This window comes from Bidens hawaiensis, unplaced genomic scaffold (genome assembly GCF_021521415.1).
Source record: "Bidens hawaiensis isolate Kalapana, Puna unplaced genomic scaffold, B.hawaiensis_p1.1 tig00029908_1, whole genome shotgun sequence".
Classification (NCBI taxonomy): domain Eukaryota; kingdom Viridiplantae; phylum Streptophyta; class Magnoliopsida; order Asterales; family Asteraceae; genus Bidens; species Bidens hawaiensis.
Genome location: NW_027505166.1, coordinates 176,715 through 248,803, shown reverse-complemented (window position 1 = coordinate 248,803; position 72,089 = coordinate 176,715).

Genomic DNA, 72,089 nt, shown 5'->3' with positions numbered 1-72,089 from the left:
TTAACTTATTAGATAAATTACAATTACCTCTTAACATTATTTATATATATATTAGTTCATACAACATTTTCTTCAATTAATAATCTCCACTACATATATTAAATTAGAAACTATCAAGCATTACTATTAATTTATGGTTTTAGTATTAATATTGTAATATTTATAATATCTTTTTTTATTTTAATAGTATATATATTTATAATATCCTTATTTTACCTATTTATCTTTTACAAAACAAACCCTAAACCCTAAACTCTAAACCCGAAACCCTAAACCCGAAAACCTAAACCCTAAACCCGAAAACCTAAACCCTAAACCCTAACTCAAAAACCGAAACATTAAACACGAAAAATAAAAAAAACGCAACTTGTAAAAAAAATAATATGAAATTCTTATTTTTGTGCAAATTTGGTAATTATATGATTTTAAGGGGTAATATGAAAGTTGGTTTTTTCAAGAGGAGAAGGGGGAGTATGACAAGCAACCGGAAGAGGGGGGTGCATTTAGCCTGACCCTTGTCTCGAAAACTTTTGTAGGAAAAAGGTCACTTCTAGTAGTGACCGTTTTTAATCAATTATACGATTTTATATATTTGAAAATGCTAAACAAAAGTCAGTCACTAAGCTAATATATGTTAGCATATTCAAGTAACTTATAGATTTATATAATAATAAAAGTGGAAGAAACATGCATTAGTCTCTTATACATTATGCATTTAAGTTTGTACCATGTAATATTCATTTTTATATAACTTTCATTTTTCACTTTTGGTTCCTACACTTTTTCATACTTTACAAATATGTCATAAAATATATTTTTTCACTTTCAACTTTGGTGCCATATACTTTTCATCTATTACATATTTTTTGTTTAACGTTTACGCTTGAATTTAACGAGTTAACACATTGCAACGCATGCATGTGGTTGAATGTTATGCCTATTTTCCCGTTTAACAACCTCATCGCAACGTGTAGATGTTAAGTTAACTTAGTTATTTTTTCTTATATTTTATGTTTCGGTTTGATTTTTTTGTGTTAACACGATGCAATGAGCGTGTGTGGTTCAACGTTTTTACGTCTACTTTTTGTTACTCTTTCTTAATGGTTGACGTTAGTTACTGACTGCGGGAGAGAGGATGGCGAACGAAAGCGGTGGTGGTGGTAACTTCATGCTTTCGAGCGGAGTGGATATGTAAATACCAGGTTTTACACCTCCGCCGCAACGCAAGGGTGTAAATACTAGTTAGCTATAAATTTTGGTAAGAAAAGGTTACTCTAACCAACAAAATTGAGAAGTTCCAATTAATTACTAAAACAAAAATAATGTATACTAGATAGTTAATCAGAATAGTAAAGGATATAAAGGTAAACACCATTGCTTTAAACACCATTGCTTTAAAAACTTCATTTGATTTTTATCTTGATAACTTGGGTTTTTAAGTCGTCCTGTGTGGCGCAACTTTTTGGTCTACAATTTACGCTTCCACATTTCATTTAAGACTTGATGTCTTGTTGATTTTGAAAACTTTAAATATGGTGTTTGATTATAACAAATGATTTCGATTATGTTAGTTCACACCCTCTGACGGTAAAACTCCGTTAGTGGATTTTGAGGGTGTGACAGATTGGTATCAGAGCCATTGGTTATAGCGAACTAGAAATGCATTCATACTAGACTATAACCGCAACGACCCATTAGTTATAATTTTACGCACTGCATATATAAATATGTATTATATATTTAGTTATTCGTTTTCTATATCTCTTTACCTCATCCACTCATACACGCGTAACCCATACACGACTTATCCTGTAAGGATGTCGACGCCTCATCATCATCATCATCCGACCCGGTGTCCCATGCCCCTGGTAAGGAACCGCAGCTACACGACTCATCACCACCCCGAGTAGTCCCGGAACTAGCAGTCCCTGCACCGAAGAGGCATCGCCCATCTGGAGACGTGTACGAGAACAACGGTAACTGAAATTGGTACCAAAGTTTGATCGAGCAGTTTGTCTACCGTGAGCAAGTTCCCACACTACCTCTCTCGGGCTATCCTATGTCCTTCAACACACTACCACCCCTAACCCAACCAATGGAGCGCGTTTTCGCAGCTCTCGCCTCCTGTTTGGATCGTGAAGTCGACATTATGCACTCGACGAGAGCGAATGTTACTAGATTGATAGGGGATGGAGCTGGGGCTAGGAAGAGAATTTCCTACCTGACTGAAGCCATGAAGGAAGTTCAGGATGCTCATGTTCAGCTAATGAAGCTAGTGATCAAGATGCTATCAAAGATGATAGACTTGCAGGATGAAGTTAGAGATTCAAGAGGCCATGCAGCAGTAGCTTTAGCTCGTTGCAAGACACTAGAGGCGCAAATTGATCCGAACGCAGCAGGACCAGAGGTCCATCCGGAGTCTGTACTTTCAATAACTACCTGGACTGCAAGCCCAATTCGTTTGACGGCACCGAGGGAGCCATAGGTTTCTTAGGTTGGGCCGAGAAGGCATAATCAGATTTTGAGATGTGCAACTGTCCACCAGCCAGCAGGGTCAAGTTTGCTGCTGGAACACTACAAGATTCCGCCCTCACCTGGTGAAACTCTAATGTGCAGATTCTTGGTTTGGAATTGGCAAATGCTATGAATTGGGAGGAATTCAAGAACATGATGCGAAAAGAGTATTGTCCTAGAGTGGAAATCTCGAAGTTGGAGTCGGAATTTTGGCGCTGAGGATGGTGGGTTCTGAGAATGAATCCTACACTACCTGTTCCCATGAGCTGGCGGTGATGTTCCCGCGGATGGTAGATCCGCCAAGTAAGAGAATTGAGATGTATATCGATGGTTTGGAACCCCAGATTCAGGGTATGGTGACGTCTTCTAAACCAACCACTATTCAGCAAGCGATCCGAATAGCCCACAAGCTGACGGATCAAGCAGTGGCACAAGGTGCGTTACCACTTAGAGGTTCCACCTCTAAAACCCATGACAACTCAAGAAATGACAACAACAGCAACAACTCTGGGAATGGAAAGAGGAAATTTGACAACACCAGGTCCTCATCATCGAACCCCCCACAACAACAACACCACCGTAAACCCGAACTCGCTCGGAACTTCAATAATCAGGGTTCCAATAATAACAACGGTGGCAGACAGAGTTCGAGTGGCTATGCTGGAAAGTACCCGAAGTGCAACAAGTGCAACTATCACCATACTGGCCCATGCGACCGTATCAAGTGTTTGTGATGCGGTAAATTGGGTCATCAGGCCAAGGACTGTAGGGGAGACCTAGCAGCTAAGGGTGCTCCTAAACAGCCTACAGTGACGAAAGGGTGCTTAGTGTGGTCAGGAGGGTCACTTCAGGAAGGATTGTCCAAAACTGAAGCAGAATGAGAGCAATGGAGGCAATAACAGTGGCGGGAGCAGTGGTAAAGGTAGAGCTTTCGCCATTGGGTCGGGCCAGGCCCGCAGAGATCCGAATGTGGTTACTGGTAAGTTCCCTGTGAACGACTGTTTTGCTTCTGTTTTTTTGACACTGGAGCTGATAGGAGTTTTGTATCGAAAGCCTTTAGTAGACTCTTAGACTTAACTCCAACCCCGTTAGATGTTAAGTTTCCTGTTGAATTAGCCGACGGTAAGTCTATAGAAACAACTCATGTACTAGCGGGATGTAAGTTGAAACTGTCATGTCATACTTTCGATATCGACCTCATACCCTTTACGCTTGGTAGTTACGATGTCGTTGTCGGCATAGACTGGCTATCCGAGAATAGAGCTGAGATTATATGTCACAACAAGTTAGTCCATATCGCTACCTCTTCCGGCGAAATCATCTCGATACAGTGCGAGAAGAGCGGCATGACTACAAGCGTCATCACCCTCATGAAGGCGTAGAAATATTTACGAAAGGGTCATCCGGCGATTTTAGCTCATATTGTCGAGAAACCCGCGGAGGAGAAGCGAATCGAAGACATGCCGATTGTGCGAGATTTTCTTGAAGTCTTCCCGGGGGATTTACCTGGACTCCCACCTATTCGACAAGTCGAGTTCCAAATCGATTTAGCCCCCGGTGCTGCACCCATAGCACAAGCCCCGTATCGGCTCGCACCGGCGGAGCTTCAAGAGTTGTCCACTCAACTACAAGACTTGTTGGATAAAGGTTTCATCCGACCTAGCTCATCACCATGGGGAGCCCCTGTCTTATTTGTTCGAAAGAAAGACGAGACTTTCCGCATGTGCATCGATTACCGGTAGCTGAACAAGGTGACGATCAAGAACCGTTATCCCCTACCCCGAATTGATGATCTGTTCGACCAGCTTCAAGGATCGAGCTACTACTCGAAGATCGATCTAAGATCTGGTTACCATCAATTGAGAGTGCGCGAAGAAGATATTTCAAAGACGGCATTCAGAACTCGGTACGGTCACTACGAGTTTTTGGTTATGCCTTTTGGCTTAACCAACGCACCAGCTGTATTTATGGATCTCATGAACAGAGTATGCAAGGCGTACCTCGACAAGTTCGTGATTGTTTTCATTTATGATATCCTCGTTTACTCCAAGAACAAGACCGACCATGAAGAACACCTGAGGTTAATCCTGGAATTGCTAAAGAAGGAACAACTATACGCTAAACTCTCGAAATGAGAATTTTGGCTTCGCGAGTTTCACTTCTTAGGGCATGTGATCAATGAGAATGGTATCCATGTCTATCCAGGCAAGGTAGAGGCCATCAAAAACTGGGAAGCACCTAAGACTCCGCTGAGGTGCGACAATTCCTAGGACTAGCTGGCTACTACCGACGTTTCATCGAGGGATTTTTAAAGATTGCTCAACCCCTCACCGCATTGACACACAAGGGTACTAAGTACAATTGGGGTGACGCGCAAGAGCCTGCTTTCCAACTCTTGAAAACAAAACTCAGTAGCGTGCCTATCCTAGCCCTCCCCGAAGGAACGGAAAACTTTGAAGTGCACTGTGATGCATCGATACAGGGTCTCGGTTGCGTGTTAATGCAACTCGAGAAGGTTATAGCCTATGCCTCTCGAAAGCTACGGATCCACGAGAAGAACTACACGACCCATGACTTGGAACTCAGAGCTGTGGTGTTTGCTCTTAAGATATGGAGGCATTACTTGTACGGTACCAAGTTTACCATTTACACCGACCACAAGAGCCTCCAACATATCTACGATCAAAAGGAGTTGAACATGCGACAACGTCGTTGGGTCGAGCTACTCAAGGATTATGACTGTGCCATCAAGTACCACCCGGGAAAGGCCAATGTAGTGGCCGATGCTCTCAGCAGAAAAGAAACTGATAGGCCTAGACGGGTGCGAGCATTACAACTCACAATTCACGCCAACTTTCCTGATAAGATTCGTGATGCTCAACTCGAAGCGTTGAAAAACGATAACCTCCCATCAGAACTCATGCGGGGCATGGACAAGTAGCTTGAAACCAAATCGGACGGGGTCCGATATTTCGAAAACCGGATTTGGGTCCCTAGTTATGGAGACTTGAGAAATCTGGTGATGGACGAAGCACACAAGTCCCGATATTCCATTCACCCTGGCTCAGATAAAATGTACCATGACCTAAAGGCACTTTACTGGTGGCCAAACATGAAAGCCGACATTGCCACCTACATGAGCAAATGCTTGACTTGTGCAAGAGTGAAAGTGGAATATCAGAAACCATCTGGGCTGCTACAGCAACCGGAACTCCCAACGTGTAAATGGGAACACATTTCCATGGATTTCATCACGGGATTACCCTAAACGCCGACGGGATGCGATACCTTCTGGGTGATCATTGATCGGTTGACTAAGTCTGCGCATTTCTTAGCAATCAAGAAATCGGACAAAATGGAAAGACTGACTCGCATCTATATGAAAGAAGTAGTGTCTAGAAACAGAGTGCCTGTCTCAATCATATCTGATCGAGATTCCCGTTTCACTTTGCACTTCTAGAAGTCACTACAGAGCGCACTAGGCACCCGCCTCGATATGAGCACAGCATACCATCCTTAAACGGATGGGCAAAGTGAACGCACCATTCAGACTTTGGAAGACATGTTGAGTGCATGCGTGTTGGATTTCAGAAAAAGTTAGGAACCCCACTTGCCCTTAGTAGAGTTTTCGTATAATAACAGCTACCACGCAAGCATTAAAGCAGCGCCATTTGAAGCGTTGTACGGATGGAAGTGTCGATCACCTCTTTGCTGGGCAGGAGTGGGTGATAGCCAAATCACTGGTCTAGAATTAGTACTTGAAACCTCTGAAAAGATTGTCCAAATCCGAAACAGTATGGCAACAGCCCGAGATCGCCAAAAGAGTTACGCCGACAAGCGTCGAAAACCTCTGGAATTCCAAGTGGCGACCAAGTTTTACTCAAAGTCTCACCTTGGAAAGGTGTAGTTCTCTTTGGAAAGCGAAACAAACTCAACCCACGATACGTTACCCCATACCGGATAACTGGACGCGTTGGTTCGGTAGCATACCGATTGGATTTACCAACAGAACTCAGTGGCGTACATAACGTTTTCCATGTATCCAACTTGAAGAAATGCCTTTCTGACGAAACACAAGCAGTTTCTTTGGGCGAGTTGCAAGTTGATGAACAGATACGCTTCATCGAAGAACCAGTCGAAGTTTTGGATTGGGAAACCAAAACGCTCAAGCACAGCAAGATTCCCATCGTCAAAGTCCGTTGGAACTCAAGACGTGGACCAGAGTTCACGTGGGAACTCGAGGATCAAATGATAAAAAAGTATCCTCTCCATTTTGAAGGGTTGACCAAACACCGAATACCGTGAAAGCCGACAAACCGTCAGAATACACCAGAGGTATGAATTAAATTTCGGGACGAAATTTCTTTCTACATGGGGATGATGTGACAAACTGAAAATTTTTGCCTTTTTCAGACACCTATCGCGACTAGACACAAATTTTCGGGACGAAAATTCTTTCAACATGGGAATGATGAGACACTCGTCAATTTCAGGTTAACTACGTTAATCCGAACACCGTTAATTCAAACTTAAGATCACACAGACTGTAACGCATATCTCATTACATTGACGCTTGACAATCACTACACAAGTAGTCTTTCGGAATTCACCGAAACACACACGAGTCGACTCAACCCGTTGGTGAACAAACAATAATTAATATAAACAAGTACTTGGTATAAATACGTGTTATGGTTATATGTGACTATGTGCTTGCATGTGTAACATTATATTATGGATGATATAGCCTAGTTTGTACAAGAATTAAGTGAACTAGAAGATTAGGGCGTAAGGTGTAACATGTTAATATTTAAACATATTATTTACCAAACCCTAATCACTCTTCCTCTCTCCCTCTCCCCTTGGCGACGGCAGCAGCCCCCTCCCTCTCCTCTCTTGTTCGACCGAGCCACAAGCACACACACATACATACAAGTGTTTACAAGTTTGTTGAATGATCCAAGGTGATAACTAGGTAAATAAACACCATATCTAACCCATTCTATAAATTAATTGAATGATTAAACCTGTAAATCATAAACCCTAAGTTCTAAATATGTTGTTTGTTGATGAATTAGGGTTACATGCGTGATTGTTAGTGCAAAGGTTATTAGTTTGTTGAGTTTTAATGAAAACTGATGTTGGACAGATTCTTAATTTCACGTTGAAACGACTGTAACTCGATGTTAATTACATGTTTTTAAGTGATTGTTGATTCTATAATATACTAGGTTGAGTCTATTTTCTAAAAAGTTCGAGTTTGTAAATTTTGGACGTGTAAAAGTTAGTTTTTATTATTTTACAAAACTGTTGTGCAAGGCTGATTCGGGAGACCTGCTGTTAGGCAGTTTTGAAATTAGTATATCTCATAAACTAAAAGATCAAATAGGTTGGTTCCACTTCTGGAAGTTAATATTTTGAGTTAGTAATCTAACCCAATTGGTCTTGCATTAATTGAATTTGTCATGAATCAATAATAACAAATAACATTCTGTTACGCATGATAATGATTGTTGTGTGTTTGCTGTAATGTTTTGATCATTGTGATAAAACCGCAAATGGTAAAAATATAATAAAAATATTTTTAGAAACCTAACTCACGTGTGCTTCTGTGATAATTTTTGATGATTTATTTGACATGTTTGGATTTATTAAATAGAGTAATCTTGTCGAGTGAAAATCTGCCCGGACAATTTAGCTGCTGAATTACTTGAATTATTTTGAAAAGTGCATAACTAATCGATGTTTGCTATGTTTTGACTAAATTTCCCTTGTGGGGGATATTTTCTAGTAATGAACGATGTTAATACATGACACTTAAGTACTTGTTCACATAACTTATCACCAATGTGTTTGTCGAGTCGCACTTATTTCACAACCGAAACACGAAACGCATCTCATGCATAAATTGTATGTGTTGAGTCTAGGGACTCACTCGTAGTTCAACACTTAGAAAATCTCGTTTTTTTTTTTAAAACACTAGTGAGGATTTTCTGTGACGCATACCTTTCTCGGATCTTTTTTGGTAATCTTCCTAAACAGTGAGTTTCACAACCCCTTTTACTCTTTTTAAACACTTTTATTAGGGGGGAGATAACATACTCCACGCTTTAGATTTTGTTATTCTTTATATATCACTTGTAAGACTAAGTGGCAAACAAACCAACTAAAGTCATTCATAACATCGAACCGGTTAATATTTGGATAATAGCGAGTCACTATTGAGTAGTACTACTGGGTTTGACAAACCCCACCCAACTCTAAACTTGATTGTAGGTCGAGTGGGTGTAATCTTGGCTAACACATTACCATGGTCGTGGTTGACATGGTGGCAAGGCAATTGGTAAACAGTCAGCTTCGGTGTCGAATACTTAGTAATACATGCTTGATAGGTTAGCTACCTATTGATATATAATTGACTTAACACTATCTAGTAACGCTAAAACGCAAAAACTTTGTTTATATAAACCTGTGAACCCACCAACCCTGTGTTGACACTTTTATTATGTTATTCTCAGGTAGCCGATGCGGGCGCGCGGTATAGGACATGCATTCGCTAAAAACCATTGCTTTAAAAACTTCATTTAATTTTTATCTTGATAACTTGGGTTTTTAAGTCGTCCTGTGTGGCGCAACTTTTTGGTCTACAATTTACGCTTCTGCATTTCATTTAAGACATGATGTCTTGTTGATTTTGAAAACTTTAAATATGGTGTTTGATTATAACTAATGATTCCGATCCTGTTAGTTCACACCCTCTGATGGTAAAACTCCGTTGGTGGATTTTGAGGGTGTGACAAATAGCCATAATTTGGATAAAATGAAATCGCTAATAAGAATACATTAGCGACACCTTGCTATAAAATAATGCAAAATAGTCTTGGATTTTGTATGAAATCGTTAATAAGAATACATTAACGACACCTTACTATAAGAGAATACCAAATAGTTAAGGATTTATGAATCAACCCTCCAAAAGCGGTAAACACATTAGCATATAAGCAGGCAAGCATAGAACACCAAATCGAGTATTTATTTAAGTAAAGTATACAATGAAGTTCGTGGTTTAAGGCTCAAGTATAGAGCATTTAGTTTGAAATAAGTATGCAATATCACCCCCAAAACGAAAGATGAAAAACGGGGTATGAAAGTACTCACATTCAAGTATAAAACTTGATCGATAAAAGACGGGAAATCCAAAGGACGGAGTTTAACGAGCAAAGCCTAAATAATAGGAAAGCCTTGTATTAGAAAGGTTTTTTTAGGAAAACTTTAAAGTGAAGATAAGAAATGCAAACAATTAAAGATTAAGGTCTAAAATGTAACTATTTACAAAATTATAACAATAGTCCTTTAAAAATATAAGTTTACTAGAAACCGGGTTAAAGTATCTAGCATTAATATTTACTCAACCTATGTTAAGTAATAAGGTGGGCAAAAATGCAAGAATGCAAGTCCCTTTATAATATAGATACTAAAACGGGTTTTAATGAGTGTTCGGATTGTTGGTTCGGGTCTTGATAATTGGTTAAACCCAAAGTCAACTTTCCAAAATAATGAATGTTATGAGATAACTCAATTAAATTTAATAAGACTCAACCATGTATGTAGTTCTATTGTTTTAGAACTAACAACGTCCGTTAAGGGGGTGTTCGGTTTTGTCGGTCCAAACTTTGTTAGAATATCAAGTTGGATTCAACATTCTAAGTACTTTAAGAAAATAATTAAAATCAGTTTATAAAGTATTTTTAAAGAAATATACAAGTCTTGATAGCTAGAAACACACTTGTGTGTCCTAAGCGAGTGAAATCGGTTTAGTTCGATTTGGTTCGGTTTCCATCTCACAATAAGTTCATGGATGGTTTCCACATGCCCAAATATCAAAGAACTTGTATAATAATTTATAAATGTTAATACTTAAGTTTTACAACCGAAAAGTTAACAATAAAGTCTTTAAATGAAAGTTCGTTTTCGGTTCGGATCTTGTTTCGGGTTAAGACCGAGGTAAGATTCTACAAACCCATAACCATAGAACTTATAAAAATGATTTTTAGGAACCTAAATCTAACAATAAGCATGTTTAAACAAATATTTAACAAAACTAGCAAACAAGTTCGGTTTACGGTTTAGAGCTATTTACGGTTAAACCGAGGCTAGTCTCTTCAAACCCATAACCATAGAACTTATAAATATGATATACAAACTAAAATGAGCAGAATTTAAGCATGGTTAATATGTATAAACAAGTTATATAAGTATATATATATATATATATCAAGGACTAGGAAAGTTCTCAATGTAGCCTTGCCTTACGAGACCCGACACTCCACCGGCCGAGACCAGGGAATTGACCACCAAAGGTAACAAAGGGTGTGTATATTGTATATATGTTGTGTCATAAGCTTCAAGTATTAATTAAGACTAAATAAACTAATTAAAATGCAAGACTTAGTCAGTTTGACATTGAAAGTCAAACTTATCAAAAACATGAAAATAACTTTAAAAGAACCTTGAATTGAGTGAGGAAATGAATTATGAGCAGGGATTAATGTGGGAGAGGGTCTTGTATTTATAGGATAAGCTTAAATGGATTAAAAAAGTGATATAATGGGTAAAATCCGGATTTTGGATAATAGAACCAACAAGAAAACATAATTTGCAGCTGCTGTCTGGTGTCTTCGTGATACGCGACCAAGGATGGTCGCCCCCATCGCAATGGGGTGGGCGGCTGGTGATTTTCAAACTTTCAAAAATGACAGTTTTGGCCCCCAGAGTTCGTTTTAAGTGTTTTTAATGCGTTTTAAGGACCGAATAGGATGTTTTCAAGACTCCACAAGTGTAAAACAATATTGTAACATAAAATCCATAATTGTGATTATATCATAAGTTTCGGTTTACAAAACGGGTCGGTTTACATGATAACCGATTATAAAACGAATACAAACGAGACCCAAATTTGACGAATGTCACATATAGTACAAGTATAACCTTTTGTTATTACTAGATTAACATTCTAGCTTTAGACCTTTAGTCTATTTTTGTATAACCTTTACCTTGATTATATTTCTATTTGATCCTTTAATTCAAAACATCTTTTTTTTATTTAACAAGTTTAAACCTTTAGTTTATTTGTTTACTTTTCTAAACACTACGTTTCTTATTCTCGAAGAAACGTATAATTTATTTCTTTACTTATTATTTAAGAAACTTAAATAGAATTTTGTAGGCATGTACTTTGAGACAACGTTGAGATTGGGCACAGATTACGAGGTTTGAACGTCGGGTCGGTGGCATGCTTATCGAGGTAGAGAGAGAAAGTGCTTTAGAGAGAGTGTGATGAGTGTGAGTATGAATGAAGGGATTGAGACCCTATTTATAGGCTGAATTCGATAAGGCATCGCAATTCGCGATGGACCAATCGTAGATCATCGCGTATCGCGACTAGGCTTATCGCATCACCGCTAGCCATGCCACGTGGCTGGACACGCAGTGCCACGTGGGGACACGTGGCAGGGCACGTGTCATGGCTGTCAGGCCTCGTCATCGCGATACGCGATGACGAGTGTGCTTTCGGGTATCGCGTATCGTGATCCCTTTCTTTTCTTGGTTTTTGTGACAGGCCATCGCTATACACGATGGGTTGGTTTCTAGTACATCGCGTATCGCGATGTCAAAAATACAGGATTTTAAACATGGTCCTTGTAGTTTGAATACTTGGTACCTTTGATCCGAAATTTTCGTGATGTTACATATATCAACCCTAACCACTATCAAAAAAGAAATAGACCATTTAAGGAAACATGTTGGAAGTTGTGTCTAGGTCAAAGATAAACAATTCGTCTGAGTTAGTTAGTGAAGTCCAGGGGTTATTCGGTGATTACTACAAAATTGTGAATGCGTTTAATAAAAATTAAGTCATCTTCCATCACAAATAACGAGCAACTGGGCGAAATTCAAAAACAATATGAAATTATTGAAGACACTTGACAGATAGTTTACCCGTAAGTCTACACCATTAACTGTTCAATTATAGCTTTAAAATAACCCTTTTTTCAACACTTGCTACTGTCAAGCTCGAGCGACGAAGAACATGGAGAAAGCCGAAAGGACAAATGATATAACCCATATTCCGTAATGTGTTGTTTATGTAATTATATATGTTTGTTAGTGATAATAATACCGGTTCTCGATAAATGAAAAGAGTAGAAAATAAAACACCCAACAACAAAAGGTGATAGTTATTATTTAAAACCAATATACATATTATTAAATTAGAGATGATAAAAATAGTTGTGTATGTCCTAAGACCTTTTCAAGCAACCGCAAGAAATACTAAATATTCGTGGAAGTAATAATTAAAAAAAACGTGAGAAGTTTCCTACAAAATTCTACCAGAGTTTAGTCAAAGTCAAAACGTAACCCTAAGTCTTGTAAGATAGCTTTTTTTTAAAAAGTTCACGTAAAACTCGGATGGCTAGTTACTTGGTCTTATATTTAAGCAGTACGACAAAAAGGCATGTTACTAGTTAAAGTAAATAGACTATATATATGATAGACGAGTTTAAGAAGACATTATCTAAAATCCAATTGAAATCAGAAAATCACCACTCAACCTAATCTAGATTTTAAAGAACGTCGTTCAAGTTTGCTACTCTTAAACTAGCATTGGAAGATAAATCTTAACTCATAATTCAATGAGATAAAATTAACACCAACTAGTATTTAGCCCGCGCGCGTTGCAGCGCACTAAACCGAGGAAAAGAATGCCCTCAAATCATGACATAAAGAAATCAGGAAGTCTAATATTCTTTGTTGTAGTCGAATGATCATACTGCTTAGTAAGACGTAATAAGTCGTCCTAGTTCATATAGTACAACAAATGTAACAACATACAATATACATTTAGCGTCTACAAAACCTCTCTGTCATTTTTGTACAATCATTTACTTTATACACATTTCGGTGAGGTTTGACTCAAAAAGCTTTTGTAGCATAACAATATACTCCCATTCCCCCTTTACAATCATCTAGAAGTTTTTGTTAACAGCAAAAGTTTTAATATATTGATCTTGAAAACTAATAAACTATAGTTATTGGCATATGAATTGTAAGATCTTATACCTTGCCTTAACCAACATAAGTTAGTTAAGTTCCATATGGTAATTTTCCATTCTTAAATACAAAACAATCCAATTGTTGATTCCAGTGGAAAACATCATAACAATCAGTATTTCCATAAAAAAAGTAGTAAACTAAATATTAAGGAAATAACAATAGATGGGTATACATGTGCTTTAACAATAGGCTGCAACCAAATTAAATGGAGGGAGTAGAAAATGATGGCGTGTAAGTGTTATCCTTAAGCTTATAACTTTCTCCTGTGAGAACTACATGTTGTACTAAACGTCAGTTTGTAAAAATGTAATTTATCAGTTGGATTCACACACCATTTACATTAGGCTAAAACAGTAAGCATCAAGCGAACGTTGCTTCGGATTAGTGTGAAAAGATGTGATATTTTTACCAATGCAATTGTTTAAAGGAAACAACTTATGATTTATGAGCAAATGACAACTAAAACTGATGTAGAATTTCATTGAACAAAGAACAGTCGAAACACATTTGTTAATGTCAGTGTACACCAAAGTTACAAATATATAAATATTAAGGAAACATCATCCTAAAGACAGAAGAGTATTATACCTAGAAGTCTGATAATCAATCAAGAAAAAGAGAAATATGACGAAGATACGTTGTCGCCGTCCGCTGCCACCATAGACGACCGGTAAGCCGCCGGCAACAGCAGGGCAACAACTTTATCCCCCCCCCCCCTCTCTCTCTCTCTCTCTTCGAAAAGTTACCCACGTAGCTATTGAGACGTTTCTGTGTCCACCTCAAACAACAATTGTTCTCGCCTGAATCAAATGGTGGCCATCGGGTGGTGGTAGTGAAAACACATCTAAAACCCAAGGCAGACAAATACCAATATTATGAAGGTATGTTGGAAAGAGAAGATGCAAAAGTGGAAGCACAAATCAGTCAGAGCAAGACACGTTAAGGAACACGTGTAAACGGCTAAGGGCCTTGCTTTAAGAAACAAATACCGGACTCAAAGTACCGACCTGTTGTGCGAATCCGATTCAACCGGCTAGTTTGAACCGATTTTTTAAACACTGGATGGTACTACCTGTTTGTTGTGTTATTAGTTTTGTTTAATAGGTTAATCATCTCCTCACCCTAATGACTATAACATACATCATTGACGGATTAGGTAGCTCTTAAATTCCTATAACCAACAATAATGTGGCCACATTTGACATTCATACCCGTCGCGAAGTGTTCTTATTTCTTGTATCGTAAACTATAAGGAATATAAATTTTGCTATTGCAAATTCCGGTACCATAACTAATGAAACCTATACTAATTAAGGGCATGTTTGTGATTGTTTCTTTAAAATGTTTTTTGCTTTTTAGAGAGGCTATTTGGGACTTTTAGTTGCTTTTGGGGAGGCATTTTAGACATTTTGCCTCTCCAAAAAGCAAAAAACATTTTAAAGAAGCAATCTCAAACACCCCCTAAATCTTCGATGCGTCCCAGCCGCAATGTGCGGACACTTCCACTAGTTTTTATGTAACGAAAATTCATGGGCCTTGTAAAACAAAAGAGTAATATAACACCTAAAACCAAGCCCATAACTCAATTCATAAACCAAACCCTAGCCTCCATTGGTTTGTATATAAATTGTTACATGGATCCAAGGCTCTAGCTGCATAGCCTCTTACTTCACCCTCTATTCTGCAGTAGTAATTTTTTTTCCTTATATAGAGGTGGAAATCATCCATGTGTTTTTTCCAGTCCGATTATTTTTTCAACTCAGATCCGTTTCTAAATCGTTAACAAGATATGGTATATGATTTGAAGACGGATCTGAATTGGAAATTAAGATGATTGGATAACTCAGGCTTTATGGCTTCCCTTGTATGGTGGTGAGTTTAAGGTTTTATTTGTATGTATATATATATAGGAGGGTTATCCTAAAAATAAGTAGGTTTCTAAGAAGACTAGGAATAGATTATAATCATTGGATCATGTTAATCAATGGTTGAGATTTAAAATCACCAATAACCGACATAGTTTTTTAGAATTCTTCTTTCACCATCATTTGTAATGCCAAATGTCAAAAATTTGTTAGTTCTTACCATCTTTGGGATATATTTATTCTTATTTGAACTCTTTTCTATATATATATATATCTTCACATTACTGTGGATGATTTATCTTGGATTTAGATGCTGGTTAATATTATTTTGTTTGAAGCTGTTTATTAATTAGTGGGTCTAAAAGTAAGAAAGACAGTGAACTTATATTTGTTTAGATCTACTATGTCCGCTATGAAAAAAATAGCTTTTTGGATCATATTTTTTTCAAATTCAAATGTTTAGTGGTGTATTCGGTATATTTCTCTAATAATCGCCTTTAATTATTTGTTGTATAGGTTTCCTGATTTGTAATAAAAATCCAGGTTTGATATGATGTTTTAATGTCCTTTTACAATGGGTTGATTGTATGTCAAAGGTAGCAGCAATACTGCGTTGCTAAAAGTGGCTTATAAGTTAAATGGAATATATCTCCGACCAAACTTTATTTCATATATATCCAATATAAGGAATTTAAGATTTAAATGTAGCAGAAAATCAGTTTGCACATTAATATCTAAATTAAGAAACAAAAACATCAAAACTCATTGATAGAACCAATGTTTTAAAAACCGGCATTTAATTTGTATTGGATTAGGTTAAAAACGGTACAATCGGTTGAATTGGATTATATCGGAAGGTTCAATCGGTTAAATAGTTTACCCTATAATTTCTTTAAATGTAACTTCAATTCATAAATAATCCAAAACTAAATGATTTCTATAACAAAAAATAATCTAAAAGTTAATCATATAAAAAAATAATGTAAAAGCACTCAATTTTAAAAAACAGTCCAAAAGTTTACACGTTTAAATATTAATTGTTGGGTTGAATGTAATTTTGAAAAAATATGGGCCGCAAATATCAAAAACTTCTCGGGCTTAAAACTGGGGTATTTTAGACAAAAACTGCCAGGGCAATATTCTAGCAAACTGGTCAAAAGTACCAGATTTAAAATACCGCCTACTGTGCGAAATTCGATTCAACCGTCCGATTTGAAACGATTTTTGAAACACTGGACACACCCGTGTACCCAACTACGCTGACGTGATTAGATTCCATGCGGCTAATGACCAACTGGCTGGGAATTTAGGGTCCCAATGGCTATCGCACTATGTATACAAATGTGTTACGGTTTTGAATTATTTTATTAATAAGAAATTCTAAGAAGGCTTGGTATATATGGAAAGTATGATAACGGAGCAACAGAAAAGTGTTAAGTGTCTAAAATAGATGTTTGTTTAATATTATTAGTAGATTACTTAGCATCGTGTTATATTTTTCTCAGCATTTGTTAAATTTTAAAATCTGTTGTGTTTTTTTATTTATCGTTGTATTTTTTGTTTATTTTCGTCATTGTGTATTTTTTTTCTCAACATTTTGTTTTTTTAAGAGAAAGACGAGGAAAATATTTTAGTTTTTTTTCCTGCTTTTATATATATTTTGAGTTATCAATTTTTATTATTTTTCTTGAATTTTTATGATAGGATTTTTTAGGCCACAAAATTTTCTCGTACTTCTTATTTTTGTGTTCCTTCGTATTATGACATTTACCTATACTTATAATTATATATAAAATGTAAAACAACGGTCAAGTTATTGTATGAAGGGGGGCAAAAATAATAATGATTTGTAGTCACAAAAAATGATAATGATTTGTAGCCACAAATCTTTCTCGTACTCAAAATTTTTTTTGTAGCCACCAATATCCGGTCTTCTTTTTATTAAATTACCAGGTTCTCGATCCCGAAGACATATTTGATCGAATTTGTTTTGATCACAATTTGCATGTAACTAGAACTCGCAATTCATTGAAAGATGCATGTACCTGTAAATATGGGAGCCTTTCTCTTTCAGATTTTTGATAGATGTATATTACACGATTTTACCTATAACAACATATACCACACAAAACTGTTAGGACAATAGGTTAGAAACCAAAAATGCATCTCCACAAGAATTGTAATATTATATGTATTTCATATTACTACCCAGTAGTTTTAGGGTTCATATATAAGAAGTCCATTCAACTCATATATATAATTCAATAATATATGGATAAGAAAACGTTGAAGAATGGAGTGAAGTGAGTTTTTTATAAATCCTATTCCTATTCTTTATAAGTATCTTATACAATATAAACGATTTGTTTTTCAATATTCATACAATAACCGAAACATTTTTTACCGTGATATACTTTTTTAATTTGGTGTTAGACCGATATCATAGTTTACTTAAAAGTTTTTGTTTGAAGTTGCTAATATGACTTGTCATTTCATCTTCCAAGTTCCCTAATTTTGAAAAAAACAAAATTTAAACCATAAACCTCATAACCAATTGCAATTATATATAAACCTTAAATCCATAATCAATACCAATTTAGACATAAACCCTAAATACTTAATCAATCACAGTTCCAAATTACATTATCCAAGCCAAGTCGAAATATCCAATAAGGGTCAGACTAAACGTACCATCCTGGTTGCTTGTCATACCCCCCCTTGGAAACACCAACTTTCATATTAACTCTTGAAATCATATAATTACCAAATTAGCACAAAAATAAGAATTTCATATTTTTTTACAAGTTACGTTTTATTTATGATTTCGAGTTTCGGGTTTAGGGTTCGGGTTTAGGGTTTAGGTTTTCGGGTTTAGGGTTTAGGGTTTCGGGTTTATGATTTAGGTTTCGGGTTTAGGGTTTAGGGTTCGAGTTTAGGGTTTTAGGTTTCGAGTTTCAGGTTTAGGGTTCGGGTTTAGGGTTTTAGTTTCGAGTTTCGGGTTTATTTTGTAAAAGATAAAGATGTGAAATAAGGATATTATAAATATATATACTATTAAAATTTAAAAAGAAAAGATATTATAATTATTTATAATATTAATACTAAAAAGATAAATTAATAGTAATACTTGATAATTTTTAATTTGATATATGTAGTGGAGATTATTAAGTGAAAAAAATGTTATAAGGACTAATATGTATATAAATAATGTTAAGAGGTAATAATAATTTATTTAAATAGTTAAGGGGTGTATATTTAGTAAAAATGGTGTAAGGTAGGTACGTTTAGCAGCACTCATCCAATAAACCACAATCAATTATTTAATTGCCCATAAACATTTCCAAATTAGTAATTCATAAAAACAAATTAACAATTACAACTTTAGATAAAAGTACAAGAATATATGAATTGAGCAAGTAGAAGTCGAACCGTGGAAGAGTGACTAATGGAACAATGGCCGTCAACTACTTGGCTGCAGTGTAAAGGTCCGGTGACCGGAGGAACAATTATTAATGGTTTTATTTGGTTTGAGCTTTAATTTAGCTGGGCTTTAGACTTGGGTTAGACTTTAGTTGGTTTTAGCTTTTAATTTTGCTGGGCTTTAAATAAATATGGTAACGTTCTATTTTTTTAGGGGTAGCGAAATACGAAAACCGACAAAAATAAATAAATAAATAAATTTGCATTACCGACGAAAAGTTGAGGGTACTAATTACTACCTATGTCCGCCCCTAATAATGGATATGCGGCAATCCTCCTTAGTTTGTGCTCCATTAATGAGTTATTAATTCTAAAAACACTCCACTTTTAAAAACCCATAATACGTAACCCCTATTTAAGATTGAGGTCCAATAAAATTTAGGCATAAAGTCTTTAACTCATTTAATTTATCCACGAGACGGCCCAGATAAAGGTTGGTTAGTTTGTGTCGAAGCTAATTGGGCTAGAAGTGGCTAGAAAACGATTTTCCTATATTAATTAAACAATTAGGAAAATGTATTAACATAGTTTAAACTTAATAAACATGTGTAGTTAAAAAAAAGACTTATAACATGCAAAGATTGTTCACACATACAAACACTAATAATTATAATGAAACAAAAAAGAGTTCACACTTATATTACGGGGTTTGTAATACATTTTTTTTTATAATATTTATATACTTTTTTTGGATTTTAATTTTATTTTTAAGAAAGTTAATATTATATTTAGAGGTTGATGCTGAAAGGGTTTCACAAATAAATGAGATTTTATAACCCGTTTAAAAGCTATATGAGTTTGGTGAAACCCATAACTCGTTAATTTTTTTACTATAAAATTGTTTCATAACTATAAATAATTTTTTTAAACCGAATATTAATTTTATTATATCCCTATTTTATATGATTTTCATAAAAAATATTTGGTAAGATTAATATTTAATTTAATGAGATGTTATAACCCGTTTAAGAGATATCTGGGATTGGTGAGACCCATACCCATTACAAAACATGTTAAACATCTATTTACAAATGCATGATAAACATCTATTTACAAATAAAATATGGTTACTTGAGAGAATATAGAAAACAACCAGAAAATTTTAAAAGTTTCGTTTATATATATTTAAGATAGATATTTACGATAATCATATATTTTTCTATTTTTGTTTTGAGAGTTTATAATTAATAAATAAATAAATAGAGTTTCTGTCAGTAAATTGTCAAAACATGTTTACTTCACGACCAGATTGCGATAAAGTCAGTTCGTGTTGCTATGTGGTCCGAATCTTGTGAGAAATTATATCTTGTTTTATTTTAATATATTTATCTGTTGTCAGAATTGTAGCAAATGAGAAGATTGTCGAAAACTTACGTAGGAAAAATGTCACTCTAGTAGTGACTGTATGTAATCAACTACACGATTACAATTAGTATAATAAATAAGTTTGGTGTCACAATTTTTTTTTTAGTATTTTATTAATATAGTTTTATTTTTATGTAAATCATTTGATATTTAACCAATTATGATAACTTAGCATGTTTGTTGTTGATAAGTTTGCTAAAGCTTTGGAAATTAGAAAAGGGTGTGCAAGTTCAAGGCTCTTCTCTAACAATTTTTTGATATTCTTTTGGGTTATATAGAGACCATTTTTCTTTGAATACGTTTTTGTTTTTTTTTGTTATTTTATTTGTTTTAAATATGTTAATTTGCCGAAATTATTATCTAGGTTGTTTCTGATACAGTAACGAAGCTATTCGATACCTATTGAATTCGCGTTGATCCCCTGCCGCAATGTCCGTGTTTCACCGACCACATAAACACCATTTCATATATGTTATTTTTTGTAACATAAGTTATAAGAGTGCCGCTATTATAACATATTCATGCCGGCTCTCCACCTCAATGCATGTTTTTTTGTTTTAAATATGTTTATTAATGATTGTAGGTGTTGACGAATTATTTTTTTTGGTTTAATTACGATTACGTAAGTCAATACCGATCGAATTCGTTTTGACGTGCTGCCGAAACGCGCGTACAAACAGCCAAGCATCACTAGCCCGACGCAACACGCCAGGTAAGTCCCCTAGTTTTATATATTTGAAAATTAATGCTAAATAAAGTCAGTCACTAAGCTAATATATGTTAGCATATTCAAGTAATTTATAGATTAGCTATAAATTTGGGTAAAAAAAGGTTACTTTAACAAACAAAATTGAGAAGTTCCAATTTACGTACTCAACCAAAAATAATGTATACTAGATAGTTAATCAGAATAGTAAAGTATATAAAGGTAACTTTCATTTGAAAGCTATAGGGAGAAAAATATTTTGCTATATAAAGAGCGAAGATGTATGCATGAAAGCATAACTCACAAACATGGGATCAATGAAATTGAATCGGCCTAAATTGGTCTCTCTAGTTTTGTATCTTGTGGTTGCCATAGGCTGCCTCAGCTTCTTAGCACCAACCACTACAGCCTACCGTACGATCCATGCAGCCAAGACGCCGCCGCCACCCAAATCCTCACCACCACCACCACCCAAATCGTCACCACCACCGCCACCATCATCATCAACACCACCACCACCTCCGTCATCATCACCACCACCACCAGCATCATCACCACCACCTCCTAAGTCACCATCACCCCCAAAAATGCATGGCAAGACGCCATCATCATCAACGATACATGGACAGACACCACCACCTCCTAAGTCACCATCACCCCCAAAAATGAATGGCAAGACGCCATCACCATCAACGATCCATGGACAAACACCACCACCTCCTAAGTCACCATCACCCCCAAAAATGCATGGCAAGACACCATCAATATCAACGATCCATGGACAGACACCACCACCTCCTAAGTCTCCATCACCCCCAAAAATGCATGGCAAGACACCATCACCATCAACGATCCATGGACAGACACCACCACCTCCTAAGTCACCATCACCCCCAAAAATGCATGGTAATTAAGAGTCCACCACCACTATCATCATCCTAAGTGTTACAAGCTCGGTCCACCTCATGTTCACTACTACTAAAAATCCACTAATTTCCTCTTTAGTTATATACATGATAATAAATGTCGGAATACGTTAGGTTTAATGATATCGCCTTAAAGTTTGAATGAAGAAGAATAAGAAATTAAGAATTAAGTATGCATTTTTCGTTTAGTTATGTTATCCGTTCTCTTAAAAGCTAAAATATATGATTGATATATATATATATATATGTATATATATACACACACATATATGTGTGTGTGTGATTGTGTGAAACACTAAGACCATCTCCTAGGATGAATCTGTATGGTTCAAACCAACTTAAAAACCGAGATTACCAATAGAGAACTTGGTTTAAACCAAAAACAACATTTTAAGTTTGGTTTTTCAAACCATCAATTGTAGGCCCCAACACTACATTAGAGCCTATATGTTACCTTGCTTGAAATGGAAGGTCATTACTTCGCATCAATAAAAAGTTAAAATCATCACATTATAGTGTACTTTTTTAAGTACGTGAAGTATAAGAATTTTTTTTCTTTTTTTTTAAAATTGATTATATATAAACAGACTAACCTTTAATAAAGTCAAAAAGGCATTACACATGTCTAATTACATAAAGAGAAGATCACAATGTAATCGAATTAACAAGTGATTAAGCATCCAAACATCGATGGATCTATGTTAAGAACCTTAATTACCCCGAGCTTGATCAATAATCAAAATATTGTTGAAAGTTGTTATGTATTGCCGAAAAGAGTCTCAAAGCCAAACCAAGTTCAGATTATAATTGAAGGAGTAATTGTTCTCACAAAACTCTCCAAAAGAAAGTGACACCTACCCGATTGTTTGCAATCAATTTATACCATTTTGGAACAAAAAAATAGTAGTCAAATCTTTTGTTATACTGAAAGATGATCTACTTCAAATCAAGACACGCGTGTTTAGCATCACCAACATTCGGCTATTACTTGGTGGAAGACGAACAGAACCTTGATAGAAATTGGTTTTGGCCGTCGACTATGCTTTGAATTCCTGGATCCATTGTTGACGCGCTAATTGACCAAACTATCGCCAATGCAATGTGCTAAACGCAATTTATCAACTTATATTTCACGCAACTTCTTATTTCTTATTTATCTCGAGCCAACTTCTTATTTCTCCGGCAAGATATATTTCACAATTGCGACATAATACCGACGGATTTATATTCGTCCAATTTTGAAGTTGCTACAGATTTGTGACAGAATTTTTTATAGATTTATTTTATTATCCTTTTCTTTCTAAAAAAAATTATTATTATTTTATAAATATAATTAAACATAATTTAACAAATAAGCCATACATCAAAAACCTTTATAAATAACAAATTATATTACAATCACTACTAGAAAAGGTGATATGTTTCTAAAGCTGAATCCGTAGGAAATTTGTTAGAAAACCCAATTTTTAACAATTTTTTAACAAAAAAGTTGCGTTTAAAAAACACATACTTGAAAATCAATTCTCTTAAAAGCTAAAATATATGATTGATATATACATATATGTGTGTGATTGTGTTCAAACGGTAATATTTGACCAGTGACCGAAGCACCAGAGCACCGCCGTTAACCAGCGCCACGACGTTATAAAAACAAACAGTTGACGGGAGCACCACCGTTAACGATCGGAGCACTCATATGTGACCGGAGCACCGCCGTTATCTCTCCAATAACGGTACTAAAATAACCACCGGAGTAACATCGTTATCTCTCCGATAACGGTAGATTTTGATTCGGTAGCTTGAGATCCGTATTGTCTTCTACATCTCTGGTTGCAACTCCACCTTCTTCTCCAATCTCCACGCACATCGAAACAAGATCTCTGCGATACGCTGTAGATCTCCCTACGCATTTGCACCAGATCTCTGCGGTAATAAAATAACCACCGGAGCACCGCCGTTATCTCTCCGACGACCGCTGTAGATCTTCTTCCACCAGATCTGTTTCTCCTTCCAACACCAGATCTCCGAACACGAGGCTTGTATCACAGACCTCCGTCTTGTGCACTCAATCCAAAACCTTTAAACTTTTAATATTTCTACAAACACGGCGTATACTATATTAAAAGTCCTATGGTGATTAAATATTAAGTATTATACAATCAGTTTAACATACACTTTTTAAAATTAACATATTATCTTGTATTCTAAAAGTCAATACTAAAATTAAATACTGGTTCTAAACAATATTTTAACACACCGGGGGCTTTTGTGAGTACATCTGGGCTCGCTTTTGTGAGTACATCTGGGCTCGTAGTTGTGACACATTTTGTGTGGGACGGGGTGTTCCTTGACTTGCAATACGTGGTTTTACATAATAAGATTGGTGCTCTATTCTTTGTATTTGTGTGAGTAGTTGCAATCATAGAGCGTAGGAAGCATGACTATTACTTGTGACCATGTCTGGAAACGAGGGGTGTAGGTAGGGGTGTAAGCAAGGGTAAAGATAGGGAGAATATATTGTGTTTGACTTCTTGAAATGTAGGAACACTAAATAGTAAGTTTCTAGAATTAGCATATGTGCTTAAAAGACGTGAGGGTCAGATTGCATGCCTTTAGAAGACTAAGTGGAAAGGGCATAGAGGAGCCGGGTGTAATGGATATAATTGTGGTACTCAGAGCCTGATGGAGCTAGGAATGAAGTGGGGTTTCTAGTGGCTAAGGAACTACAAACTAGTGTGGTTGAAGTGATAAGACATAACAAGAAGAGTATGGTGTTTAGATTAGTATTAGGGGATCAGTGTCACACCCTTAAAATCCATTAACGAAGTTTTACCGTCAGAGGGTGTGAACTAACAGGATCGGAATCATTAGTTATAATCAAACACCATGTTTAAAGTTTTCAAACCAACAAGACATTAAGTCTTAAATAAAATGCGGAAGCGTAAATTGTAAACCAAAAAGTTTGCGTCACACAGGACGACTTAAAAACCCAAGTTATTAAGATAAAAATTAAAAGAAGTTTTCAAAGTAATGGTGTTTCGCGAATGCATGTTCCTATACCGCGCGCCCGCCTCGGCTACCTGAGAATAACATACTAAAAGTGTCAACACAGGGTTGGTGAGTTCACAGGTTTATATAAATAAAGTGTTTGCGTTTGCGTTTACGTTTTGCGTTACCAGATAGTGTTAAGTCAATTATATATCAATAGGTAGCTAACCTATCAAGCATGTATTACTAAATGTTCGACACCGAAGCTGACTGTTTATCAATTGCCTTGCCACCATGTCAACCACGACCATGGTAATGTGTTAGCCAATATTACACCCACTCGACCTACAATCGAGTTTAGAGTTGGGTGGGGTTTGTCAAACCCAGTACTACTACTCAACAGTGACTCGCTATTATCCAAATATTAACTGGTTCGATGTTATGAAGGACTTTGGTTGGTTTGTTTGCCACTTAGCCTTACAAGTGATATATAAAAACTAACAAAATCTACAGCGTTGGAGTATGTTACCCCCCCCCCCCTAAGAAAAGAGTTTAAAAAGAGTAAAAAGAGGACGTGAAACTCACTGTTTGCGAAGATAACCAAAAAGATCCGAGAAAGGTGTGCGTCACAGAAAAATCCTCACTAGTGCTCTAAAACAAAAATGATATTTTCTAAGTATTTATACTACGAGTGAGTCCCTAGACTCGACACATACAACTTATGCATGAGATGCGTTTCGTGTTCCATTTGTGAAATAAGTGCGACTCAACAAACACGTTGGTGATACGTTACATGTGTGAACAACTACTTAAGTGTCAAGTATTAACATTGTACATTACTAGTAACTATCCCCCACAAGGGCAATTAAGTCAAAACATAGCAAACATCGATCGGTTATACACTTTTCATGTTAATCCAAGTAGTTCAGCAGCTAAATTGTCCAGGCAGATTTTCACTCGACAAGATTACTCTATTTAATAAATCCTAACATGTCAAATAAATCACCAAAATCATCACAGAAGCACACGTGAGTTAGGTTTCTAAAAATATTTTTAATATATTTTTATCGTATCACAATGATTAAAACATCACAGCAAACACACAGCAATCATTATCATGCGCAACAGAATGTTATTTGTTATTCCCGTTAAATGAAAAATCCAATTAATGCAAGACCAATTGGATTAGATTCCTAACTCAAAATATTAACTTCCAGAAGTGGAACCAACCCATTTGGTCTTGTCGTTTATGAGATATCTTAATCGCAAAACAGCTAACCAGCAGGCTTCCCGAATCAGACTTGCACAACAGATTTGTAAAATAATAAAAACTAATTTTACACGTCCAAAAATTACAAATTTCGACTTTTTAGAAACTAGACTCAACCTAATACATCATAGAGTCAATAATTACTTCCAAACACAATATTGACATCGAGTTACAGACATTTAAATATGAATTCAAGAATCTGTCCAGCATCAGTTTTCATCAAAACTCAACATACAATTAACCTATGCACTATAACTCATACATACAACCCTCTAGATGCATAATCCACCAACCATGCATCTCAATTTCACTTTACATACACAATTAGGGTTTTACTTCAAAGTTCAATTTTAAGAAACATGCAATTAACAATCAACAACAATACAACTAGTTATCAATTCACTAGAAATCATCAACAAACACATAATTAAACCCTAACTCATATTAAATCATCACTTTCAAGATTTAGGGTTTTGATTAACATGCCCAATATCATAATAAAATAATTAGAATAGCAAGAGGTGATGTTAATTACCTATCTAGAACCTTGAATCCTTCAAAACAAGCTTGAAAAAGAGATTGTATGTGTGTGTGTGTGTGTGGGCTACGGTCACCAAGAGAGGGAGGGGGAAAAAGATCAATCGTATGTGGGAGGGAGGGGGATTATTGTTGTGTAATAACCTGATTATAATATTAATTATATTACACTTAACCCCCTAATCTTCTAGTTAATCAATTTCTTGCACAAGTTAGTTTATTTTCCACATGAATTAACATTATACAAGTAAACACCAAGTAGCACATAAACGTAACACATAATTATCAACTTCTTTATGATATTATCGTTTGTTCACCAACGGTTTGAGTCGACTCGTGTGTGTTTCGGTGAAATTCCGAAAGACTACTTGTGTAGTGATTGTCATGCGTCATTTAAACCCTAATTTAAATGTAGTGAGATATGCGTTACAGTTCGTGTGATCTTAAGATTGAATTAACGGAGTTGGGATTAACGGAGTTAACTTGAAATTGACGAGTGTCACATCATTCCCATGTTTTCGTCCCGAAAATTTGAGTCAAGTCGCGATGGGTGTCTGAAAAAGGCAAAAATTTTCAGTTTGTCATAATCAGGAAAAGAGAGAATTTTGGGATTGCCTAGACGCAGTGATATGGGGCATACCTAGGACTGAGAGGATTTGTATAGGAGGTGATTTTAATGGACACATCGGTAGGGCTAACGACGGTTTTCAAGCCGTACATGGGGTTTCGGTTTTGGTAATAGGAATGAGACCGGCACAGAGCTTATAGAGTTTGCGGTGGCCCACGACTTAGGTATTATAAATTCGTATTTTAAGAAACCAGATCCACATTTGATCACCTTTAGCAGTGGCAGACGCAACACGCAAATTGATTACCTTTTGATGAGGCAAGGAGACCAACATTGGTGGAAGGACTGCAAAGTTATACCTGGGGAGACGGTTGTGGCCGAACATCAACTGCTGGTTGTAGATATAGGCTTCAAAAATAAGCTGACGGTTCAACAAAGGAAATGTACACCAAGAATTCGATAGGGAAATTTGAAGGACGTAAAGCTTCCACTGTTTAAGGATAAACTCATGTTGCAGACATTGGCTCAACTAAATGGGGACTTAACTCATATGTGGGAAGCTATGGCGACAAAGATCATTCAAGTAGCAAATGATACTCTCGGGGTCACAACAAGAAAGACATGTAGGCATAAGGAGTCTTGGTGGTGGAAAGAGGCCGTACAAGACAAGATAAAGGAAAACAAGTAAGCTTTAGGGAGCTTATGAGGTGCACAAATGAAGAGGAGCGATTGGAATTGAGGGAGACTTACAAAACGTCCAAGAGAGAGGCGAAGAAGGCGGTGTCGGAAGAAAAAAACAAGGCCTATAAACGGATGTATGAACGTTTAGAAACAAAAGAGGGGGAACATGCTATGTTTAAGATTGCCAAAGCCAGGGAGCGTAGAAGGCAAGATCTGAGCCTGTGAAGTTTATAAAGGATACAAAAGGCCATGTACTGGTTAAGGAGCAAGACATCAAGCTAAGATGACAAACATACTTCCACAACCTTTTTAACAATATGAGAGCCTACCAAGAAGAATATGACAACACAACCTCCCAATGACAACAACCGAATAACTGCTACTGCCAACGGATCACATGGAAAAAAGGTATAGACTGCACTTAGGAGGATGGGAAGGGCTATGGCGGTTGGCCCTGATAACATACCCATCGAAGTGAGGAAGTGACTGGGAGAAGGAGTCAATTGGTTAACTACATTGTTCAATATTATCCTCAAATCTGGTAAGATGCCAGACCAGTGGAGGACCAGTGTCGTAGTCCCTATATATAAGAACAAAGGAGACGCCCAATGTTGTGGTAACTACCGAGGAATCAAACTACTAAGCCATACTATGAAGCTATAGGAAAGAGTGATTGAGGTTCGACTTAGACGGGAAACTAAGGTTACGATAAACCAATTTGGATTCATGCCAGGGCGTTCCACCACATAGGCAATACACATTATAAGAATATTGATGGAAAAGTATAGGGAGAAGAAGCGCAACCTTCATATGGTGTTTATTGACATAGAAAAGACGTACGACAGTGTGCCACGCCAAGTGCTTTGGAAGTGCCTACAGGGTAGAGGGGTCCCGAGGAAATATATAGAGATAATTATGGATACGTATACCAGGAGTGCAACAAGTGTCCGTGCGCCCGCGAGGATACCGATTTCTTCCCCGTGGAGTTAGGCCTTCACCAGGCTGGGGTCAACGTTGAGTCCGTTTCTTTTTGCAGTAGTCTTGAATGAGTTATCAAAGTCAATTCAAGAGACACTCCCGTGGTGCATGATGTTCGAAGACGATATTGTGTTAGTTGCTGAGAGTAAACAAGATCTAAAAGGGAGGCTAGAGGAGTGGAGAACAACCTTAGAGACAAAAGGTTTAAAGATTAGTCGCTCTAAGACGGAGTACCTACACTATGATTTTAGTGGGGTAAATGACAATGAGGACGTTCAGATCACCATTGAAGGGCAAGTGGTTACGCATGTAACGAAGTTCAAGTATCTAGCATTATTTGTCCAGAGCGATGGGGAATTAGACAGCGATATGGCCCATCGAGTTCAGGTAGGATGATGTAGATAGAGAGCAGCCACACGTATATTGTGCGACCAAAGATTCCCAACTAAACTAATGGGAAAATTTTATAGGGTCGCAATTAGACCTGCAATTTTATATGAAACAGATTGATGGGCCATCAAGAAGGCACAAGAACAGAAAATGGAGGTATCAGAGATGAGAATGTTACGTTGGATGTGTGGGCACACAAGGTTATACCGAATAAGAAACAATGTGTTTCGGGAGATATTAGGGGTAGCTAACATATCCGACAAGATAAGAGAGTGGAAATTGAGATGGTTTGGACATGTGAAGAGAAGACAGACGAAAAACCCTGTTAGATCCGTAGACAACATTACTATTGGGGGGAGGGGTAGAGGCCGACCTAAATTGACTTGGGATGAGAGGATTAGACATGATTTGCTAGACCTAAACCTCTCAGAGGACATGGTTGATGATATGAATTCTCGGAGACTTAGAATTAAGGTTAAGGATTTTTAGGACAAAGGAATACCTTATGGGTTTTTCTTTACCTTATTTTAGCCACACACCATTATGTTTTTCTCTTTTCATATATTTATATATTGTTATCTATACATGTATTGGTATTATTAATTTTACTACGTGCTATTATCAATTCTATTACTGTTGAACTTTGATGCCCCTTATATTCTCTCATACAATGTTACTTTGAGCTGAGGGTCTCCCTGAAAGCCACCTTTCATTCCCATCGGACAGAGATACAGTGTGTCTACATCCCACCCTCCCCTTACGCTACCTATAGCTTTTCTATTGATGAGATTTCACTAGGTATGATTGATTGATTGATATGTGTGTGATTGTGTAGAACACACTTAGAGCCTATATGTTACATTTCTTGAAATGGAAGGTCATTACTTCGCATCAAGAAAAAGTCAAATGATCATATTATAATGTTCTTTTTTTAAGTGTGTGATCAAACAGATTGAAGAATGAGATTTTTTTTTAAATTGGTTATATATAAACGAACTAACCTTTAACAAGGTTAAAATTATAGAGTTACATAGGAGAATATCACAATTTAATCATCAACCTCATAACCAACTCCAATTTACACATAAACCATAAATTCTCATAATCAACTCCAATGTACACATAACCACAAATACGTAATCAATACCAATTTAGACATAAACCCTAAATCCTTAATTAATCACAATTTCCAAATTACATTATTCAAATCCAAATATCCAATAAATCATAATCAATTATTCAATTGCAAATAAACATTTCCAAATTAGTAATTTATAAAAACAAATTAACAATTACAACTTTAGATAAAAAGTACAAGAATGACTGAATTAAACAAGTAAAAGTTAAACCGTGAAATAGTGATTAATGGAACGACTAATGTAAATTGGAATTGGTTATGAGGTTTATCGTTGGACTTTAATTGGAAGAGTGACTAATGGAACAGCGACTAATGATTTTATTTGGGTTGGGCTTTAATTTAGGTGGACTTTAAATTATGTTGGACTTTAATTGGATTAAGCTATTAATTTGGTTGAACTTTAAACAATAGGGGTAACGTCCTATTTTTTCAAATAGGGGTAATGTCTAATTTTTTCAGGGGAAGTGAAATATGAAAACCGACAAAATAAATAAATTCGCACTACAGGCGAAAAGTTGAGGGGTACTAATTACTACCTATGTCCGCCCCTAATAATGGATATGGGGCAATCCTCCTTAGTTTGTGGCCAATCAATGAGTTCCTAATTATAAAAAAAAACTTTACTTTTAAAAATCTATAATACGTAATCCCTATTTAAGTTTGAGGCCCAATAAAACTGGAGGCATAAAACTTTTAACTCTTTTAATATTTTACCCACGAGACGACCATATAAAAGTTGGTTACTTTGTGTCAAAGCTAATTGTCGCCAGAAGTGTCTAGAAAACGGTTTTACTATACTAATTAAGGATTAGGGATACACGCTAGACAATTATGAAAATGTATTAACATAGTTTAAACTTATAAATAATAAACATGTGTCGTTCAAAAAAAAAAGAGTTTTAACATGAAAAAATGTTCATATATATATAAACACTAATAATTATAATGAAACAAAAAGGAATTCGCACTTATATTACTATAATAGATATTTACAATAATCGTATATTTTTTTATTTTTATTTTTATTTTGAGAGTTTATAATTAATAAATAAATTAAATAGAGTTTATGTCAACAAATTGTTAGAAACATGATTGCGAAAAAGTCAAATCATGTTGTTATTGAGAAATATGTTGGTTTTTAATATATTTATCTGTTATCAGAAGGTTGTTGCAAACTTTAAGTAGTGAGAAGATTGTCCAAGGGTGCTATTAAACGTACTTCTCTTACATCATTTTATTAAACATATACCCTTTTTAACTTATTAGATAAATTACAATTACCTCTTAACATTATTTATATATATATATATTAGTTCATACAACATTTTCTTCAATTAATAATCTCCACTACATATATTAAATTAGAAACTATCAAGCATTACTATTAATTTATGTTTTTAGTATTAATATTGTAATATTTATAATATCTTTTTTTATTTTAATAGTATATATATTTATAATATCCTTATTTTACCTATTTATCTTTTACAAAACAAACCCTAAACCCTAAACTCTAAACCCGAAACCCTAAACCCGAAAACCTAAACCCGAAACCCGAAAACCTAAACCCTAAACCCTAACTCAAAAACCGAAACATTAAACTCGAAAAATAAAAAAAACGCAACTTGTAAAAAAAAAATATGAAATTCTTATTTTTGTGCAAATTTGGTAATTATATGATTTTAAGGGATAATATGAAAGTTGGTTTTTTCAAGAGGAGAAGGGGGAGTATGACAAGCAACCGGAAGAGGGGGGTGCGTTTAGCCTGACCCTTGCCTCGAAAACTTTTGTAGGAAAAAGGTCACTTCTAGTAGTGACTGTTTTTAATCAATTATACGATTTTATATATTTGAAAATGCTAAACAAAAGTCAGTCACTAAGCTAATATATGTTAGCATATTCAAGTAACTTATAGATTTATATAATAATAAAAGTGGAAGAAACATGCATTAGTCTCTTATACGTTATGCATTTAAGTTTGTACCATGTAATATTCATTTTTATATAACTTTCATTTTTCACTTTTGGTCCCTACACTTTTTCATACTTTACAAATATGTCATAAAATATATTTTTTCACTTTCAACTTTGGTGCCATATACTTTTCATCTTTTACATATTTTTTGTTTAACGTTTACGCTTGAATTTAACGAGTTAACACATTGCAACGCATGCATGTGGTTGAATGTTATGCCTATTTTCCCGTTTAACAACCTCATCGAAACGTGTAGATGTTAAGTTAACTTAGTTATTTTTTCTTATATTTTATGTTTCGGTTTGATTTTTTTGTGTTAACACGATGCAATGAGCGTGTGTGGTTCAACGTTTTTACGTCTACTTTTTGTTACTCTTTCTTAATGGTTGACGTTAGTTACTGACTGCGGGAGAGAGGATGGCGAACGAAAGCGGTGGTGGTGGTAACTTCATGCTTTCGAGCGGAGTGGATATGTAAATACAAGGTTTTACACCTCCGCCGCAACGCAAGAGTGTAAATACTAGTTAGCTATAAATATTGGTAAGAAAAGGTTACCCTAACCAACAAAATTGAGAAGTTCCAATTAATTACTAAAACAAAAATTATGTATACTAGATAGTTAATCAGAATAGTAAAGGATATAAAGGTAACAATCATTTGAAAGGTATAGGGAGAAAAATATTTTGCTATATAAAGAGCGAAGATGTATGCATGAAAGCATAACTCACAAACATGGGATCAATGAAACTGAATCGGCCTAAATTGGTCTCTCTAGTTTTGTATCTTGTGGTTGCCATAGGCTGCCTCAGCTTCTTAGCACCAACCACTACAGCCTACCGTACGATCCATGCAGCCAAGACGCCGCCGCCACCCAAATCCTCACCACCACCACCACCCAAATCGTCACCACCACCGCCACCATCATCACCAACACCACCACCGCCACCATCATCATCACCACCACCACCACCATCTTCATCACCACCACCACCACCATCCATGCATGAAAATTCTAAAGAAGGTGATCCCTCGATGACACAACTACCTCCATTGCCAATACCACTACCTCCGTTACCCGTGCCACTTCCACCATTGCCAGTACCATTACCTCCTTTGCCATTTCTACCGCACCCACCATCACCACCATCGATTCATGGACAGACACCGCCGCCTCCCAAGTCACCATCACCCCCAAAAATGCATGGCAAGACGCCATCACCATCAACCTAAGTCTAACAGGCCCTGCTCATGTTTACTACTACTACTACTACAAAGAACCCAACTTGTTTCCTTTGAGTGATTTATATACATGATAGTAAATGTCAAAATAAGCTATGTTTCAATTATATTACTAGAAACATGGAAGAAGAATAAGCACGAATTACGTATTCATGTATGCGAGTTTTCATGTGGTTATCTTATATATTTGATTGATATATACATATATATTTGTGTGTAACATACACATATATAACCTGCCTATGTTCCCTATCAGTATCTTTCTATACTAAATCATAGGAATTCCCAATTTTGGCCTAAATGGTGTATGAAGCGATCAAACAGATCGCATTGAAGAATGCGGAACAAAACAACTGAACGGTTCATGCACACCTCTTTACATATAGAGGACGTACTCGGTGCACTAGTCTCTCAAGTTTATGCAGGGGCCAGGTTGTTTCTCGATCTGATATTCGCAAACTCACCCAACACTTTTTCTATGCAAGTGGTTGTTTCCACTTTCCATGGTTTGAATTCATAACGTTTAGGTCATAAAGCAGCAACCTTAATAGTCGCTCTTCAAAGCCGGCCCTCAAAATAAAGATAAAAGCTAAATCAACAACTAACTGAAGATAGCCATTCCTAACTTATCTCAATATAGAAAATTAATAGTAATATCATTCAAAAATATAGGGATTATGAATAACTCTCTTTTTACACTGAGAGATTATTACCAATAACTAAGAAAGTAAATAGATAAAGGCTCATAAAGCTAAACCAACAACGGGCTAGATAGCCACACCTAACTTATCTCAAGATAAGAAATAGTAATCATAAGCAACAAAGCCAACAATATAATAAAAACTTCATACCCGAAAGTACCATATCCATAATAAACAAATGTACTTGTCTATAATATTACATAACGAAATAAACTTCAACATGCTTGGATGTCAGTCTTCAGCCAGATAACCTGCCTCAGTGCCTAATCCTTATATTTTAACATGTTCACCATCAACTTGACGTGCATACTAAAAAGTGAGCATTGCTTAGTGAGTTCTGACGCTCACATTCCATACATAAACACTCAAGCTACTATGAAATAATAACACACACATACCCGAGGGTACACATAACATAGGCAAATTGTGTTACGATTAAACACACACACGAACCGAACACAAACACGAAAGCAGTAAACGAATACGAGGATTTAACGTGGTTTGGTCTAAACTGACCTACGTCCACAGGTGGCAACTAGGTATTTCTTTTATTGAGTGACAAAGGATTACAAGTGCATAACGTCAAATATATAGAGATACGACTGGGGTTTGTATCTTATTAAACAAGAAATCTAAACCAGGCCGGGCTTCGGTCTGGCCACCTTGCACCCGTCTATCCTTTGGACTTCAAAAAATAAACCGGGCCAACAAGACCTACAAACCCAACAATTTGTTACTTCATTTACAAGTAAAAAGTTGTTTGAATCTCTCTATACTCCAGTAGCCATAATGACCACAAAATAAGAATGACTATGGGTCATTCAACTTCACAAACACAATTGTATAATTGCGGACAAGCCACCAAGGCATTGCCTACTACGTGCCCATACGAGGGGCCTAACACGTGCCCATAAGAAGGGCTTAACAGTATATTAGACCATTCACTGAACTTATAAAACATTCATAATAAAAACTTCACACTTTTACCCTTTCACACATTCTAATACCCGTATGCACACCACCCATAAAACATTATAAAAGGGGGATCCATAACTCACCGTACTGCGATTAACTAGTTCGTGTTAAATGCTACATGATTTAGATAAAAGTTAACACGCACGTACTCACCACATTCTGCTATTGTCACAAAAGTGACACCTAACTTGCAATAGTCTTTCAAGTGTCAACTGCTTGCAAGTGTTGAAATTCGAGAGTGCCTCGGGTACAAGTGTCGCCAATCACTAGCACACCTTGCAACCAGTGTTGGCATCCATTGAGTGTCGTGAATGCTAGTGAAGTGTCGCAGGATGAATGCAACAGTGTCTCTTGATGAACACGGGTCTCAAAAATGCTTGTTTTTAACCAAAAGTCATATTTTTTTAAGACCAAAACTCTTGCTTAATAGACAAAAGACTATATCTACGGATTTTAATCTAATTATAAACACACATAATATTGAATCTTTGAGTGAATATCCCTGGTTTTTATGAAATCCCAAAGCCCCAATTTTGCGCTTTGTTACTTAGATTCATTAAAGAAATGAAAGGAAAGGAAAGGAAAAGAAGGGATGAAAAGAAATTGTTTTGTTATTGAGTTTTATTAAATTAACGAAAGAATAAAATGTATGTTCCCGAGTTATATTAAAGAAAAGAAAATAAAAAAGAAAGAAGGGGAAAGATAGGAGAAATAAAGAGTATAATGTGATAATGTGATAATATATTTGCAACATAAACCCAATATTTGTTTACAATAAACGTAATTGATTATAGTAAACATAAAACTCGTATCACTTATGAGTAAAAAATGACCGGCTTTAATAAAAAAACCACAAAGTAATGAAGATCAGAATAATCATAATAGTAGTAGTAACAATATTAATATTAATATTAATAATAATAATAATAATAATAATAATAATAATAATAATAATCATAGTATAAAAATGATCATAATAGAGTTATTAACATTGACAATAGTATTGCTTGAGCCGACTCATTATCATGCCCTACTATCTTCATATCTACATCTTCAAGGTAATTTCCTTATGACTGGAAACAGTATAGAAACAATATCTCTACCAATTCCGAACCTTACTATCACAAGATTAGGATTGGTATACCATAATGCCCCTCATCTTCCTTCGAATATATAACAATATCAAACATAAAAATCAAATAGCAACAAAAAAATTCTATCATTGTTGTCAAATACAAACTTCATAGATGTTAGATTTGGGTAGATTGCACGCAATAGGTCCTTTTTAACTCATCAGCACTGCTTCTAAATGAAGCAAATCCAACTAAATTAAAAGAAATTTTAATCTTGTATCATTTGGAGTAGGCTGAAAATGAAACCATTTTAAAGATGTCAACTATTAGCAAAGGTTTTTGATCATTGTACACCGAAACCTAACTGTTAAAATCCGAAACTGAACCAAACCGTAGTTAAGGTATGGTTTTGGATTGGTTTCATGGTTTTAGAATGTATAGCCAAAAAAAACAGTGTGCAAACATTAAAAATACCTGATTGTAATCTTTTCAATTAACATCACAATTTTTATCCAAGCACCACTGAAGCCTTTAATCTCTCTCTCTCTCTCTCTCACTTACTGATAACATAACAACGGTTTTAGTGCATGCATTGCTAAATAAATGCATAACTAACGAAATAAAAACTTGTGAAATGCTACACCCTAAAAATATTAAAATAGTTAAAAGGGGGTTATGAAAAACTCACGTGTCAAGTAAGCGAGTCGAGAGCGAAAAATGCCTTTAAGCAAGTGAGTTGACAAAGTTCGGTTCAACTAACGACCCTAGATAAATAAATAGTTGGGCTTAAAAAGAATTTGCGAAAAGAAAGTAATTTGGCGATTACGTTCGGTTTATGACAAAGCAATTTATAAAGAAATATATATATATATATATATATATATATATATATATATATATATATATATATATTGGGGTTATAAAAAAAAGTTTTTGGTTATTTGATTTGTTAAGTTAATTCATTTATTTTGGTCTTAAAAAAATAAATGGGTTACAATAAATATTAATTAATTTAGATGAGTCCGGTTTGTTCCAACCAAACAATTAATTAAGAAAACTAGTTTAACGAGTGGTTCGTTTTTTTGGTCGGACACGAACCCGGTTATTGATTCAGGTTTGTGAGTAACATAATTTGAAAAAGATGAAGTAGTATGTTAAAAAATGTTTGTTCTTGATTATTAATTTGTGAAAATAAAAGTTGACTTTTAAACATAAAATTCATAAACCGAACATAAGCGAGCCAATTACGAAGGATGATACGTCTCCATGAATGTCGTTTGGGTTGTCATCATGGAAACAATCGTTATGCGTAATGATAAGAAATAAACATTATCCGGGGATTGAATCAAAAAGAAAAAAAATAATAATTCTTGAGCAATTGTCTTTTGAAAGTCAAACTTGAGACTTGGGAGAAATTGAGAAGCTTGAATGATTTTGAGTGTAAATTAGTTGTGCAAGGAATGTAGAGAATGAGTGAGCTTTATATAGGCTCAAAATCGTTAATAACAAGGTCAAGTGAGTTAATTTGATGGCTAGTCAAGAGGCTAGTCATAAGGCTTGAAATCATTGATTTTAACTAATTGAATGTTTAAACCCATTAAATGTCTTTGACTCAATTGATTAAAGAAAAATAATATAATACTTAGAATTAAATTTGTAACATTAAAAATAATAAAACTTACATTATAAACCTAAACAATATCATGAACATAAATACAAACACAATTCACCATTATATTAATAAATGAAGATTCGAAAGATGTCGAAATTTTAAAATGAGTCGGGTTTTTGGCTTTCAAAAATAACGAATGTCACACACCGTCGGTTACCATCAGTAACATACGGCAGGGATGAACGCTTAATAAAGAGAGAACGGATTCAAAAGTGTTGGTTCATTGATTTTCCGGCAGTCGGCGATGGCTACCGGGTGTTGCGTGTGAAGATGTTAAAAAGCCTAGGGAAGGCACATGAAGATGATGCTACTGCTATTATTTTAATAATTTGTCTTTTCTGTTTTTTGTTTATTGTTTTTTGATTATTATTATTATTGCTATTAATTTTAAGTAAATTAGTTGACTAACGCAGCATATAACTAGCAACAAATGATAATAATTTTTTTTATGTTAAATTTAAAAATATGAAGGAAAATAAACTGTATTATATTAAACTTTTTAAATATACAGTTGTTTAACTTGTTTTCACTTTTTACTTAAATAACTTATATGATTAAAGTTACAATATTTAACATTTCGTTTATTTTATTTGATTTGGTTTAATCTATACTATATATAAAGCACGAGTGAAGGATTTCTTAAATTTTAAGAGGTACAATCACTATTGCATAAAATACAATCACTAATGCATTAAATTTTGAAAATTTAAGGGCAATATAGTAGTTTTGACATCTTGCACGGTTAAGAATGTTTACCTTAGAAATAAGTTATAAAAGTGATCCTTCAATTTCAATACAAGTTTGTTAATTTATGAAGTAGTTACACCTAAAACCTCCATCTTTACCCATAAAAGTGACAAATTCATTTAAATTTTTTATTTTTTCAATATATTTTAATATATTGTGTTTTAAACAAAAACGAACTTACCATTGCAATATGCTTATTTTTGTTGACGTTTCAATGTAAATTTTGTTTTATTTTGATGTGTTTATTATAATGTACAAATCAATTAAGCATAATTGTACAACTCAAATATGCAATTATGAACCTAAAATATAATTACAAATTTTACCCTTCAACTATACTCAACTTTTGTAAATTTAATTAATAATTACTCTTTCCTAGGTTTACCCATATAATCATCTATATTTTTATTCTTTGTTTTTCATTTATATCTTTGAATATAATACGTTTTAATAAATTTCAAACATTCAATCATGACGTATTTATTTTTCTCGACATTCCAATGTAAGAATATTGATGTGCATGTTATAAACTTATAACCAAAATGATTTCGTGTCATTAAAAAAAATATCAATTTCGGTTCAAGTCAAAATGTCAAAAATGAGTTTTAATCATTTTTTTAAATACTTTTATTGTTTCGGGCTAACGATTGAGGACTTTGGCAGGTCAAAACGCCTTCGAGTTATAACTGGATGTAAGCCAAATGAGTTTAGGTCATTATAAAAAAAAATTTAAAAATCTTGTTTAGGTCAAAACAAGCAATAAGTAAAATGCGTTTGAGTCATTTAAAAAAAAAGTTGTCAATTATGGTTCTTGTTAAAACATGTTATAAGTATAATGAGTTCGAGTCTTCTTAAAAAATTGGTTTTTGTTTGCGTCAAAATAATTATATGCAAAATGAATTCAGGTCATTTAAAAATGTATCAATTTTGGCTGTGTGGACATTAAATTTGGTTGTTTATGAAGGTTTCAAAAGACTCCAAATAACCGTGACTAACATAGTAGATATTGTTCAGGTCAAAATGCCTAGCAAAATGAGTTTCGATCATTTTTTTAATATTTTTATTTTTTGGGTTAACGATCGTGTAGTTTGATATGTTAAAATGCGTTCGAGTTATAATGAGATGTAAGCCAAATGAGTTTAGGTCATTATAAAAAAAATTAAAGTTTTGTTCATATTAAGATGGGTGATAAGTAAAATGGGTGGGACATTAAAAAATTTGTCAAGTTTGATTTTGGTTAAAGCATGTTATAAGCATAATGAGTTCGAGTCATCTTTAAAAAAATAGGTTTTGGTTTGTGTTATAATAATTATTTGCAAAACGAATTTGGGTCACTCAAAGAAAATATCAATTTGGCTATGGGTGAACATTAATTCTTTGGTCGTGCATGGAAGTTTCAAAAGACTTTCCAAAGTACTACTGTGACTACCATAATAGATTTAGTTCAGGTCAAAATGCTCAGCAAAATGAGATTCGATCATTTTTTTAAACTATCAAGCCACGAGTATAAAACTTGGTTTTTATGATTCGTAGAGTAATTGTAACGTACAAAACGTAACATTCTTTTTTAGAAAAAACTGTATCATACCACATGTTAAAATGTTGTAACTACTAAAAATCTGTTTAAATATATTGTCATCACCGTAGCATCGCGCGGGTATACTACTAGTTTTTAACAAAATGCAACTTAACTTTTAAATAGTGTGAGAAAAAGACCAATTTAGTATTTCATGTGTCCCAAAAGTTTATTTCGCTCTGAAATGTTGGGAGGCTCATTCTCTTTGAGCCGAGCCATTTTTTACCCAGTCCATTTATGCCCGTAACGAAAATTTCTGGATCCGCCACTGGTTGTCCGGCTCGCACTACCCTAGGGCCGGCCCTGCCCTTTGGACACATTGGATCTAGACCCTTAAATGATTAGATCCGTGTTTCTTCAAAACTTATAAAATATAAATTTAAATTAATGGGGTCGTCAAAATTTCTTGGGATCACTTCGATTAGATTGCATACATACTATTAGATGCAATCTATCATGTCAAAACAAAATATTGTGAGAGATACCGATAAAATGTGTAACACATTAACTAGGATTCTATATCTCAAGCTTCTGTTTTTTGGTCTCTTCTTATATACTCATATACATTTACGTTTAGTTTTTCCAGTGGAGTTGATGCTTGACCATGGTCAAAGCTTGGACTTTTATACGATGGGGGATGAAAGTTACGGATCCTGTTTCCCGGGAGGGGGGGGGGGGTTCAATACGTATAAAAAATTTCGGACGAAAAAACATAAAGTTACAATATTGAGAAAAAAAAAGAGAAGGTGGGCAGCGGGGACCCAATGGGTCCCTTCAAAACTACGCCCTTGCACTTGACGGATGTGCAAGAAAATGATTGTTCAGGAGTAATCAAATATATACAGTAGAAACTCTATAAAATAATACACTTAAGACCACCAAAATTTATTAGTTAAAAGAGTTATTAATTAATCGATAAATTAATAATTATTATTTTTTATATTAATTAATATTTTATTAATTTATAGCCCTGCTTGCGGTGCGCACATATGATGTATATATGTGTGAACCCTCGGGTGGGCAAAAGTGAAATTGCACTAATTTTGACGTTATTTTACTAATCTTGTGAAAATAACGTTAAAAGTGACGGGCGGTTAATCAGGCATCATGTAGTGGCGTTGATAGTCGAAAGACAAGGGTACATGCACCGATCAGCCGGTGTGCCGATGATTGAGTGCTATGTGCCTTATGTCCAAGGCTTGATAAAAAACTACTATCGAGCCGGGGGTCTCACCGGAAGCAGTCTCTCTATCCTTATGGGGTAGAGGTAAGGCTGTCTACATCTTACCCTCCTCAGACCCTACCATAGTTTTGCTATTGGTGGGATATACTGAGCACGATGATGATGATGATGATGATGATGATGAATATTTTATTAATTTAAGTAGCCCCCTTCGCGAAACGAAGCTATTAAAGCGGCAATCACATTGAACAATTTCTTGTTGAGCCATGAGAAAACAACACTAGAAGTTCTTACCATGCTAAGGAAAATTAGAGACGAGATTCAAGGGGAAATTGATTTCAACAAAAAACAAACGACAATTGAGTCATTTTTCAAGAAACTTTCATAAATCATTCATGTAATATGCTATATATAAGGAATTATTAATTTATATTTTATATTCTAAAGAAATTATCAAAAATATATTATCTTATAATTTTAGCGAATTATTAATTTAGCACCCTATCACCGAGTCGGGACCAACAAAAAAATATTATCTTAGAGAGTTTATTAAATAATCAAGTATTAATTTATCGAGTTTCTATTGTATGGGAATGTTTCTTTATAAAGATAAGGATGTGAATATAACAGTTTCAACAAATAAATTTTGGCTTTTCGTATAGTGAACAATCATTATATATAACATTTAATAACTTTGGTGTCGCTAAGTGGAGACTGAACCACTTGACGGTACCGTACTGATCGTTGTCATTTTGTTGTTTTTTTTAATTCTGATATCGTAACGAATATAGCATAAACCGACCGAATTTGCCTAGACTCACAACCACAATGCCCAGGACCGACAATGCTTTGGAATTAACCGACACTCGAGTTTACCAACCGTTTTCACCCCAATGGTCCACCTCGAATTTTATATTTTTCCCCGTTTTTTAGCTTCGGTACTATAACAAAAGTAAACCAAACCGACCGAAATCGTGTCGAGTTAACGCCTCAATGTCCATAACCGACAACCCTTGGTCTTGACCACCTCTCAGGTTTACAGACCAAATAAACGTCAAACAGTTTATTTGTTTACATGTTTATCTTTCTATATGTTACTTCGATGATTTTTTTTTGGGGTTTTAACGCTCAGGTTTTACCAACAATGTCTATACCGTAACGAGTGTAACAGATTATGTCCAATTCACATCGACTCACCGCCTCAATGATTCGGTTTATCGTCGTCCATGTTTTACAAATCTGTCCTGGCGCAACGTGTCGGGTAAAAAACTAGTTATTATATATTACAAATGAGAATTTTGGCACCGCATGGCCATGATCGGTCCATGTACGCCGTATGATTGCAAGCAATATAGTTTTTTTCTTTTGATTTTCTTTTAAATTTGATAACTAAACAGTTATTCACGTCGATTCGTCGTTGCAACATCCGGGACAAACAATGTTAGGGTTTTACCAACGAACGAGTTTTACCGACCTTTTTGTTTTAGTTTCAGTACGGTCAGTCGGTCACAAATGCAATTGAAACCGACCGAATTCGCATAGACTCGCCGCGTTTTGTTTTAGTTCCGATATAGTAGCGAAGACCGACCGAATGCCCAATTTTTAGTTATGGTATTGTAAAGAAAGTGACGGAAACCGGCCGAATTTGCGAAGACTCATCACCTCAACGCCCGAAATCTACAATTGTCGGTTTTACCAGCACTCACCGACGCCACCCCATTGGTCCATCTCAATTTTTATATATTTTTTAGTTTTTTTAATACACGTAACCGAAAACAAACGAATTCGTGTTGATGACCGGATGCCCAATTTTTAGTTATGGTATTGTAACGAAAATGACGGAAACCGACCGAATTTGCGAAGACTCATCACCTCAACGCCCGAAATCTACAATGGTCGGTTTTACCAGCACTCACCGACGCCACCCTCATTGGTCCATCTCAATTTTTATATATTTTTTAGTTTTTTTAATACACGTAACCGAAAACAAACGAATTCGTGTTGATGTACCGCTTCAACGCTTGAGACCGACAACGCTTGGGTTTACCACCGTTCGGATAAAATACTAATTATTATATATAGTAGCAATGTCATTGCGTTAACAGGTTAAATAGAAGACAATGCATGTAACTTTACGCCTAACTAACAGACCATCTAAACTTTAATCCATACAATTCCTTATACTGAGATTAGAACCTCCAATCACAAAAGAAACATCTTAACTGGGTAACGCTAAGCAACAATCCAACTGGTTGATGTACTCAACTTTCAAATTTGGTTTAATATAACTAGTTTTCAAAACTTACATTTCAAATTAATCAAAATTTGACACTTTCTTTGTAAATTCATTCAACATTTTAATGAAAATAATACAATCAACTTCTTAAAAATCGAAATTCCTACTAGAGTCGACGTATTAAAGAGTTCTTTTGATTTTGTTTAGAACAAAGTGCATCTAATTAGAACCCGCAATCTATCGAAAGGTGCATGTACTTGTAAATATAGGAATGTTTCTCTTTCAGAATGCAGATGGATATATATTACACGACTTTACGTGAAACAGTGCTACACAAAATTGTTAGGGACAACGAGTTTCAAACGAATATATCCCCATAAAGAAGTTAACAATTATTATAAATTGAATTTTTATTTATTGTAATTGATCTCTATCCATACTATATAATACATCAAATAAGGGCAAATTAAGACACTTTAAGGGATTTATAAGAAATATGACATGAGGTACAACCTTGAATGGGGTAAAAGAGTAATTCTTACATTAAAAGTCACGTTTATATAATATAGTTTTAATATTGCCTCCTCAATTATAATTAAATTTTAAAAATAGTTACAACAATAACTCTTAATATTTTACATATATCTTATTATAATTTTCACTTTTAACCCAAATTTCCCTATGATTTTTTAACGTTAATAAATTTTCATACTTTAATATGTTTTAAAAAAAATTACACCATAAAAACGAGCATATTTTTATCTTTAATTTAAGTATGATATTGTTATAATTTTTTTTAGTTAAAAAAATATATATATTACTAGCTGTTTTTGTGAATCGTGATCCAAACCTTTTGTAATGGTTTTTTTGTCATCGAAAACCAAGACAAAACTTTTTAAAGTTGAAAACAACGGGCCAAAAGATAAAGAAAAAAAATCAACCGTTAAATCAAACCGATGACCGGTTTGAACGGTTTTATAGTTTCAAACCGAACAATAAACAACCATTAACTTATTACATGATTATCAAGACTTGCGTTTCCTGCTGCATGGCGCAAGCACCCATCTAGTATTGCATAAACCATGTTTACGTGACTACTTACTTATAGACTAGAGTTACCTATGTTTCTACAATTTTCTATTATTCTTCTTAAAATTATTTGTATCATTGTTATTTTTTTAATTTTAATTTTAATTTTAATTATTTGGCTATGAACTTATTTAATGTAATAATTATTATTATATTTAATAATATAGAAGTTTGGTGCTACAAAATCCCTATTGGGCCATTATGTGGCATAGTATTGGTGGTATTTTTTTAGTTTAGTCTGAAATGAACGTAACGAAAACAGATGGAATGTCAATTATGTTTTTGTTCTTTTTTTATTATTTTGTTTTAGTTACGGTATCGTGACGGAAACTGACCGAATTCACGTAGCATTGCCGCATTTTGTTTTAATGCCAGTACCGTAACGAAAACCGATTGAATGCTGATTTTTTTAGTTCCGAACTGTAACGAACATAACGGAAACTAACCGAATTTGCGTAGATTCACCGCCTCAACGTCCAGATCAATAACGGTCGGGTATTTACCTATGATCGAGTTTTACCGACCGACGTCGCGCCACTGGTTCACCCCAATGTTGATAATTTATTTGTTTTATTTTTTTGTGTTAGTTCCGGTACAATAACGTACGTAACCGAAACCAGCGGAATTTACGTCGACTTACCGCATTAACGCTTAGGTTTTACCAACGTTGCGCCGGAAAAAAACGCTATTTTAGCATATTAGAGTTCTAGTTTGAATTCGTATCGTCAGCCGAATAAAATTAAAGCCCAACTTGAAATCAGTCCAATTATATGATTAATTAAGTTGGTTAAATTATGATTACTCAGCATTAGTTAAGTCAACTTTTGGCTCCGATTTGCACACCCCACTCGTAACGAGTGTAACTATAAGAGAAGAGCCCATGATAAGGTCGGTGAGTCTGTGGGACTCGACGATAAAACATATTATAAAACTTAAACTTAGCATATACAACTAAGAATCGATCGATTCATGTGTAACATGCAAATAACATAAAGTTTGTTCGTATGGAACAACTACTAATTAAGATTACGTGTGCTCCTATTTGTTTAAGTGAGGTAATTTAAGAATTTTAAACTTAATTTACTTCACATGTTAAATGTACGATTTGTCTAGGTTAAGTTAAGTTCCCTAACATTCGTTCTCTTCTTTCTAATTAAGTTTCATATATAATCCTTAATATAATAAACATAGTTATGTCATTTAACATCTAATTAGACTATCTTTATAAGAGGAAGGTTCATGTACATTTTGATCTTAACATGAGTATGTAGGAAATAATGCCAATTTATTTAAAAATGCGAACGGAAGAAACAATACCAAATACAATACCAATCTACATAAACAATGACTTATAATAACAAAGAAAAGAACCTAAAAACTCCAACAAAATAATAACAGCATATACCAACAAATACTTATAACAACAAAAGAAAACATCTTATAATAACAACAAAATATAAATAAACAAATACTTATAACGTCTCATAATCGAAAATTAGTAAATACGAACAAAAAATAGCAGCAAACACCTATAAAAATAAACCTAGTCATAACAACAAATTGGTTCTCACCGTTTTCATGTTAATAATAAAACGTATTTGATCTTGTTTCATCTTTATAATATAGTCTAATTAGATGTTAAATGACATAACTTAACTATCCTTAATATAATAAACATAGTTATATAATCAGGCCAACCGGTTTTTTTAATTTTTGGTTTATTTTCTTGTATATGGTCTAGTGACTTTAGCAATTTCAAGTTGGACCGAGCGGTCCAGTTTCTAAAACACTGTTTTTATCTCAAATTGGTCAAATAGGTTGAATTTTGTTTGTATAAAAAATCAAAATTGATGCACTATTTATTTGTAAATAGAAAAAAAGTGATTGCAAGTTAACCTGACCTGTCCATTTTGAAACTTATTGGAAATAATGAGCTTTAATGTGGATATAGCATATTAAAGTTGATTATATAAAACCGTTCTTTAATAAATTTTTCTTATTGATTAAACCACTTTTGAGATTGTAAAACTTTCTAACACCCTTTGGGGCCGAGTTGTTTTTCAAAATTTAATTTATAATGTTCTTCACGTAAAAAGATTTGTCTAAACTTTCATTTCAGATACCAAAAATATCTAATAGAAATTTTTTTTCTAATAATTTGATTACACATTGACTCGTACCATTTCATTCAAAACTAAATGGATCGTAATTGCCACAAAATAAAATAAATAATTTTAAGTTGTTAACTGACTATAGTCACTATATGTTTTCCATGGTTCTACGTTATTTTAATCAACTCTAAACTTCATGTTATGAAGAAACACTAAGTGACCCCTGGCAGATTATGGGTAATCTGGGGGCTAAGTAATGTTTCCCACGAAGGTTAGGTCCAGCAGAGTAAGTTGTACTTCAAGGAACCTGCAAAACAGACACCGTAAGCTCGTCACTGAGAAGGGGGGGGGGGGGTTCCTCCTTGTGACCACCCTCCGGCGTGAGAATCAGTCTATATTGCTCTTTAAATATAAAAGTATATGAATACTATTAGAGCAATTATCAAGTAAGTTATACGAGATAGTAGATGATGAAATGATAATACCATTTGCTGTCTTTTATAGCCGAAGGTGGGTTTCCAAGGGGTTTAGCCGGCCCAACACGCTACCAACTGTAACCTATGCACGTGCCCTACCTGTGAGTGGTGGATAGGTAGCGGCTGACACAGAGCAGGCGTGCCGTGCACTCTTCGTCTTCTACCAACTGCAGGCTAGGCACGTGGTCTGGCAGGAGTTGGTGGGCAGGCGGCGGCTATTGGTCACAGTGCTGTGGCGTGCTGTCTGCCACGCTGCTGTCAGTGAGCTGTCGCATTCTTGGTCAGATCTTTTGTCTTTACCTCGTCAGGTATCACGCAAAAGATCCTCCATACAGACTGGCCCATTTTGGCGGGAGTTTTCCCCCTCCCGCCTCTGCTCATTCTTTCAGGTGACACTGAATATTTGTAAGTGTTAAGCCTTATGCGTGTAGCTATGCTGTGCGGGTAGCCTTCCCTGATGGCTTGTATCCGCAACTGCGGGAACAGGCGGGTTACTTTACCATTGGGAGGCTTTTCCCTGCGTATGCAGCTTGCATACTGCGCGTAGGCTTCTCTGAGCATGGTGGGTCCTGCGGGAGTAGATGGTCTTTGCGCAGACATCCCTGTTCAAGGTGAGTCATGCGGGACCAACTGAGCCCTGCTGGGACCTACCTCTTCAAGTCCCCCCAGTCCAATGTTCTTTTCACGAATGTCTAATAAAGTGAGGTGAACTTTTGGACTTAAGCAAAGGGTTTTGAAAAGGGGTTTTTGTAAGGTTTTCCATGGGGGTTCTTCCCGCGGAAGTCCTTGTCACTTGCAGAAATTCCCGAGTTTCCTGCTTGGTCTTTGGGTATGATGCGGGTAGGTCTGTAACCTCCTCGCAAGTCAGGAGCATTGAGTCTTAGTTGTGCGGATTCTCCCTGTGGTTCTGGTAGTTTTTTGAACATAGTGATCAATTATGTTTAAACCACCAATTCCATCTTGGAGCCTCAAACAACGTAGTACTCGATGTTCCCGCTATGCGGGGATATTATTTCCGTTTTCACAAGCATTGCCCAGAAGATCCTTCCTGGTTTCAATTCTCAGCGGGTGCTAGGTATGTGAAGGGTTTTGCCTTTACACTGTACCTGCATCCGTCTTATGGTTACTTTACTTCCAAGGTATTCCTGGCGTCCATTCCCTGCGGGTGCTAGGTATGTGAAGGGTTTTGCCTTTACACTGTACCCGCACCCGTCTTATGGTTACTTGGTTGCCAAATATTTTGGCTTCAATTCCCTGCGGGTGTTAGGTATGTGAAGGGTTTTGCCTTTACACTGTACCCACACCCGGCTTATGGTTACTTGTTTGCCAAGGTAAGGGGTATTTTCCCGCTTACTTTTTTGAACCTTAGTCTTCAAAAAATTTTTTAAATTTTGAAATTTGAAGAGTTGGTGGATGGATAACAACCCAATACCTCAAACGTCGTGCGACGGTTTCTTCTGACTGTGTCAGGACGTGCCAGAAGTTATGGCGACATGACATTATGTGGTCATTCCAGTTGCTTTTTCAGGCGCGTGGGCACGGGATTCCGGGCGCGTAGCCGCGAAATCTCTGGCACACGTCCTTTTGACAGCTGTTGCCAGCTTGCCTTTGCCACGTGTCATAGTTTCATTGCACCTTTGACTTCTCTCTCTTCCGTATTAATTTCATCGCATTAATTGCGATTACTATATAAAGGGGGAGAGGGTTATTTGCAATTCACACTTTCCACTTTCATCTCTTCTTCTCCAGTAATTTCCGGCGAATTTCTCTTTTCAGTAAAGCATTACTCTGAAATCTCTTCTTTCTTCCACCATGCCTTCTCATGATGCTGATGACCAGAAGACTGCTGGCGAATGCCAGTGCTCTCTTCCTGTCGATCTGTACCAGTATATTGTCAGGAAGTTCATGCTCGAGTCTCTCGAGCCTGAGTTTCCTGAACCCCACCATACTGTGTACGATGCCCCTAGTGGCAAGATCGGGGTTTATGCTGCATTCTTTGTCTACGGAAACCTTAGGTTTCCGTTGACAAAGTTTGTGTACCGTGTTCTGGAGAGGCACGGTGTGCACCTGACAGAGGTGCACCCCATGGCCATTGCCAAGGTCCGGCACTTTGAGTGGGTGTGCCGGATAGTGGGCCTTGAGCCCCTCGTTGACCGTCTGATGACCTTCTACACTTGGAGGTGCATCCAGGGGTGGTACACTCTTACAACCCGTATCAAGGGTTTAAAGATTTGTACCACCGAGCGGAGTCTTCGCTCGTGGAGAAGAGAGTTCTTCTTCATATCCGCTCGCGCCATCCCCATCGCCATGAAGTTCAAGAATGGCCAGGCGCTTCCGAACCTTCCCGCCCTCAACTACGAGGAGGCGGAATGGTTCTCGAAGATATCCCGGGTCCAGTCCCCGGTTTTCCGTTTTCCGGAGTCGGCGATGGTGATGCTGGGGATGAGCCGGGTGTGGAAGGCGGCGAATGCGGATAAGGTTCCGATCGTCCTTGAATATGGTTCGAACTCTGTCCCTTATGGTACGTCTTGTTTCATTTTGCTGACTTCGATTTTTTCTAACTTTCTTGTTGATTTCAGAGGGGAACGATCTTCAGTCGCTCCTGAACCCGCGGGAGGAAGATGGTCCCGCGCGGATGGGTACTCGTGCTCTGGACGAGAACGAGTTGCCCATCTTAGAGCAGACCGCGGGTCGGTTCGTGGAGGTTTACCCGCCAGGCCAAGAGATCCTGAGCCACCGACGGCCAGGTAAGCCTATCTTCTACCCTGAACCTCTCAATGCTGTGCCTGCTGCTGGAGTTGACATTTCTTCTTCTGAGGAATCCGCAGAAGGTCCTCCACTGGTGCGGAAGAAAAAGGCTGCCGTCGGGAAAGGCAAGGAGAAGATGGCCTCTACGGCCGACCCGGTAGTCCTATCTGACTCGGAGTCAGATAGTGCAGAGGTGGCGGGGGAGCCCGGTGGTGAGGAGACCACCGCTCCGGAGGCTGTAGCTGTTACCTCCGGGGAGGCAGCGACGACGACGGTTACCGGTGTCAAGAGGCCGGCTCCATCGGGTTCGCCCCCGCTCGTCCGTACGTTCAAGCTCAAGAAACCCCGTAAGTGCCCCCATAATTCTTGTCTAGATTTGTTGTTTCAAATAAATTTTTCTAACACTTTTGCTTGTGCAGGTGTGGATGTTGACGCATTCCAGGGTGGAGTTGGAGCAAGTATTCCCCCGCCAATGAGGGAAGGCTCGGTCAGCCTTCCCGAGGCGTCGACCCAGGCGTCTGTGCCTGCTTCCGCTGGTTCCAGCCTTCCTGAGGCTGTTCCAGCTGAGAAGTTGTCTCCGCCGGCCGTGAGTGCAATTTTTACAGCATCTTTCACGGAGCCGGCGGTTACTGTTGCTGAGGAGGTGGCGCCAACAATGGCTACCACAGCGGCTGCCACTATACCTGCGCCACCGGCACCGATGGCCGGACCATCAGGTACGCGCCGGGCTTCCCGCCGATCTATGCCACCTTCCCGTCTACCTGACCTGTTGGATGGATTTCCTTTAGGTTCAGGTGATGGGTTTGGCGGCTATCGGCCTGTTATTGACCCTACAGGTACGTAGGGTTCTTTTTCCTTTGTATATTTTTATCATCTTTTCCTAACTGCCTTTGTTTCTTTTGCAGTGTCGGATTCCAATGAAGTGTATGTTCCAAGATGGAACATACGCCGAGGAACAACCCTTCGTACCCCTGTGGAGTGCGTGGACTGGGCTCGCCACGCTGCTCCTCATGGTGCGTTGGGGGAAGCCATGGCTAGCTACCAAGAGGGTAGGCTAACCAATGAGCTTCGGGTTCTCCAGGCCCGGACGCAGCCCCGCGTCGAGCTGCTTTGTCGTGAAAACGACAAGTTAAAAGCAGCTCGCGCCAAAGATGTATCTGAAGCGCGGGCTCTTCGGGAGGAGAACCGGCAGTTGGCCGCTGCCGCAGCCGAGAAGGAGAAGGCATTCAAGGCCCTCGAGGTTGAGGTCCAGGCGCGACTCGAGGTCCGCTCCAAGGCTGCCCAAGCTGTGAATGAACAGCTTCGGCTGGCTAAGGAGACTGCGCGAAACTCAACTGAGAGGGCTGCCAAGGCTGAAGCTGTTGCTGAGCCGCTTCGCGAAGAGAATGAGCAGCTTAAATGCAAATTAAAGGCTCTTCAGCATGCTCATGACGCCTTGGCAATGGAAGATGCCAAGAAGCTGCAGGAGATCCTTGACCAGAGGGGGGTGCTTGACCGCACTGAAAGGAAACTCAAAAGCGTCGAAGAGGCTGCCGCCAAGGAAGTTCAACTTGCCAACCTTGATAAAAGCGGAGCCGAACGTGCTTACAAAGAAAGTCAAGCTACCCTCCAATGGCTGCTTCGAGAAGCGTTGCCTCAGGTATCTTTATCTTTTTCTTTACGCTTTCCGCTCGTAATTAGAAAATGTTCTAACTTGTATTCTTTTGTAGGTTGTGCGTCGGGTCCTTTCAGAGACCTCTTATGACGATGCGATGAGCGCAGCCCTCAACGCTTCTCATGAGGATGGGGAGAAGACTGGCTTCCTGCTTGGTCTAGGGTTTGCTGAGAGAGGCTTTCCGCCCTCCAACTTCCCTTTATTCAATGTTAATACTGAAGCTGCTTATGACCAAGCTGTGAACCAGTACGCTTCCTTCCCGCATCCAGTGGTGGAAAAGGTGAATGAAGCTGCTGCTGCTGATGATGGGCTAAACATCCTTAAGGCTTTCCTTGGGCAGCCGCGCTCTGACGGTGCTGGTCCAAGCGGAGGTGGCCCTGAAGCCTGATCCTGAAGATCTTTTCCCACTGCTAGGATAGACTTGGCTTTGCATAGATTTCTTTTAGGCGGGTAGTTACCCAGCCATTCTTGTAATAGATTGTGAAATATTAATCTTTTTGCGTATAAGATTGTTATTTCCTTCCTTGGGTTCCTTGCTTTATAAACTTATGACTTGCATACTTAGTTTGAATTAGCAATTTTCCAAGTGTTTAGAATAAGGACCTTTGAACGTGGTTGATGATGGGTTAAAGTTTTGCCTCCTCCTTCGTGATTGTGCGGTTAAAACCATCACTTGCACTTGGTAGGATGGCTAATCTTTACCCTCTATCTGACCTGCGTGTAGGTTTTCCTTTTCGAAATTTCTAAGGCATTAAGTTAAACCTTTGAACGTGGTTGATAATGGACTAAAGTTTTCGCTTCCTCTTTCGTGATTGTGCGGGTGCAACCGTCACTTGCACTTAGTAGGATGGCTTTAACTTTAGACCTATATCTGACCAGCGTGTAGGTTTTTCTTATCCTTTTTTAAGTGTTCATAAGTTAACCTTTTAACGTGGTAGATGGTAAGTTTGGCTTCCTTGTTTGTGATTGTGCGGGTAAGACCGTCACTTGCACTTACAAGGATGGCTAAACTTTACCTACATCTGACCTGCGTGTAGGTTTTCCTTAGAACTTTTTAACATTTTGGCGTTGTGTTTATGCGGGTATTGCCGCCTTCCACACGCAACTACTTCTTCCCGTAAGGGAAGTTCATAGGTTACAAGCTATCAATACATCATGAAAGGAGAATCATTTCCATTAGAAGTGGCTCTAGGCCTTTTCTTTACAAGTTGGAATTGATCTACATATAACATTTGCGTAATTGAGCTCCATTCCATGTTCTAGGGATGGGAGTGCCATCGAGCCTTTCGAGCCGGTATGCGCCCTTTCCCAGAACTTCTTTGATAACGTATGGCCCTTCCCAAATCGGGGCCAACTTTCCTGGGCGTTGTTGGTTCGAAGCCTCGTTGTTACGCAGTATGTAGTCTCCTTTATTGAAATTGCAGAGTTTTACCCGCGTGTTGTAGTATTTTTGCATTTGTCGTTTGTAGTTTTCTTCACGCACGGCGGCTAAGTCTCTGCGCTCTTCGGTTAGCATAAGGTCTAACCGTCTTTCCGCATCATTGTCTTCTGGTTGGATTAAGACCCTTGGTGAGGGTAAACCGATTTCGACTGGGATCATGGCTTCAGTGCCATAAGTGAGACTGAACGGGGTTTCTCCCGTACTGGTCTTCTTCAGCGTTCTGTTTGCCCAAAGGACGTGTGGAAGCTCGTCCACCCAACCGGATCTATGTTCCAAGAGTCTTCTCTTTATGCCTTCGACGATGCTCTTATTTGCTCTTTCCACCTCACCGTTACCTTGCGGGTGTGCCACTGAGGTAAAGGTGTGGGTGATTTGAAGTTCTTTCAGCCACTGCTGTAGCTTCTTGTCAGCAAAGTTGGTGCCATTATCGCTTACCAAATTCTGTGGAAGTCCAAAACGACAAATAATAAATTCCCAAATAAATTTTTTGATATGCTTTGCGGTTGTTTGGGCTAAAGGTTTCGCTTCTATCCATTTGGTGAAGTAGTCAATGGCTACCACTAGGAACTGAACATTCCCAGCTGCTGTAGGAAATGGGCCTGTCACGTCAATGGCCCACTTCTGAAATGGCCACGAGGAAGTGACAGGAACAAGTTCATTTTTCGGGCGATGCGTGTTGGGTGCGTAAAGCTGGCAAGATCTGCATTTTCTGATGTATGCCAACGCGTCCATATGCATCCCCGGCCAGAAGTATCCCGCGTTGTTTAGCTTGGCTACCACAGCGCGGGGGCCTGCGTGTACTCCACAGATGCCTTCGTGAACCTCCCTTAGGAGGTAGTCGGCATCTTGGTTGTCCACGCATCTTAATAATGGGCCAAGAAAGTTACGTCTGTAAAGGATGTCATTGACCAGCTGATAATTCAGTGCTTTACAGCGTAGTTTTCTTGCCTGTGACTTCGACTCTGGTAACGTTCCTGCTTCAAGGTATTTTATTATTGGGGTCATCCATGTTTCTGTACCGGTTTGGATGACACAGATTTCCTTGTGCGGGACTGATGGTGTTTCGAGGAGTTCCACGCGGATGTCCTTTCCCAAGTGGGTGAAGGCCAGTGATGCAAGCTTGCTTAACGCATCCGCAGATTTGTTTTCGCTGCGCTTGACGTGTATCACTTTACAATCATTAAAATCGCGCATGATGGCTTTGGCCTGGGCAAGGTACAGGGCCATTGTGTCGTTCACAGCCGTGTACGTCCCGTTTATTTGGTTTGCCACTAGCATGGAATCTACATGGGCTTCCAAATTTTTTACACCCATTTTACGCGCAATCCTCAATCCGGCCAGGAATGCTTCATATTCAGCCTCGTTATTCGTACTTGGAAAATCCAGCCGAATAGCATAAGTATATTCCTGGCCTGCTGGATTTGTTAATTTTAACCCTGCGCCTGAACCCTCGTTACTAGCTGCTCCATCAGTGTAGAGTCGCCAGACCTCATTGATTTCGTGTGCTGGGGAGGGTTGAACCTCCTCCTGGCACTCTTTCTCCCGTGAAGCGGGGACTTCTGCAATAAAATCAGCCAGGACCTGGCCTTTAATGGCTGGTCTCGGCTTGTATTGAATCGCATATTCACCCAATTCAATTGCCCACTTGGCTAGACGTCCCGATAACTCGGGTTTGCCTAGAACATTTGAGAGTTTGAAGTTGGTGAGAATAGTGATTGGGTGACCCTGGATATATCGTCTCAACCTGCGTGAAGCGTGAATAAGTGCCAAGACCAGTTTTTCCAGGGTAGAGTACCGGGTTTCCGCGTCTGCCAGCACGCGGCTAACATAATAGATTGGCATCTGGATGCCTTTTCGTTCTACAAGCAGGACTGCCCCGGTTGCTCTATCTGTTGCGGAGAGGTATAGGATTAACTCCTCCCCCGCTTGTGGTGCTGTGAGTGTTGGGAGTTCGATCAGGCGTGATCGAATCTCCTGAAAAGCTGCTTCCGCTTCTGGTGTCCAGCGGAAGTGCGTTTTCTTTAAACAATTTCTTAGCGTTGACACAAATGGGAACGACCTATCCGCATGGTTTGCCAAAAAGCGGTTAAGCGCGACTAGTCGTCCATTCAGTGTTTGAGCCTGTTTTATGGTGGTAGGTGATTCCATTTTGACAATGGCTTCGACCTTTTCAGGGTTCGCTCTGAAGCCATCTTTAGTAATAATGACTCCCAAGAACTTCCCTTCTTCCACCCCAAATGAACACTTGCTCGGGTTGAGCTTCATGTTTATCTTTCTAAGTGTGTTGAAAGTTTCCTCAATGTCTTTCAACATCGCCTCTGGCTCGGGGCTTTTGATGACCAAATCATCCATATAGACTTCCAAGTTTCTCCCAATTTGGGCGTGAAACTCTTTGTCCATTAGTCGTTGGTACGTGGATCCCGCGTTCTTAAGTCCGAATGGCATCATTTTATAACAAAATGTGCCATCGGGCGTCCGAAAGGCGGTTTTGTCCTGGTCATCTACAGCCATGTGGATTTGATGGTACCCCTTATACGCATCCAAGAAGCATTTAAGGCGAAATGGTGCCACCGAATCCACCTTGAGATCAATTTCTGGCAACGGATAACAATCTTTGGGGCATGCTTTATTCAAATCTTTGAAATCTATGCACATGCGCCATTGTTTGTTATTCTTCGGTACCATTACGGGATTTGCAACCCACGTTTGATATTTGCTAACGCGCACGATGCCCGCATCAAGGAGTTCCTTGACTTGGGTTCTGCACGCGTTGGTTTGCTCGGGCCCCATTACTCTGCGCTTTTGTACGATCGGCGTAACGGCCGGATCGCATTTGAGCTTATGCTCTGCCTTACCCCGGGGTACACCAGTCATGTCGGCTGGTGTCCACGCGAAGATGTCTGCGTTTCGCTGCAGTAAGCGCTTGAGTAAGGTGCGTGTTGGATCAACAATTGTCGGGCCAATGGTAACGGCCTGATCGGGATATTTCCCATTGAATGCCCACTGTTCAGGTTCAGTGATGGTTTGTTTGGCCATCTTCGGTTTGGGTTTAGAGGAGACAGATGCGATGCATACCTGGGGAATGCCCGTGATCATCGCTACGCCTTCAGTTGTTGGCCATCCCATCATGCCGTGGACTGAGGATACCACGGCGTTGAATCTTGCCATCCCGTCTCTCCCGAATAGGATGTCATACGTATGATGTGGTTTTTTCATTACAACAAAATCCACATCCTCCGTGCGTGAATAATTCCCATCGGTGAGAGTGACGGGGAAAGATAGGATGCCCAAGGGAGTGTTCATGCTGCCGTCAAACCCTTCCATTGAAGCGTAGACCGTCTCCAGGCGTTCCTTGTCCCACGGATGGCGCCAATGAAGAAACACTAAGTGACCCCTGGCAGATTATGGGTAATCTGGGGGCTAAGTAATGTTTCCCACGAAGGTTAGGTCCAGCAGAGTAAGTTGTACTTCAAGGAACCTGCAAAACAGACACCGTAAGCTCGTCACTGAGAAGGGGGGGTTCCTCCTTGTGACCACCCTCCGGCGTGAGAATCAGTCTATATTGCTCTTTAAATATAAAAGTATATGAATACTATTAGAGCAATTATCAAGTAAGTTATACGAGATAGTAGATGATGAAATGATAATACCATTTGCTGTCTTTTATAGCCGAAGGTGGGTTTCCAAGGGGTTTAGCCGGCCCAACACGCTACCAACTGTAACCTATGCACGTGCCCTACCTGTGAGTGGTGGATAGGTAGCGGCTGACACAGAGCAGGCGTGCCGTGCACTCTTCGTCTTCTACCAACTGCAGGCTAGGTACGTGGTCTGGCAGGAGTTGGTGGGCAGGTGGCGGCTATTGGTCACAGTGCTGTGGCGTGCTGTCTGCCACGCTGCTGTCAGTGAGCTGTCGCATTCTTGGTCAGATCTTTTGTCTTTACCTCGTCAGGTATCACGCAAAAGATCCTCCATACAGACTGGCCCATTTTGGCGGGAGTTTTCCCCCTCCCGCCTCTGCTCATTCTTTCAGGTGACACTGAATATTTGTAAGTGTTAAGCCTTATGCGTGTAGCTATGCTGTGCGGGTAGCCTTCCCTGATGGCTTGTATCCGCAACTGCGGGAACAGGCGGGTTACTTTACCATTGGGAGGCTTTTCCCTGCGTATGCAGCTTGCATACTGCGCGTAGGCTTCTCTGAGCATGGTGGGTCCTGCGGGAGTAGATGGTCTTTGCGCAGACATCCCTGTTCAAGGTGAGTCATGCGGGACCAACTGAGCCCTGCTGGGACCTACCTCTTCATGTTACTAATTTATTACTTTTTTCATATTACTTTTTATGATATATATGTGTAAATTTGTACTTTATTAATTAGATTGCATGTAAGTTTAGGATGAATATATTTACACATGTGGATGTTCTATTCATTCCAATATGCATATTGGTTTTGTTGTTGATTTGCTTAGTGATTTTTGAAGTTATTATCCAGCCGCACATTGAATATATTATCTAACTTCTACTTGACCAATTCAAAAATTTAGCAAATTTTTTGTATTTCACATTGTGTCTTACTTTTTGTCATATATATATATATATATGTGTATTAATTTATACTTTATTAATTTGATTTTGAAAAAGTTTATGATGAATATATTTGCATATGTGGATATTCTATGGAAAATTGGTTTTAAATAATCCCAACCATACCCTATTGATAAATAACAGTCCGAATTTTGTACTTGACAGCTGACAGTCCCAACTATTGGTGTATTTGTTTTTAACGGGCCGCGACTAACGGATGACTAACTCCGTTAGTAATTTGCTGACGTGACATGCCTAGTTGTCAAAATTGCTTATGTGGCAGCTTACGTGGATCTGTATTAGAATGCTCTCTCTCTCTCTCTCTCTCTTCCTGCAATTCACCCACCACCCGCCACCACCAAACCCTAGCCCCGCCGACACTGTTGGAGAAACAAACTGATATAATTCAGTAACTCTTCTAACATCCATCAAATGCATCTAACGTTTACTGATTCAAGAAAATAGGAGGTTTGCGGAGGTGCATAACAAAAGGTGCAAGTGGCGGCGGCGACGGTGATATATGGTGGGACAGCGGTTGCAGGCCGCGGCGGAGGGCGGTAGAAGTGGTTAACGGAGGTTGCAGGTGCTAACGTAGAAGAAATCTTGGAGGAGAGGCGGCGGTGGCACGAAAGATCTATTGTAGCGGTGGTGGTGGCGGAAAGTCAGGTGTGGCGGCGGTAGCCGGTGGTGGAAGTTGGTGGCCGTGACGTGAAAAGGCAGCGGTGCTTCATATACTAGAGGTAAGAAGATGGGTTTATTGAGATCTAGGACTGTTGTTGGTGGTGGTTGCCAAGTAAGCTACCACATAAGCAATTTTGACAACTAGGCGTGCCACGTCAGCAAATCACTAACAGAGTTAGTCATTCGTTAATCACAGCCCGTTAAAAACAAATAAACCAATAGTTGGGACTATCACTGTTATTTGCCAATAGGACAAAATTAGGATTATATAAAACCAATTTTCCTTATTCTATTGCTTCCAATAGGCATATTTGTTTTGCAGCTAAATTACTTAATGATTTTTGAAGTTATCATCCCACTACACCCTTGATATAATATCTATTTTCTTACTTGACCAATTCTAAAATTTAGAACATTTTTTGTATTTCATATGTTTGAATAAATTTATTTATTCAACCGGTGTTACACACGGGTAACTAACCTAGTATAACTAATATACTAAATCATATATTACAATTATACTAAGGCAATATTCGGTTTTTGTTTTTTTGGATTTTCTTTTTAATAAATCAATTTAGAATTGCTAGAAATCGTGTGTTATATATAATTACTTTTTAAATTATTTATCTTGTTTAATCAGATTTATTTTAATTGATTATTTGTTTTACTCATTTATGTAAGGCAATAATATAGTAATTACTAAGATATTTTAGGATATATGCATTCTTAAAACTATATCATTAATGTTTAGTCTATAAGTTTTAGACGTAATTATACGATTTTTGCACATGGTGATTGAAGACAAGTATCTGAATGATGTGAATCAGGTAACTCCCATTTGTTTTAGAGGGACGTTTGCATCAAAGCTTAGTGTCTCCCACCAAATTAATTTCACCTCTAATGTCTTTAAAAATCATTATATGTTTTTTTTAGAACGGCTCATAAGTTACATTTTTTTTACAATTATGAAAATGGAATCCTCAGGTGTTTAAAAGATAACAAAAACTCATAGGAAGAAGGAAATTGGATTACTAATTTACTAAAATACAAACATGTACTCGGTTAACAAAAACTCATTGGAGAAAATTTATATGTCCAAGTCGTAACCGTCTTCAACCATTTTTTTTTGAGACTATTAAGGCCAATAGTTTAAATTTTGAATTATTAAAATCCATTTTATTTTATTTTTTTTTAGAAAAAGTGCATGTTAATAGAAAACCATTTTACTTATGCAATTCATTTTGATTTTTTTTTCTTTTGCTATGCAGGTTTTCAATTATGGGCACTGAATTTTAACCCAATTCATGTGAGAGATTAGAAAAATATTTGAATTTGAAATTTTAATTTGCTTTGAAATCGGATTGATTTAAATATACTTAAGTTACAATGAAAAAAAAAATAACAAATAGTGATATACAGTGAAATATTAATGTACAAACTAAAAAAATATACTAAATATGCAAATCAAGTAGTGTCGTTTTTGTATGCAGTGTTTTGTATGTAGTTTAGGGTGTGTTTGGGATTGCTTATTTAAGTGAAAAATAACTTTTGGTTAAAATAACTTATAAACTTATGAAATTTTGAAAAAAAAATTTAAAAAAAATGTTTGGATTAGTTTATGTGTTGGAGTAAACCAAAATGACCAAAAAGGTCACTCTTTTATAGGAGTGTAATGAGGTTTAAGGGTTAGAGGGGTGTAATAGGTAAATCAAACTCATTAAGTTAATAAGTTACATATTCCTAACTTTTCAAAACCCCTTTATTTTGCCTTCATCATAAGTTAAAATCCATAAGGTCTTATGGTTTGTCAAACACCTTATACACTTCATTAACTTTCAAAAAAATTTATAAGTTATAAGTTGATGAAAATAAGGAATCCCAAACACCCCCTTAATTACATAACTTGTATATATAATTAGACTATTTGATTAGCACGTTAATTTAATCTGTATTTGACCCAAACATGTGATATAAAAAGAAAAAAAAGATGCAATACAATAATTGTTTAACGTACAAGAATACAAGAATATTTATTTTCATGAAATAGATCCATGAAATCAGATCACAATATCTCGAAATCGTCAATATATATCCAATTAATCATTGGTTCACCGAAATAAACAGTTTTGGATCGTTAATCCATCAATTTTTTACTTTTCTTCACGAAAACCGTTTTTGAGTGTTTTTTTGAGCGTTTTAGTTTTTGGCTGAGCGTTTTAGTATTTTTGCCTTCAAGCGTCTCGCGTACCTATCGTTCGTTAAGACATTATTGTACAGTATCTCAACCATATGTGTGTGTGTGTGTGTGTGTGAAGGTTAACGTATAATAATTGCTTGTCGTGCATCAGGTACGCAAGAAAACACTCAAGGGTAGAAAATCAATTACGCTCAAAAAATCCAAAACCTAAATACACTCAATTTGTAAAATGAGAAACGCTCAACTGAATTCCATATCCTAATACGCTTAAGGCGTAAAATAAAAAAACGTTCAAGGTTTAAACCAATTATGCTCCGGTCAAAAAATGATTTGACTGAAGATACATATCTATTTGTTTGGATGAAATTGATTAATTTGATCAATTTCAAAGTTTAATTGATCATTTTCTAAAACAAATTTGTGAACAAAGGGGAGTGGCATTGCGTTTTTTGGCGAGTTGCCAGACACACGTTGTTGTCGGCGCTGGTGATGGTAACGGAGGATTGTTTGTGTCAGTTAGTGGGGGATCGGTGGAGGTGGAGATGGCAACGGCATTGGTGGTTCACATAGAGGAGATCGTTGGGGCAGAGTGATTTAGGGGTTAGAGTGTTTTATAAGATAATCAAGGGTTTAGCGTACGCATTGTATGATAAGAGATTATTGTATTCTATCATTAATCTATATATACACACATATAATTTATTATATAATTCTGACGTGTTGAATCAATTCGAATCCCACATTTGAATTTATTTAATAAACCTAATTTAGATTTTGATTTAGATAACAACCCGATTCGAAAATTCAAAATCAATGCCAAATTTGTAATTTGTATTAGGTTTTTCTCGAATATTTTTTTACCACTAATATAAAATTTTAAAGATTTGGCAATGTGTTTTCTGCATGTTATGAAAATGCGTTAATTTCACAATGTCTACACTTATGATTATTTAAAAAATTTTAAGTATATAATTACGAACAATTATCATACATCAAGAAAAAAGTTATCATTAAAGTTACTCAAATAGGTGTTCACACATATAAAGTACACATTATTAACATAAGTAAGAATAACAAAGGATCTAGACGTAACTTTCATTTGTTAGGTGCAAAAGGTGTTGCTATATAAAGAGGGAAGATGCATGCAAGAAAGCATAACTCACAAACATGGGATCAAGAAAAGTGAACGGGTCTATAATGGCTTCACTAATTGTAGCCATCGTTTACCTAAGCTTCACAATACCAACCATTGCAGCCTACCATGCAAACTCTCCACCTAAATCACCATCACCACCCAAGTCACAAGCACCAGATCCCTCTCTGACACAACAAAAACTACCTCCATTAGGACCGTTGCCTCCATTAGGACCGTTACCGCCACTACCACCGGTACCACAACTACCACCACTACCTCCATTGCCAAAACCACCATCCATCCATGCAAAGACTCCACCGCCTCCTAAGTCATCTCCACCCCCACCATCACCATCCATTCTTGAAGTCATGTCTAAACAACAAGACGCATCTATGGCACAACTACCTCCATTGCCAATACCACTACCTCCTTTACCAGTACCTCTACCTCCGTTGCCAATACCACTATCACCATTACCATTTCTACCGCACCCACCATCGATTCATGGACAGACACCGCCGCCTCCCAAGTCACCATCACCCCCAAAAATGCATGGCAAGACGGCACCACCACCTCCTAAGTCAACACCGCCATTCCCATCAATGATACATGGGCAGACACCACCACCTCCTAAGTCACCATCACCCCCAAAAATGCATGGAAAGACGCCATCACCATCGACGATCCATGGACAGACACCACCACCTCCTAAGTCACCATCACCCCCAAAAATGCATGGCAAGACACCATCACCATCAACGATCCATGGACAATCACCACAACCTCCTAAGTCACCATCACCCCCAAAAATGCATGGCAAGACGGCACAACCACCTCCTAAGTCACCATCACCCCCAAAAATGCATGGAAAGACGCCATCACCATCAACGATCCATGGACAGATACCACCACCTCCTAAGTCACCATCACCCCCAAAAATGCATGGCAAGACACCATCACCATCAACGATCCATGGACAATCACCACCACCTCCTAAGTCACCATCACCCCCAAAAATGCATGGCAAGACGGCACCACCACCTCCTAAGTCAACACCGCCATTCCCATCAATGATACATGGGCAGACACCACCACCTCCTAAGTCACCATCACCCCCAAAAATGCATGGCAAGACGTCGTCACCATCAACGATACATGGACAGACACCACCACCTCCTAAGTCACCATCACCCCTAAAAATGCATGGCAAGACGCCAACACCATCAACAATTCATGGACAGACACAGCCACCTCCTAAGTCACCATCACCCCCAAAAATGCATGGCAAGACGCAATCACCATCAACGATCCATGGACAGACACCACCACCTCCTAAGTCACCATCACCCCCAAAAATGCATGGCAAGACTGTAACACCCCGACCAAAGGCGGATTATACATCGGGGCGCCACATATTGTTTCATTACTCGTGACACTATTGGGTGTCAATATTTAATAAATACATTCATTCGCGCACGCGCAAAGTAAACAAGATAACATAAATCATCATAAATCAATATATTATAAATCATAATATTCGAACAGCAAAAACTTGTCTTGATACATTTTAATCTATGTCCAAAATAAAGAAAACTTCCTACGTGTCCACAAGCTCCAAAACAGCTACTGCAAACCTGAACATGTGTTAAAATAAACGTCAAACACTTGCGTGTTGGTGAGAAATCAAGTTTAATACAATACATAGATAATAATAAATCTGCGCGCAACACGTGTATGTCTGGTGTTTAACAAGGGTGCAATCAGATTGTGATCAAGCCTAAATAGATCATAGCTCATAGTTCATAGTTCAATCCGTGCTCCCAAATGAGCACAAAAACGAGAAAACATCTGTGCAAGTGTAAACAAAGAAAACCGTAAACGATAGGTCTCCCGTGTTCATCTAATGGATCCATGAAAACTTCGGAATAGGCCGAACAAAGCGGTTAATGATACACACATACAAATAAACAGCCAAGTAAACGTCCTCAACACATGGGATACTGCGCGACTAAAGTTCATAAACAAGTTTAAGACTCTAAGTTTGTACGAACACATGAACATCCCAAAACATTAAAAATAAAAAGGGATTAGGTACGAGATTACTCACTTGATAAAACGATGCGGTGATAGATAATGCAAGAACCAACTTTAAACAAGTACAAGTTAACCTATAAATAAGATTATTGTTTTAACGATTGGTTTTAAGTCTTGAATATAAGTTAGCATAATTAATAAGTAAATTATATATAATATATATTACCGGAAAAGCAGGGCAGAACAGGGAGGAAGACGGAGGCAGAGAGGAGGACGGCAGAGAGAGCAAGGAGCAAGAGAGAATAGGAGAGTTTAAGTGCTTTGTGTGTGTAGTGTTAGGAAAAATAACATTATTATTTATAGAGAAACCCTAGGGAACACAATCCCTAGAAAAAGGGGAAAAGATCTCAAAAAGCAAAAGATTCCAAAAGCAAAAGATATCAAAAGATATGGCAGCTGCAGGGGGCAAGATAAAGCTGACAGGGAACAGTAAACAGGCATGGGCGGGTCAGATAAAGGTACTGGTCAAGCATGGAAAAGCAGATCTCAAAAGATAATGTCAGTCACTTTTTCTGTCAACCAATGGGGTTGGTGCGCATGCTGCGCCGAAAGTGGCTTTTCAGACATAAGATAGGTCAGGTCAACAGCACAGAAGATAAGACAACACAAAAGCAAACAGATGGATTAAACAGAAGAAAAGACTCAAGACATAGCGCGAGAAAGCTGGAGCGCACGCGCGAGGGCGAAGGCAGACAGAACGATCCTTAGCGCGCCGCGGGAAGGACTATTATCCTTAGCGCGCCGCGGGAAGAACTACCATTCTTAGCGCGCTGCGAGAAGAACTACAATTCTTAGCGCGTCGCGGGAAGAACTACCATTCTTAGCGCGCTGCGAGAAGAACTACAATTCTTAGCGCATCGCGGGAAGAACTATATTCCTTAGCTCGTCGCGGGAAGAACGGTATCCATAGCGCGCCGCGGGAAGAACTAAAATCCTTAGCGCGCTGCGGGGACAGTTCGTCTCGCGTATCGCAGTAACAACTGGTCTTCACGCAGGCTTCTTTGTAAGGAGTCTGGCGCGTGGAGCTGCGCAGACAACCTTAGGCGGGAAGAACCAAAGGACAAGCAAAGAGATAAGAAAAAAAGGGGGGTTCAAGACTTAAGGGCGGGACGGCGACAAGAGAGAAAAGAAGGCGGGACGGCAACAAGAGGGAAAAGAAGGCGGAAAGAGAGGAGGGACGGGACGGCGGAAAGAAAGAGAGAGAAAGAGGCGGGAAGGAAAATATATTATTATTATTAAAAGTAAAATATAAGTATAAATAAATATTAAATCATAAAAGAAAGAGATCGGATCAGAGAAACGGGTACCTGGGTCGGGTCGGATCGGGGCAGATGTCACAGTCTCCCCTACTTTAAGAAATTTCGTCCCGAAATTTATCTCGAAGTAGGTTGCGCAGAGAACAGGTGCGGGTACTTGATCTTCATTTGATCTTCCCTTTCCCATGTAAACTCGGCTCCGCGCTTGGACTCCCAGCGAACTTTCACGATGGGGATGCGACTGCGCTTGGTTTGCTTAACCTCGCGATCCATAATCTCAACAGGCTTTTCAACGAAATGCATGGATTCATCAACTTGAACTTCATCAAGTGGAATGTGAAGGTTCTCGTCGGCTAAACACTTCTTGAGATTGGATACATGGAATGTTGGATGCACATTACTGAGCGCGGGCGGCAGGTCAAGTCTGTAGGCAACTTTTCCTACACGCGCGAGAATCTTAAATGGTCCAACATATCGAGGAGCAAGCTTACCTTTCTTCCCAAAGCGGACAACACCCTTCCAGAGCGACACTTTGAGGAGAACAAGATCACCAACTTGAAATTCGAGAGGCTTCCGCCTACGATCTGCATAACTCTTCTGTCGGCTTCTGGCAGTCAGCAGATGATCACGGATCTTGGCGATTTTATCGGTTGTCTCTTGAACAAGTTCGGGTCCTGTGATTTGAGCTTCTCCCACTTCGCTCCAACAAATCGGGGAGCGGCACTTACGACCGTAAAGTGCTTCAAATGGGGCCATACCGATACTGGAATGATAGCTGTTATTATAAGAGAACTCAATCAAAGGAAGGTGTGAATCCCAATTACCTCCAAAATCAAGAACACAAGATCGGAGCATATCCTCAAGAGTTTGAATAGTTCGCTCAGACTGTCCGTCAGTCTGAGGATGATATGCCGTACTCATGTCCAAGCGAGTTCCTAGCGCAGATTGGAGAGATTTCCAAAAGCGAGATATAAAACGGCCATCGCGATCGTATATGATGCTCAAAGGAGTACCATGGCGGCAGACAATTTCCTTGACATAAAGCTGCGCGAGATGCTCAACACGGTAGTTTTCACGAATGGGCAGAAAGTGAGCAGACTTAGTCAAACGATCCACTATTACCCAAATGCTATCATGTTTGCTTGCTGTCAAAGGTAACTTGGTAATGAAGTCCATCGCTATACTTTCCCATTTCCACGTAGGAATTTCTGGTTGTTCGAGCAAACCAGATGGGCGTTGATGTTCAGCTTTTACCTTAGAACAAGTCAGGCATTTAGCTACGAACACAGCAATATCCTTTTTCATGCCGGGCCACCAATAAGTAATGCGCAAATCCTTGTACATCTTATCAGCGCCGGGATGAATAGAATACCGAGATTTATGCGCTTCACTCAGGATATCAGCGCGAAGATTCTCATCAAAGGGAATCCAGATGCGATTGAGATAGCAGAGAATTCCACTCAGATTAGGGACAAAGTGCGCTTCCGCGCCACACGCTAACTCGGCGCGAAGGTTACCATTACTTATGGATGCGCGCTGCGCGTCACGAATACGCGATTCAAGGTTTCTTTGAATCGGCGCGAAGTGAAGCTGCGTGCGCGGCAAGATACAGTTAAGCTGGCAGGGTTTTCGGCTGAGCGCATCGGCTACCACATTAGCCTTACCAGGATGATACCGGATCTCACAATCGTAATCGCTGATGAGTTCGTTCCATCGGCGTTGTCTCATGTTAAGTTCCTTCTGATCAAAGATATGCCGAAGGCTTTTATGGTCAGTGTAGAGGATACACTTAGTACCATAAAGGTAGTGTCTCCAGATCTTCAAGGCAAAAACAACTGCGCCCAGTTCGAGGTCGTGAGTTGTATAATTCTTTTCATGAACCTTGAGTTGCCTCGATGCGTAAGCGATAACCTTGCCTCGTTGCATAAGAACACAACCGAGACCTTGGTTAGAGGCAACGCAGTACACGACAAAATCATCATTACCCTCAGGTAGCGCAAGAACAGGAGCTTCACACAACAAACGCTTGAGCGTTAGAAAGGCTTCTTCTTGCTTCGAGCCCCAAATATACGGTTTACCTTTGTGCGTCAGAGCTGTTAAAGGCAATGCGATCTTTGAGAAGTTCGAAATAAATCGCCGGTAGTAACCAGCTAAGCCCAAAAAGGAACGGATCTCGGAAGGAGTGGTCGGCGTAATCCAGTTCTTGATTGCTTCAATTTTGGATGGGTCGACATGAATACCCATCTTGTTTACAACATGACCAAGAAACTGTACTTCATCAGACCAGAATTCACACTTGGAAAGCTTGGCAAAAAGCTGCTCGGTTCGAAGCTTTTGCAACACCAACCGAAGATGTTGCTCATGCTCGGCCTTGGTCTTAGAATAAACCAGAACATCATCGATAAACACAATAACGAATTTATCCAAGAAAGGCCTACACACCCGATTCATTAGATCCATGAAAACGGCGGGTGCGTTGGTTAAACCGAAGGACATGACCAAGAATTCAAAGTGGCCATAATGAGTTCGAAAAGCAGTCTTCGGAACATCTTCATCGCGGATGCGCAACTGGTGATAGCCAGAGCGGAGATCAATCTTCGAGAAACAAGAGGCACCTTGGAGTTGATCAAAGAGGTCGTCAATACGCGGTAAGGGATACCGGTTCTTAATGGTGAGTTTGTTCAACTCGCGGTAATCAATACACATGCGAAACGAACCATCTTTCTTTTTAACGAACAACACCGGAGCACCCCAGGGCGAAGAGCTAGGGCGAATGAATCCTTTAGCAGTCAACTCTTGAAGTTGGCTTGCCAATTCTTGCATCTCAGCGGGCGCAAGACGGTAAGGAGATTTAGCTACGGGGGAAGCACCAGGGACAAGATCAATACGGAACTCGACTTCACGAGCGGGAGGGATACCAGGAAGATCATCAGGAAAAACTTCAGGGAAATCACGCACAACAGGGATATCGCGAAGCTTCTTCTTTTCTTCAGCAGGTTTAACCACATGGGCTAGAAATGCAATACACCTTTTCCGCATGAGCCTTCGGGCTTCGGCGCAAGACATAAGTTTAAGACCGCGGGAGGGTTTTTCGCCGTAGATATGAAGATCACCATTTTCTCGAGGTATGCGAATCATCTTCTTGGCGCAAATAACTTCGGCGCGATTATGCGTAAGCCAGTCCATACCAATGATAACATCAAAGCTTCCAAGAGGCATGGGGATGAGGTCGATCAGAAAATCGTTTTCGTTAAGGTTAAGCGTGCAATCTTTAATCACTGAGTTAATTAAAACAGTTTCGCCATTAGCCAATTCAACTGAAAAATTTTCTTTTAAGTCGTTGCGCGGTCGCGCAAGCTTCTGCTCAAACGCGCGAGAAATAAAACTTCGATCGGCGCCAGTATCAAAAAGTACAGAAGCATAAAATCCGTTAAGCAAAAATGTACCATTAACTACGTCATTATTCGCTTGCGCTTGGTGCGCGGTTATGGTAAAAGCTCGTCCGCGCGTTACTTGGTTCGAAATCTGGTTCACCGGATTCGCTTGCGTAATCTGAACTTGTAGTCTAGGGCACGCGTTCCGGAAATGACTGGGATCACCGCAGTTATAGCACGACCTGGGTCGTGGGTTTTGGTAGGTTGGTTGTGGGTTCTGCAGGTAGACTGGTGGTGTTGGCGCAATTGGATTAGCGGGAGGGACTCTACAGAACTCAGCAGAGTGACCAACGCGGCCACATCGGTTACATTGTCGACACGGGGTTTGGGTTGGGTGGTGAAGTCTACAGGTTGGGCAAAAGGGTTGGGTTCCTGTGTAAGGTTTCTTAGGTGGCGGGGCAGGGAGTGCTGGATTGGTTAAGGCATAGTTGTGGACTACAGGAGGTGTTGGGTAGGTTGACAGTGGGTTAGGCGCGTAAACTGGAGGTTGGTAGATGGGTTGCTGGACAATGGGCGGGTTGCTAAGCGCATAGGCTTTGCGCCTGCGCTTGAGGTTGTTACGGTTTGAGGGTTCTGGTTTGGTTTCTGTTGGTTCAGGAACAGTCTTGGTGAGTTTGGTCTTCTCAGATCCCCGCAGGAACAGGGTTCCTGCTCTGACATGGTTGTCGCTGAGCACAGCGGCCAACTCGATGGCGTCAGAGAGGGTTACTGGGTTTCTGGCCCATACAGAATCTTGAATTTCCATGGGGAGACCCCCAAGGAATTTCTCGATGGCTCGGCGGGAAGGGGTAACAAGGTGAGGGACAAGCAGGCTTAGTTCATGGAAGCGCGTCGCGTACTCGCGCGCTTCACCGCTGTATTGCTTCAAGTTCCAGAATTCTTCCTCCAAGCGCTTAACTTCGTTGGGAGGGCAGAATTCTCGCGTCAGAATTTCCTTGAATTCCTCCCATGTCATGTTAGAAGCAGTTTCTGCGCCACGCGCATGAGCTACTCCATTCCACCAAGTAAGCGCCCTTGATTCCAGGACACTAGAGGCATATAGGGTTCGTCGGTCTGGAGGGCATTGGGTATGGAGGAAAGTGTTTTCTATTTTCTCAAGCCACTGGAGCATCACGGTGGCTCCTTCAAGACCTGTGAACTTTGGAGGGTTACCCGCGTTAAAGGACTTAATGTTGTAACCAGAGGTGTTAGCATTGTTTTGGTTTAAGGCTTGGGCTATTGCGGCGGCCATTTCCTGGGAACGTTGCAGCGAACGTCTGCGCGAGGCTTCTCTCCTCTGATGGCGGCGAGATAGCAGAGGCATTCTATAAAAGTTTTAATTTTAGTTAATATCTTGGTTTTAGCGCAAAGTATAACCTCGAAAAGCTTGGTTTCGCGGAGTCAGTTACTGTCAAAAGTTAAAGTAAAATAAATGACCCTAAATGCAGACTTAATAAAGGTAACAAATTCGAATCAAGAATCGACAATTCATGTATCACCATGACTTTCCGAATTCCCAATTTAAAATATACGAGCAAACGAGTATTGGGGATTGACGATTCATGTATCACCATGACTTTTCAATCTTCAATACAAAACATACAAGAAAATGAGTATTGGAGGTTGACAATTCATGTATCACCATGACTTTTCAAGTCTCCAATCTCAGAACATAATCGTAAATGGAAATTGAAAATCAACTATTCATGTATCACCATGACTTTTCGGATTTTCAAATCCAACAAACGAATATGCAAGTAAAATCAATAAAAATCGAAATTCAACAAAAATCGAAATATCGCGGAATAGAACATAAAATCATATACTGCGCAGGCGCGAGCATATTCAAAAATAACGAGTAATTAACAATAAGCGTGGAAACATGAGATTTCTCTCATGCGCGAGAAGGGACTCTTAGGTATTCTAGGCCGTTACGTCTAACCACCTATCCTAAAGTCAACGAGCTCTGATACCAATCTGTAACACCCCGACCAAAGGCGGATTATACATCGGGGCGCCACATATTGTTTCATTACTCGTGACACTATTGGGTGTCAATATTTAATAAATACATTCATTCGCGCACGCGCAAAGTAAACAAGATAACATAAATCATCATAAATCAATATATTATAAATCATAATATTCGAACAGCAAAAACTTGTCTTGATACATTTTAATCTAGGTCCAAAATAAAGAAAACTTCCTACGTGTCCACAAGCTCCAAAACAGCTACTGCAAACCTGAACATGTGTTAAAATAAACGTCAAACACTTGCGTGTTGGTGAGAAATCAAGTTTAATACAATACATAGATAATAATAAATCTGCGCGCAACACGTGTATGTCTGGTGTTTAACAAGGGTGCAATCAGATTGTGATCAAGCCTAAATAGATCATAGCTCATAGTTCATAGTTCAATCCGTGCTCCCAAATGAGCACAAAAACGAGAAAACATCTGTGCAAGTGTAAACAAAGAAAACCGTAAACGATAGGTCTCCCGTGTTCATCTAATGGATCCATGAAAACTTCGGAATAGGCCGAACAAAGCGGTTAATGATACACACATACAAATAAACAGCCAAGTAAACGTCCTCAACACATGGGATACTGCGCGACTAAAGTTCATAAACAAGTTTAAGACTCTAAGTTTGTACGAACACATGAACATCCCAAAACATTAAAAATAAAAAGGGATTAGGTACGAGATTACTCACTTGATAAAACGATGCGGTGATAGATAATGCAAGAACCAACTTTAAACAAGTACAAGTTAACCTATAAATAAGATTATTGTTTTAACGATTGGTTTTAAGTCTTGAATATAAGTTAGCATAATTAATAAGTAAATTATATATAATATATATTACCGGAAAAGCAGGGCAGAACAGGGAGGAAGACGGAGGCAGAGAGGAGGACGGCAGAGAGAGCAAGGAGCAAGAGAGAATAGGAGAGTTTAAGTGCTTTGTGTGTGTAGTGTTAGGAAAAATAACATTATTATTTATAGAGAAACCCTAGGGAACACAATCCCTAGAAAAAGGGGAAAAGATCTCAAAAAGCAAAAGATTCCAAAAGCAAAAGATATCAAAAGATATGGCAGCTGCAGGGGGAAAGATAAAGCTGACAGGGAACAGTAAACAGGCATGGGCGGGTCAGATAAAGGTACTGGTCAAGCATGGAAAAGCAGATCTCAAAAGATAATGTCAGTCACTTTTTCTGTCAACCAATGGGGTTGGTGCGCATGCTGCGCCGAAAGTGGCTTTTCAGACATAAGATAGGTCAGGTCAACAGCACAGAAGATAAGACAACACAAAAGCAA